Source organism: Propithecus coquereli, unplaced genomic scaffold, assembly GCF_000956105.1.
Source record: "Propithecus coquereli isolate 6110/MARCELLA unplaced genomic scaffold, Pcoq_1.0 Scaffold12, whole genome shotgun sequence".
NCBI lineage: Eukaryota > Metazoa > Chordata > Mammalia > Primates > Indriidae > Propithecus > Propithecus coquereli.
In genome coordinates, this window is record NW_012136080.1 from 14751150 (window position 1) to 14813552 (window position 62403).

Sequence of the window (62403 nt, forward strand, 5' to 3'; positions counted from 1 at the left end):
TGATCTGAAAGAGAAAATCTTAAAGTCATTTAATTATTAATACAATTGAATATGAAATATAGAATCACTGGGTTGGAGCGCAGGGGCTGGAGGTAGAACTGCTGCCAGCGTGGACATCTGCAATTGGACAGCCTGCTAGTTTTCCAGGGCAGTGACAACAGAGAGGACAGCCCATTTCCTAGCTGGTCCTTGCCCTGCCCAGTCAGGTTTGCCCTTGGCCAACACTGGCATCCATTATTCACTGGCGACTGTGGTGGCCGTAATGGACCTCCAGGTGGGGATGAGCTGCAGTACCGATGTGGATTACTAAGAGATCAGTGACTTCTGTATCTGCCAGCCCCAGGAGGATCTGTGGGGCAGGATCCTGTATTGTGGGTGTCACCCAGAGAAGAACATGAGGAGGAATCTTCAGCTTGGTAACAGAACTGGAATTGACAAACGTTCTCAGACCAAAGAAACCCAAACTGCACGTGAAACAGAACAATCAACTCCCGTCACTGGTGTGTGAGAAGACTCCAGAGTTCTCTGCCAATAACTAAGGACTGCTGTCTGAGGTCTAAAGAGAGTTTGCCTGCTTCTAGCCACAGGAAGAAGTTGTTCAAAAGTTACATTAGGCCCCTAAAGAGTAGGGTGCAAGACGTTAGAGAATATATAAATTAGCTAGCCAGTGAGGCTAGAAAACCAAAACTAGAACACAAGATTCCCAGGGCCGGGGTTTCGTCTGTTTTATTCACTGCTATAGTCCAGTTGTAAACAGCGTCTGGCACATAGAAGGCCCTCAATGAATAGTTTTTGAAAGAATGAATGAAATAGCTGAAAACAAAGGTGGAAAATATTGGTGGGGAGAACAAAACACCAGATTGGAAGAGATAGACCTCTTTTCTGGAAAATGAGGAGTCAGTTTTTCAGAGGTCACAGGATAAGGAAAGCTTATTGTGCAAAAACCAAATGAAAACATCAAAACTTTAAGATCATGTTTTCACACTGAAAAAATCTCATTGAATATAGGTGTGTACAGTCAGAATTGGAATTTGTAACAGATATTAAATAATTATCTGCAACAACAGGTATAAAAACCCAATCATAAAACACACAACCTACTCTTTCTAATTAAGAAATTATTTGCAGTTTTCCTTCCTAATAGCATGGCCTAAAAGAGTCTTCTCAACACATTTAAGGCAGTCTAATTATAAATAGATACATGGACTTTTGGAAAGACAAAACAATATTCTCCTAATAAAGCGATTACTTATCCCACAGGTGACAATGTTCAGCTGGGGTCTGCTTCAGCCAGGTGTTCCTGGGAGGTAGAAATGGGAGACAAGTGTGAATGAAATAAGGGGCGGGGCTGGGAGCGTGTGTTAGAGACTCTTCCCAGAGGTGGGGAGAGGCTGTCCACACAGTAGGCTGGATGTTGGTGAATTCAAACAAGAAATCAAGAAGGTTTCACTGCAGTGGTCACTGTGACTTCCTTCTTCTGCTCAGAGTAAGAACTATTCTTACTTTTCCTGAACCATGAGTTAGGCGAGATTTCATTTCACAATTTGACAAGAGTTTATATTTGCTTTTATGGAAAAAACACTTAGACTTCTGGTCTCTACTGACCTTGTTTAAAATTCATTTACCATCTGCAGAGTAACCCGTGAATGATAAATGACCTGGAAGACTATTCAGGGTTATGATTTTTTTTTCTTATATTTTTCCTATTTAGTTGTTCCTCCCCTTCCCCCCATACTTCACCACTTTAAGGAGCAGACGAGTGTTATTTTGATCTATTTTAATAGCCAATTACTGTCAGCCCTCTGTATCCACGGGTTCCACATCCTTGAATTCAACCAACCACAGATGGAAAATATTCAGGAAACAAAACAATAAGAAATAACAACATGAAGATAAAAAATACAAGCAAAAAACCAATACAGTGAAACAACTGTTTACATAGCATTTAAATTGTATTAGGTATAAGTAATCTAGAGTTGATTTAAACTATACTGGAGGATGCAGAGGTTATTTGCAAATAACATGCTATTTCATATAAAGGACTTGAGAATCCTGAGATTCTGGTATCTATGAGTCCTGAACCCAGTCCCCTGAGGCTACTGAAGGGCAACTGTATAAAATATTTTCAATAAAATACATACCTCATATAGACTTCATAAGGAGTGATTTTGAGTTTCTATTATTCCTTTTTTTAAAAATCAAAAGGAAAGAAAGAAAATGGAAACTCAAAGCTAAAGCTACCTCTGCTTGTATGTCTTTGTGCAGAGAGAGGTGCAGAAGGGGTTAATGCAAATGGATAACATTAATTACACAGAGGGTATGTGATTATAAAACTTTTCTTCATACACCTTTGTATCATTTGTTAAACATGAATGACTTTTGTAATTTCATGAATTTAAGTAAATTTTAAAAACAAATGAGAAACAGTATGGTGTTTCCTCAAAAATTAAACATAGAATTACCATATGATCCAGCAATTTCACTTCTGTTGAAAGCAAGAACTCAAACAGAGTACACCAATGATCATAGCACATTATTCCTAAGAGTCCAAATATCAAAACAACACAAATGTCCATCGCTGGATAAATGGATAAACTAAATGTGGTACATACATACAGTGGAATATTAGTCTTTAAAAGGAAAGAAATTCTGGCACATGCTACAGCATGAATGAAGCTTAAAGACATTATGCTAAATGAAATAAGCCAGACACAAAAGGTCAGATATTCCTCCTGGATGAGGTACCTACAGTAGTCAAACTCATAGGGACAGAAAGTAGCATGGTGGTTGCCAGGAGCTGGGGGAGGGAAGGATGAGTAGTTATTGTTTAACAGGTACAGAGTTTCAGTTTGGGATATGGAGAAAGTTCTAGAGACGGATGATGGTGATGGTTGCAGAACAATGTGAATGTTCTTAATGGACTGTACACCTAAAAATGTTAAAAATGGTAAATTTTATGTTATGTATATTTTACCATAATAAAAAAATGAGACACCTTTGGTCTCATTTACTTTTGGTAAATAAAGTACTGGATTTTGGGTGTCAAGAATGACAGGAGTGGAGGCTGGAGCCGAAGAGATGGAGAAGGGGGCAGGGCAGGAGGAGTTCCGAAGGAAGGGCGAGGCAGGATTCCCCAAACTCAGCAGTGCTAGAACCACGCTGTGGGCAGGTGGAAAGCGTGGGTACGTGGAGGGGCATGAGGTCATGGATCCTGTCTGTGGTCTTTGAGGGAGGCCTGGCTGAAGTCTTAACAGGTTTTCCCCTGGCCTGCATCCCGCCCTGCGTTAGAGGAGAAGCAATCAGAGCCTGATTCTCCATGACGGCAGCAACTCCACCTTCACCCAGGACAGTGAACGCCCACCAGGCCTCCTGCTTCACACTTAGGGTGTAGTGGGGTTAAAGACACAGGTGCAGGCTGGATTCGAGGAGGTGATCTCGGGGTGGTAGGCAGGGGCCAGATCCCGCAGGACATTGCAGAGAGACATGCTCACCCTCCTACCCGCATGTCTTCCTGATGCCCACCACCTCTACCACACATCTGCCTCCACCATGTTTTCAGGAGTGTAAAATAATTGACTTCCTAGGTGCAGTCTCTGCACCTGTCCCCACCACCCCCAGGACCCCACACAGTGCTCTAAATGTGTCACATTTCACTGGCTGCTGTATTAGTTCCAGATCCAGCCTGAAAAGATTATAGGCGAACAGCCTAAGAGGCTGTGGCTCCCTCTGTAGCTGTTTCTCTGATAATGTGATTAAGGTCTGTCCTGTTTTTGGCTCAAACACATTCATGTGTGTGTTTCTTCACAAACATTAAGCACATTCTGCATTCCAGACACTCTGGTAGGTGCTAAGCTTGATAATCCAGTAAATTATCAAGACACAGAGAATTGAAAGCCCTTAGCAGAAACCCCTAAGACCTCAGGGATATTCTACTTAAAGCCCTCATTTGACTCAATGGGTTGCTAAAGTCCAGAGTGGGAGTGGGAATTGCCCAAGGTCATATAGCAAATCATTGTTTTTGTGTTTTTTAAAATGAGATGATATATAAATGGGCAAAAAATACAGGAAAAGATGCTCAACATCAGTACTCATCAGAGAAAGGAAAATCAAAACCACAATGAGATATCACCTCACAGATATCTATTAGGAGGGCCACTATCAAAAAATCAGAAAATAACAGGTGTTGGCAAGGATGCAGAGAAATTGGAACCTTTATGCATTGTTGCTGGAAATATAAAATGGTACCGCTGCTGTGGAAAACAGTGTGGCAGGTCTTCAAAATTTAAACAGAATTACCATATACCCAGCAAGTGCACTTCTGAGTATATACTCAAAAGGATTGAAAGCAGGGTCTCAGAGATATTTGTACATCCATGTTCACAACAGCATAATTCACAATAGTTAAAATGTGGAAGCAACCCAAGTGTTCATTGACAAATGAATGGATAAACTAAATGTGGTGTATACATACACTGAAATACTAGCCTTTTTAGGGGAGTTTTGACATATGCTACATCATGGATGAACCTTGAAAACATTATGCTAAGTAAAATAAGCCAGTCACAAAAAAGAAAAACACTGTATTATTCCACTTATATGAGGATCCTAGAGCAGTCGAAATCATAGAGACAGAAAATATTAATAGAATGGTGGTTGCCAGTAGCTGAAGGGAGGGGAATGGGAGTTATTGGTTAATTGGTATGACGTTTCAGTTTTGCAAGATGAGAAGAGCTCTGGAGACGGCGGTGATGGCTGCACAACAATATGAGTGTAATTGAGACCACTGAGTTATCCACTTAAAAATGGTAAATATTGTATGTATTTTACAACAATAAAATTGTTTAAATTATACGGATAATACACAAATACATTCTTGTTGTAAAAAGTCAAACAATATAGATAAAACTAAATTCTTCCTTGAAAACTTCACCATCTGGACATACAACTTTACACATATTGTGTCTTATTCAATCCTCATAATTACCCTATGATTTCCATTTTACAGATAAGGAAATGGAACTGCAGAGAATTAAGGATCTTTCCCAGAGTCCCAGAGTCAGTAAGTGCTTGAGTCTAGATTGAAACCCAGACTCACATGGCTTGAGAGAGAAGCAATAAAAAATTAAAAAAAAAAAAAAAGTAGACTGAAACCCAGGCAAATGAACGACAAAAACTGTGCTCTTATCCAGTGCTCTCCAGCCTCTTCTTACAGGCCTAGCGTGGACCTAGGCACTGAGGCATAAAAATGTATCAGACACAGCCGCTGCCCTCAAAGAATCCCCAGTCTGACAGAGAGGACAGACACATGGAAAATCACTCTAGCTCCATAAGGAAATGCAAAAGTAAAACTAATGACAACTACATAGTAGAAGACATTTATCTTTCTGTTCCAAAGAAGAGATGATTTTACGAGATATTAAGTTTTAAAAAAGATAGAATTGTATGTACACTTTTGCTCTTCTTTTCTATTTAGTTCTCCACTCAAATTTCCAAATCAACCTGGCTAAAACAGCTCTCTGCCCAACGCCAGTCACTCTCTGTCATCCCACTCACTGCCCTATCTTCAGAGCAATTTTCCTTACCTGCGATTTTCTTGTTCTTTATTTAAATGTCGGTTGTCTGTCTTCCCCCATTAGAATGTCAACTATGTGAGAGCAGGGAGCCTGTCTGTTCTGTTCACCCAGAATCTCTTGTGCTTACAACAGGGCCTGGTACTCAGTAGGAGGCTGTATTTGTTTCCAAGGGCAGCTGTAACGAAGTGACACAAACTGGATGGCTTAAAACAACAGGAATTCGTTCTCTCACAGTAGTGGAGGCTAGCAGTCTGACATCAAGGTGCTGGCAAGGCCAAGTTCTCTCTGAAGGCTCTGTGGAATAATCCTTCCTCGCTCCTTCCTAGCATCTGGCGGTTGCCAGCAATCCTCGGCATCCCTTGTAGCTGCATCCCCCCAGTTTCTACTTCTGTCTTCGCGTGGCCTTCTTCCCTTTCTGTGTCTCCTCTGTGTCTCTGTCTCCAAATCGTCTCTTTTCTTATAGGGACACAAGTCATTGGATTTAGGGCCCCTCCTAATCCATTATGATCTCATTTTAACTTGATTACATCTGCAAAGACCGTATTTCCAAATAAGATCATATTCATAGATACCAAGGGTTAGGACTACAACATAGCTTTTTGGGGGACACAATTCAACCCACAACAATGGCCAGTAAATATCTGAGCTACTGTTCTCTGAAAAGATGGTATATAATATGATGGACAACTTGCAAGGGTTCTGGAAGGCTTCATTCTCCCCAGTTTTGCAATAATCGAACAGTGCATAAAATGTCTTTGCTGGCTGTAGTAACTAGACTTTATGAAAAGGATTTGTTCTGTAAAATCTGGATTCATCAAAAGGCCACACTCAAGGATTCAGAAGGATGCAGGTTCCTCACCCCTGAACTAGAGTGTCCCCATTGTTAGGCAGGGACCAAATCTGCAGGTGGCAGATACAGGCCAGGAGGGCAGTTCCTAGGAGCAGAGAAGCTGGGGGAAAGAACTGCAGGAAAACACAGCTAACAACCACAAAGAGCAGGAACTTGAGGTCTTATACATCAATCATCTGGTACCACCCCACGCCTCCCGTAAGCCCTCCCCCAGACCAAGCCAATAAAAGGAACCCACCTGGGTGTCCTCAGTGTCTTTCCTCACTCGTGGAGACTGACTCGTTCCTCTGTGGAACGTACTCTCGGCTTTGTATGGCTTCCTTCTTTTCTGCAATAAAAGCCGTTTGCGTGGAATTGCTTCCTGTCTGCAGTCACTCTGTCACACAGGCATTGCTTGTGAATTTTCCAAGCAAGGAGCCAAAGAACCAGGACAACAGTCCACCAAGAGGCTGGACCTGACATTTGGTGCCAAAACCCAGGAGCCTCTTTCTTTTGAAGGTAAGGTGATGGAGCACGTGTGTTTTCTGGAGGTTGCCTTGTCGCGTCGCTTTGTGTCTCCTTCTTTCCCGAGTCTGGCGAGACGTGGTGAGTAGTGCGAATGTGGTGCAAACCCTGGAGTTCCTGCCTTTTTTTTTTTTTTTTTTTTAATGACACTGGGACTCAGGAAATGGCATTTGGGAAATCCAGTTCTGCTACATGCCCGTCCGGGTCTTATGCGACTCCCCTCACCCTCAGCCAGTGGGTGCCTGCTCTCTGTGGGGAGCGGTTTGTCCTCAGGCTGAGGAAGCGTGCAGCGGTTGAGGGGATACCCTGGCAGGAAAACTTCCGGACTATAGTGAGGCCCCTGTAGTAACATGTGGTCTCCCTCACCCCTATAATCCTATCTTTCTTTTTCTCACTAAAACTCAGTTTTCTAGGACTATATCCCTTGACATCTCATGCCGTTTCAGACTTAGAGAACTGAGGGTAGACCAACCCCTGACATCTGGTCACAGGGGCGGGGTGGGAGGGAGTTTTCACTGGGCCTCCAGAGCCAGGGGAGGGCTCTGACCATGGGGACAGGACATGGTGTCCCCACACTGAAGTACCACCCAGGGGAGGGATGCCTGAATGGGGGGTGGCTGATGTGTCAGGGCCAGGGATGCCTGGTCCAACGGGCCGTCAGAGGTTTTGGGCACGGCCTAACTAAGCAAGCTCTGAGCCAAAACTGCCAGACATGAGGACGTCTGGTCCAATAGGTAATCTACTCTTGGTCTATTCTGTTCTCTTCCATAGGGACAATGGGACAGAAAACCTCAGTCCCCACCAATTCTCCCCTGGGATGTCTGTTAAAAAAACTGGAAGGTCCTTGGACTCAACAGCCTCTGCAAAATGAAGCAAGTGTTTTCCTGCAACACAGCCTGGCCCCTATACCAACTGCTAGGCGGAGAATCCCGGCCTGAGAACAGGAGGCTTAACTGGAATACTATCCCACAATTAGATCTCTTTTGTAGAAGGGAGGGAAAGTGGTTAGACATTCTCTATGTTCAGGCCTTTATATACCTGAGAGATAATCCCCAATATTTGAGTCTTGTGTGGAGAAGTGTCAAATTAGGGGGACAGAAAAAGGTCCAGGCACCTCTTTGGCTCCAGACAAACCTCAAATTTCAGAAAAGAAATCAAGTGAAGATGTGGTCCACCCCCTCCTCTTTACCCCTCTTTTCTGAGTCCAAATCTACCTCCCATGTGTCCTTTACAAGAAGTAGCAGGGCCCACGGGACAGCGGGTGAGGGATCACATTCCATTCTCAATGGGGATCTCAAAATATGTAAGGAGAAATTGGGAAGCTTCTCAGTTGACCCAGGGAGGTTCATAGAAGAATTTGAATGGCCTGATGATTGTTTTTGATTTGACCTGGAAGGATGTGTGGGTCTTGCTCTCACATTGCTGCTCACTAGACGAAAGAAATAGGATTTGGGCAGCCGGTCAGGTTTATGGAGATCAGCTTCATGCACTAAATCAAAATCTTCCACCTGGAAATCAAGCAGTTCTCCAAGGGGACCCAGGGTAGAATTACCAACATGGTCAAAGAGGACCCCACCTCTGCAACCACATGATAATGTGTCTTATAGGAGGCATGAAAGCTATTCAAGTAAAACCAGTCAACTTTTCTAAATTGGCAGAGGTAGTTCAAGGAAGGGAAGAAAGCCCAGCAATATTTAGGGAAAAAAATTTCTAAAGCTGTCAAGAAATATACCAATATGGGCCCTAACTCAGCAGAGGCAATAATAGTCATAAATACTTCATTAACAACTCTTACTCTGATATTCGCAGAAAACTCCAGAAGTTGGCCTTGGAACCCCAAATACAGCCCGGCTGTTGTTGGTGGCCTCCACTGTCTACAATAAATGGGATATAGAGGTAACAAAGTGACTGCTAAAAGGCCAAACTATTGGGGGCAGCTATTGCCACTATGGCTCACCTGGCTACTCCGAGGAACCCAAGAGGTGGTGATAAGTTCTGTTTTCAGTGTGGGAAGTCTGTACACTTTTGAAAGGAGTGCGAGTCAAGCCTGAAGGAGCCTGGAACCATACCGGAAAGGCTGTGGGGCCCAGAAAACTTTGCCCCAGATGTGGACAAAAGAGCTGAGATCTCACTCGAAGAATCCTGGGTAACCTTGGATGTGGCCGGTAAGAAAATCCTTTTTCTGCCATTGTAAAAACCTTTGACGGACTCCTGTCATCCTCCTCCTGTATGGTTGTGGGCACTGATGGATGCCCCACCAGAAGGTATTATAGTCCTGCTTTATTATGTAGCTGGGAAGGAATATTAGTTACTCATCAATTTCTGCTTATCCCTGAAGTACCAATTTCCTTATTAGGAAGAGACTTTTTGGTCAAGTTGGGTCTCCAATTACAATTACAACCCCATACTATTATGTGGATGGGTAACCCTTGACAGGATTTTGGGGGAGAACAGAGGCTACCAACAGGCATAGAATGTAGATCCTAGAGTCTGGGCAAATGGAAAGCCAGGACAATCTATAAGGATTCCACTGGTAAAGGTGATCCTCAAACCAGGAATTCCCTTTCCTCCCAAGGGTCCCTGGAGAGGCGGCGGGGAATTGCCCTGATAATACAACAGTGTTGAAGGCTAGATGTTGGTAGAATGTTCATCCCCTTGCAACGCTCCCATTCTAGAAGTAAAAGACCACATGGCAAATAGAGGCTTGTTCAAGACTAAGAATCATAAATGAGGCCGTGATGCCTTTGTACCTGGAGGTTCCAAATCCATATATGATTATCACTCAAATTCCCCCAGGATCAGCCCATTTTTCTGTCCTAGATCTAAAGGATGCCTTCTCAATTCCTTTACACCCAGATAGTCAATTCCTGAATTCCTGTTTGCTTTTGAACTGGAGGATTCCCGCTACAGGAAGAGCCAGACAGTTAATGTGGACTGTCCTTCCTCAGGGGTTCCAGGATAGCCCCCATTTGTTCAGGGGAGCATTACAGAAATTGCTCACAGAATTAAGACCATCCCCTCCAAATACACTGATACCATATGTCAGTGACATACTCCTTTGTAGCCCGGCTTATGAAGACTCAGTTATACGTACCAGAGCAACCCTAGAGTGCCTGGGGAAGGAAGGCTTTCAGGTTTCTACACAATTGTGTGTACCAGAGGTAACCTACTTGGGATTTGTTATAATCCCAGGGCAACGAAAACTGTTCTCAAGTAGAGTGCAGGTCATTTGCTCCCCAGTAACCCAACTACGAAAAAAATTTAAGAGAATTTCTGGGAATGGCTGGATATTATAGAATTTGGATTCCCCATTTGGAGAAATAGCAAAACCCTTATATGAAGCTGTAAAAGGGGATGAGAGTGAAGTCCTGATGTGGGGGAAAGAACAGGAGAAAGCCTTTCAAGACCTAAAAGAAGCCTTAACCCATGTACTGGCCTTGGGAATACCAAACTTAGACAAACACTTTCTTTTTCTCATCAACATATAATATAAAGTAGCTGTGGGAGTTTTGGTACAAGAGTTTGAAGGAGAATTGAGACTGGTAGGATATTTTTCTAAAAATGTAGACCCCGTAGCCAGAGGCTGGCCCCATTATTTGAGAGTGCTGGTTGCCGTGGCTCTCCTGGTAGAGGAAGCTCAAAAGTTGGTCCTTTCTGGGACTCTCAAGGTTCAGGCACCACACGATCTGGCCCCTCTTTTAACCAAACATGGACGGAGTTGGCTCTCCAATAGCCGGGTGTTACGTTATCAGCTCCTCTTAATTGAACACTCAGACGTTACACTGGAAACTTGTGCAGACTTAAATCCAGCCACACTCATTCTGGCAGAACCAGGAGAACGTGGAACTGTTAATCATAATTGTAAAAAATCAATACTAACAGGATCGGCAGGGAGAACAGATTTAAAGAATAGCCCGTTGTTGGACCCAGAGGACATTTGGTTTAGGGATGGTAGTAGTATGGTGATAGAAGGACATCGGAGAGCTAGGTATGCGGTGGTCTCCCATACTCGGGTTCTCGAGAGTGGTCCCTTACCACCTAGTACCTCAGCTCACAAGGCTGAGCTAATAGCCCTAAGGCTAGCACTGGGACTGGCCAAAGATAAAATAATACAAATATACACTGACATTAAATATGCCTTCATGGGGGGTATAGCTCAGCGGCAGAGCATTTGACCGCAAATATGCCTTCATGATTCTCCATGCACATGGCCAAACTTGGAAGAAGAGGGGCTCCTCTCAGCTAGAAACTCTCTGATCAAACATGGAGAAGAAATTCAGAAACTTTTACGGGCAGTGTATTTACCAACAGAAATGTCAGTCATGCATTGTAGAGGGCACCAAAAAGAAGGGAACAGGGCACAGGGAAACAACAAAGCTGATCAGGAGGCCAAGAGGGTGGCAAGGGAAGAGGAGTTTGTATCTATGGTGTTACCTGCACCCCTAAAAGTACAAAACAGACCAGTCTATTCCAGAGAGGAGGAGGACTGGGCCAAGGGAAGGGGATTCACCTTTACTCCATGGGATGGTGGGAGCGAGAGGGAAAGCCCTTCCTCCCTTCTAATACTTCTCAAAAGGTGGTCTCTAGCTCCACCAAGCCTTCCATGTGGGAGCCAAGTCTTTAAAGATCCTTTTAGGAAAAATGGTGATTATCCAAGGATTAGACAAATTGGTCGAGTAAGTTACTGCTTTGTGCTACCTGTGTATGCAAAATAACCCACCAGGGGGAGCTCACCTGCCTTGGGTGCTAGAGCTGAAACAGCGGCGAGGCGGGTACCCAGAGGAAGACAGGCAACCGGATTTTGACTGTGATGAATCAGTGCAGAGGTTTCAAATATCTTTTGGTATTGGTAGACACCTTCTCAGGATGGTTTGAGGTGTACCCAACCCGTACAGAAAGGGCCGCAGAGGTATGTAAAGTATTGTTGAGAGATCGTATCTCGCTTTGGTCTTCCCTTGAGGCTTCAGGGTGATAGTGCATCTGCATTCACATCCAAAATAACCCAGGGACTGACAACTGCCTTAGGAGTAGATTACCACTTACCTCCTGGCTGCTTCAGGCATCTGGCAAGGTTGAGAGAACCAACCAAACTCTAAAAAGGACTCCCCAGAGGGACGCTGAAACTCAGTCCTTTCGAAATCTTATGTGGCCGACCGTTCCAAGAACAAGTTATCAGGGAATGTGTAGAGGCTAGTTATCTTCTAAAACACATCATAGAAAGTACAACAGGCATTGCTGGACTATGGGCAACAAGTCCTGACTGGTCCCCAGGAAGGGAAAATCACGTCCCCCACACAACCGGGGGACTGGATCCTCCTTAAAGATTGGAAAGAAAGAGACCCTACCCATCAGTCAGGGCCAGGTGGAAGGGCCCGTTTCAGGTCTTGTTGTCTACCCCCACAGGAGGGGAGTAGACGAGCTGGGTGCACACCCATGAGCTGGGTGAGAGCTAAACAGGTGGACGCTCAGAGCCCAGACACCAGCAAGGGATGCTGAAATCACAGATACCTACGAGTGTGAACCAACTGAGGGATTAAAGATTCTCTTCAAAAAGGTAAAATAATTAAACCTCATGGGCTATGCCACCATAGATAGTAAATAATCTCTCCATATATTTCCTGATCTTTCTTATGTTAGCCTTTGCTGGAATCCTCTGCATATTAGATACATTGTTCCACAAAGGAATAATTCTGTGCTTGCCTATTCTCAAGCGCCCAAATTTTCATATTTTCATTATGATTTCATTTTTCTTCCTCTTACTACAACTACTTTTCTTCACTATTACCAAGTATGACCTGGTTGCTAATATTCCTGGGACCTTTAGTGGTTATTGTCCTTCTATTAATATTTGGCTCATGCATTTTCAACCTTCTTGTGTGCCTTCAAGGCTTCAACCGTTCCACGTGAAATGTATGCTAGCTCGGGGATTTCACCCCACATCTGAACAAGATAATACTGCCACCCATGGAGCCACCAGATAAGGGCACAGTAACATCCACCTGTAGCTCTTAAAAGAGGTCATGGAGCCTGAAGAGCTGTTTAGCTCCAAGCAGCTACAGAAGACGGACCTTCAGCCTCAAGCCCCAAAGATTTTCAGGCTCCATTCTCTCACGGGAATGTCAGGCAGGGGCCAAATCTGCAAGTGGCAGATACAGGCCAGGACGGCGGTTCCTAGGGGCAGAGAAGCTGGGGAAGGGACTGCAGAAAAATGCAGCTAACAACCACAAAGAGCAGGAACTTGGAGGATTTGAGGCACACACACCTGTGGAGCTGCGGCTTTGTTATAAGAACACCTGTAAATCATGTATATCAATCGTCTGGTAACATCCACACCTTCAACAAGCCCGCCCCTGGACCAAGCTAATAAAAGGAAACCACCTGGGCGTCCTCGACGTCTTTCTCCACTTGTGGAGACTGACCCGTTCCTCTCTGGGATGTACTCTCGCTTCTATAGCTCCCTTCTTTTATGTAATAAAAGCTGTTTGTGTGGAATTGCTTCCTGTCTGTGGTCACTCTGTCACACAGGCCCTGCTTGTGAATTTTCCAAGCAAGGAGCCAAAGAACCAGGATAACAGTCCACCAAGAGGCTGAGCCTGACAACGCCAAGGGAAATAAAGGCTCCAGTGTTCTAGGTACAGGTTCGACCTCAGGTGGGGTATGAAGTTCTAGATGCCATATTCTCCATGTTCTCATATATTAATTTATGACAGTAATTTAACAGCATTATAAATAAGGATTAGAGACGGTAAAAAAATCAAATCATCCTAATGTACTTCGGAAGAATTAGAGGAGGAACAGCTCAGGTAGAGAGAACAGCAAGTACAAAAGCCTTGAGACAAATGAGCCTGATATGTTCAAAGAACAGAAAAGGCAATGCAGCTGGTGGGCAGCGACGTCTGCAGGATGTCAGTAGGTCTCATGCTGCGCATCTGTCTTTGTGGGTGTCCATCCAGTTCACAAACCAACAACCTTCCTTTCTCTGGTAATGCTCCCCCAACACACTAACCCAGGTGGGGGATGAGGCGTGGACCTGGTGCGTGTGAAGAGGGAAGGGGACGGTAGATACAGGTGGTTCCTCTCTCTAAGGAATTTGGAATTGGAACAGGGGAAGGGTCAAGGCAGTCTCTCCAGGCTGGTGAGACCTGTGCCCTGCAACCCCAGATGCTGGAGGAAGGTGCTGTGCTCTGCACTCAGCCAGAGAGGCATAGGAGGCAGGTCAGCAGGGAGAAACAAGGATGAGGAGCAGAGTTCTGACAGTTAACTTCCGGATCCTCCACCCTGAGAGCTAGCCGCGTTCTGTCTTAAGTTCCAGGAGACTGCCTGTATCCTTATCATACATTCTCATTTCTTTAGCTTCTGCTGACCTGGTTGGAGAAGCGTTTTGAGGAAAGAGTTCTGTGGTCAAATAATTTGGGAAACACTGGGTTTAAACAAAGTTTAATAGCTTTCTATCTGCGGAACTACTCAGCCTTTAACAGGACTGTGTACAGGTGACTCTCCAAAACGAACTCCAGTGAGCAGCATTCCTTATGTTGATTTCTCAGGCCACACTGGGGATGCCAGTGCAACAGGACATTAAGCTTGGGGCATTCAGCCTCTGTTTCGGCTGGGAGCTGAAAATAGAGGAGGGTCCTAACATTCTGATCATCACCAGGAACACACCCATTATTGAAAAAACTCATTGCAGCAGTAATTTTATCCAGGAGAAAGAAGGGAAAGATTGAGAGATACCTGAAGGGACAGAGAAAGAGAAAACAACTGTCTTTTGAGTGCTGTCCATCTGGTCCAGCCTTTCAATAAAACTGTTGAAAGTGTATAGAATCATCCCAGTACACTTGTCAACGCCAAAATCACACCCCAGTAAGTGATGTGAGCCCTGTCATGTGGCCACCTAAAATATATGCCATCCACAAGATGATTTACTACCTGAACTTAGAGATTTGGATCTCCATTTGCTCTGATCATTAAGAAAGGGTTAGATTGAAACCATGGGCTTCACCACTGACTCCCAAGCACCTCAGAGCTGGTTCTTCATTTCTCTTTTCATTCACGGGTCACTTGCCCTTGCTAGGTGCCCCATAAATGAGCAGGACAGACAGGCCCCCAGAAGCTCCTGATCTGATGACTCAGGGAATGAAGATCCAAACTGACACCCCACAGAGAGGGTGGGGAGAGCGAGACAGAGGGTTTTGGGGGGTGCGGAGAGGGTTGGAGGAGGGCCTGAGTTGGGATAGGCTAGGCCAGGCCAGGGGCTAGGTCTAAGCTTTACAGATGCCAGAGGAGGGGGCAGTGCTGCAGGTTCTAGGGGCCAGTTAGAGGGCCCCGATGCAGGGACTGGGGCCTGGGAGGCCCAGCTGAGCTCGTCTGTTGAGGGCCTCGAATGCCCAGCTGAGACTAGATTGCATATTGCAGACTGGATGTAGGAAACAGGTTTTAGGCGACGCTCATCCATGATAAGTCACTTGTACACATGCCTCGGTTAGTCATAAACCGCCTGTGGCAGCACTTGGTCCACCGCCAGTGGCGACCGTGCCATTGCTGCTGACGCCTGCGCGGGGCGCTGGGGTCTGAAGGCGCCTGGCTGGCAGGTTTGTGTTCGGAGCCAGGCGGGAGCCAGGCCCGCGGCATGACTCCGCCCCCTTGCACCTGGGCCCGCCCATGGGGCGGAGACTTCCCGAGCTGCGGGCTCTGCCTCGAGCCGAGCGCCGGGGCCACGCAGAGCGGCTCAGCCTGCCGCGGACGACGCGCTCCTGGACGCCTCGGAGCACCTGAGCTCCGAGCGCTGAGACGGCGCCGGCGAGTCCCAGCAGGGCAGGGGTGGCGCGGCGACCAGTCCTCGAGCTTGGAGGACAGATGTGCTTGGGCGTTAAAGTTCGCGGCCTCGAGCTCGGGTGAAGCTCTTGGGAAAGGCAAGACGGCAGCGGCGCGATGCAAGCGGAGGAGCCCCGCGCCCCTGGTGCCCAGGGAACCCAGCGCGCGCCGGGCCCGGAGCTGCGCCTGTCCAGCCAGCTGCTGCCCGAGCTCTATACCTTCGTGGCGCGCGTGCTGTTCTACCTGGGGCCTGTCTACCTAGCCGGCTACCTGGGGCTCAGCATAACCTGGTTGCTGCTCGGGGCCCTGCTGTGGATGTGGTGGCGCAGGAACCGCCTCGGGAAGCTCGGGCGCCTGGCGGCCGCCTTCGAATTCCTGGACAACGAACGCCAGTTCATCAGCCGCGAGCTGCGGGGCCAGCACCTGCCAGCCTGGGTGAGCCGAGCTCGGCGGGGGTCGGAGGTGGGGCAGACGCCTTTCGAGGTTCAGGAGGAACCTGCAGTCAGCCGGGGATCTGGGGCGCGCAAACCCGAGGGAGGGCGGGAGTTCCGCGACCCGCACACCGGGTTCCCCACCGTGCCCCGCATGCAGGCCCTGGGGTCGGCGGCCGTCCCATTGCTGCCGCGTCCCTCATCCTCACGCCCACCTCCGGTGCGGCTGCGGTGGGAGCGGGGAACCTGGGTTTCAGTTAAGGGCCCAGAGCCGGAGGGAAAAGTCAACGGCGGGCCACACCCAGGAGAAAAACAAGGGCGTGTGGGAATTTGCAAAGTTACTTGTGAGGGAAACAGAAGTCATTTCTTCCACCTGCTTGTTGATTCAAAGAACGAACGCAGGACGCAAAACGTAGATGGACAAATGCAGCACCGGCAGAAACCGCGGACCCTAGTTTCGCTCAGCAGAGGCCCGGCCGGGGGAGGCGAGAGCGGGGCGGGCTCCGCGGGCTGCAGGTGGGAGTGCGGGGTAGGAGGCCGACTGCGCAGGGCCACGGGCTCCCCGCCCTGCCTGCCGGGACGCGCGCACTCTCGCGCGCACGCACAGTAGCACGCGCGCTGCAGCTGCACGCCGGCCTCCTGGTGTGGAATGGCCGGGACTACGGTCTCTCCAACGCTTCTGTCCCGAGAATCGCCTGGCTCACTTAACAAAACAGTTCTGGGCCCCATGGTACAAGTCCCAGGGTAGGGCCAAGGCAGCCCGGGCGATTCTCACTGTTAGGTGAGTTCGGGAAACACTGGCAAGAGGGGTTTTTGGTCCGAGGGTTGGTCTGGACAAACCTGTGCTGTCCCTCTGGAACTGGGGGCTCTGGCTTCTCAGATTTCTTCCAGATAACACTCAGGCCCACGAGAAGTGGGGTGTCCAGAGGCTACCAGAACCCTCGTTTTCTCTAGCCTGTGGCCTGTACTCTTAAATCCAGCTGGGCCACAGGTTCCTGACGATCGTAGTCTTCAAAGTAGGGTGTGAGAAGAAAATATTAGGCCCATTTATTTTAACAAAAATAAAAGGGAAATTAAGCCTTACTGTAAGAGTCTGCTCAGGCTGCCATAACAAAGTACCACAGGCTGGGTGGCTTAAACAACATTTTTTTCCTCTCATTTCTGGGGCCCAGAAGTCGGGGTCTTCTGAGGCCCCTTTCCTTGCTTGCAAATGGCCGTCTTCTTCCTGTCTTCGCATGGTCTTCCTTCTGTGTGTGTGTCTGTGTCCTAATCTCATTATTGGATTGGGGCCCACCCTAATGACCTCATTTTAACTTAATTATCTCTTTAAACACCTTATCCCCAAATACAGTCACATTCTGAGACACTGCAGATTAGCACTTCAGTATGTGAATTGGGAGGAGGCTCACAATTCAGCCCATTAGACTTAATAAAGTAAAGCTTTGTAAATAGGTTTCCATATTAATATATTGGGGATGAGGGGGCCAAAGATTTTTACTGATAAGGGTACACAATGAAAAAGCATATGATCACTTTCCTATGATAGCAGCCATAGGGGTAGCAGATGGGTCCTGACTCCCCCAGACCTTCCCATCCTGGTGGTTCTATGAGGACTTCTGATTCTGAAAGATGTGCACCCAGAGAACATGCCTGACCTGTCCACATCCCTTGCTCACTGTTGAGGGAGCCCAGGCTGCCTGTCAGACCTCTGTTGTGACCCCATGGTGACCTCAGCCCATGAGGGTGAGCCTGTGAGACCTCGCCAAGTAACAGCCCTCCTTTTCTCCCCTTCTTGTATTAGGGAAGCCTCTAGACACTTAGCAGTATGCAAAGGCAGCATTTCTTTGATTGGGCCAAGAATCAGATCCTCTAGGGGCATCGACACCCGCCCCCCTCCCACACCATAGAAACAGTTCTGGCCTCTGATGGGGAAAGGGACCCCAGGAGCAACATGACCTAGCCAACAGGGAGCTCAGCCTGAACACAAGAAGGCACCTCCTGGGTTTTCACAATCTGTACCCCGTGCCTGACTCAGTTTGGCATAGGGACACACAGAGGAAGGTAATGGTGTCTCTCCTACCAAGAGGGCAGTCTTAGGCAGGAGACAGATGCATAACAGGTAATTGCCATAGAGGTCCTGGGGAAGTCGGAGGCAGGAGTCTCAACAGGGCTGAGTCAGGTCGAAGGCCTGGGGTAGAGGACATCCTACCTGGTTTCCATATTGGAGTTCCCAAACCACAGCCTCCTGCCTCCTTGGAAGAGTCTGGCCTCAGCCTGCATTCTTCAGACTCCCCTGGCTGGCTATCTGGCCAGTTTGCAGGGTCAGAGCCTGGATGACCCGTTGGATTGAGGCATTGCTGCTGCAGAGGGATTCCAGGCTGAGGGAGGCTGTGGGCACAGCACGGAGGCATGGCCTGGCCCCTGTATGAGGCCTGGCTTGGCCTGGCTAAAGTGTGTGGTAGGAGCTGATGGACAGGGCCAGGCCGAGACAGGCTTGATGGAGGTTGGCCTCGATTCTGAAGGCTGCAAGGAGCCTGTGCAAGGTTCTGAAAGGCCCTTCAGAAAGCAGCATGGGAGGGACAAGTAAGGCTGTAGGAGAGAGATCAGTTGGGAAAATGATTTGAGCCAAGATGGCAGTAATGGGGTCCATGAAGAGAGGTGAGAGATGTGTGGGAGTGGGACTCTAGGTGCCTGGTGGCCTCTAGAGGGGGAGTGTGGGAGGGACCCAGGGGTCTTCCAGGGAACTTTCTGGCTTGGGGAGCTGGGTGCCCATTACTGTGACTGGGATTCTAGAATGAGAAGCAGGTCTGGGGAGGCTGGTTACCTGTGTGAACACCTGGAAGAGCATATAACTAGATGCAAGTGTGGGCTTTTCGACTCGCCTCATGAAAGTTTCCAAGCCCAGGGATGATGTGGAAAACCTGGAGCCTACTTGGTTGAATACTCTCCTCCATTCCTCTCTGCCCCCCAGGAACATGCTCTTTATGAAGGCAGAGAGAGGCCGGCTCTGGGTGTGGTGGGGGCAGCGCAACCCTTGCCCAGGATTTTGGAGCATGGATGAATGGCTAACTTTATCATTACCTGCTGACCTTTTAGCCTGCCTTCCCTCTTTTGAGAACTGATTTCTTTACAGGGAGGAAGGAATGATGGTTTGTGACCTCCTTGGGTATCAAGAAGTATTATTATAAGTTAACAGATGGCAAATCAATAATGGGGGGGATTGAAGAAAAGTTGTGCATCCGAGGGCCTCTGTGCTGCCACACTCTGGCCTGCCTTGCACAGTTGCGCATGTTGTTCCCTGTTCCCAAGCCCCCAGTGAGTGGGGATGACTGTCCAGCCCACCTGCAGCTTTTTCTAATTTGCACCAAGTCCCCATGAAGGGGTGGAGGCTGAGGCCAGGCAGAGCTGGAATGGAGATGCCATCACTGTCCTCTGCAAGGCCACAGCTGCCATTGTCAGCCCTCAGTCGTGCATATCTTTCTTGCCTGGTCTTAAACTCCTCAACACGTTGCTACAAGCTGCTTCAGGTGATCATAGAAATTGCTTTCCCTTGCCGAACCTCAGTTGTCAACCTGTAAAAGGAGGTTGTGTTGGATGGTCTTTTAAAGCCATCTCAGCCCTGATGTCTGATTTCTAGTCAAACTGCCGACAGTCCTCCCCTATGTTCCCTTTTATGGATGACATAGCTCGAAGGAAGAATTCTTGGGCTTTAAAAGTGGCCATTAGTACAGAAGCAGTGGATCCCCTTGGGGATCTTGGGAATATGGCCCGACCACATGGAGGAGGCAGGTGACCCCTGCTGCTCACCCTTGAGCAGAGCAAACAGAGCAGAGGCTGCAGGACTGCATGAGGACGCTCCTCTGACACAGTGTTTAGATGTATTTTTAGAGGCATTAAGAGCCGCCTCAATCAGCTGCCCTTGTCAGCAGTGGGGACTGTGTTCAGCACAGGGACATGCAGGAAGCCCTCGATATTCCTCATTTAGCTGTAGGCCCTGGTCAGCCACTAAAGCCATCACTAAAACTGGTTGTGATGAGTTGAATGTTTGAGAAGCTGCTTGTACAGAGCCAGACACAAGTATGCGCTTGGTGGGGACTGTCACTTTATGCTCCTCAAATGTCCAAGCCTCCTAACTCTACCTAATATGAAATTAATGACCTGGTGCCCCTGGGGCAACCTCGTCTTTTTGGGCGCTGGATGGCTGTCAAGGAGTGGAGCGAGTGGGAGGGACGTGCAGAGCGCTCAGTGAACCTCCATCCTGGCCCTGGCTCTTCCTGGGGCCTGCTCCCATGGGTTCCCGGAATCCCAGCTGTGCTGCCCCACTGGCGCTTCCCTTCCAACCTTCAGAGCCCATCCTGTGTGCTCTGAGCTCCTCAAGGCCCTTCTTGGGGTAACCTTTGCTGCCGCTGTCCCCTGACCACGTCCCAGGGCGTGGGCCCCTGTTTGAAGCTCTGCAGCCTCATGCCCGGATTTGTGCCCTGGTCAGCCCTTCACTGAGCCGTGCAGTTTCCAGTTATTCACTGCGTTGTTGGTCAGTGTACCAATTGGATGCCTGGTTTGTTTATCATATATTTATTTTGCCCCTGCCATGGCTGGGCTGGTGTGAGGAGGGAAGTTTGGTGAAAGCCGCACCTGGTTCCAGGTCAGGTTGGATGTGTTTGGGGTATGAGAGCGAGTGGTAGGAAAATAGCCCGAGGCAGGGTAGAGAGACAAAGAGCTGTCGGGAAACTTGGCATTTTGTCTGTGGTTTCTAGCTGGGCTTGCTCTCCTATCAGCTGGTAGCAATTAGTTGGCAGCTTTGTTAGGGACACTTAACCCTGTGTATCTGCTGGGGGGTGGTCTGATGTGGGGGGAGGTACGGGCTTAGAGTCTGATGCTCATTCACTGGGGGATCTTGAGAAGATCTCCTCCCCTCTCCCAGCCTCTGATTTCTCTCTGAAAATAGTTTTTGGAGATGCTCTAAAGTCTTTTTAGCTGCAGGAACCTGCCATCATTAACCAGCCCCAAGTCAGCTTTTCTCTGGGGCCACACACCCACAGGACCCATTCCCCAGCCTTTCCTGCCTGCCCTCATCTAACTGGGTGTGCTCTGGGGATGCCAGCGAGGTGAGCACCAGGGAAAGGTGAACCATGCACACATAGTGATGGGCACCCTGAGGCTCATGGCAGCGGCCCTCGGGACTGTCCCCTCCAGACATCCCTGCCAGCCATTCAGGAGACAACCAGGGCTGAGTGCTTTGCTTTCCTGGTGCTGAGATTTGACACTCTTTCTGTGGGTGCAGCAGCAATCATGCTAGGACCCAGGCACTCCGAGGTCTGTCCTGTACGGATACGTCTGTTAATTAGAGGAAGTAAATGCACTGACGCTCTGAGCTAGGCTGGCACTCTTAAATGAGATCACAAGGCTTAATCCTTGGAGCCAATGTCATGGTGCCTAGTTTTAAATGCCAGGACTGGTTGGAATTTGGGGGACTTATTGTCCCTGTGGCCCTGTGAAGTTATTCAGATGGGCTTGGAGTCAGGCCTGTCCTCAGGAAGGAAGAGGCAGACAGGTTTTAGTCATGCCCCTTGGGTTTCTGCCCTATGTCTTAATGATGGTCCATGGACTTATTGTCCCCAGGGGCCAGGTTGAGCAATACTAGTGACAGAGTGTGGGCCTTCTTTCCTCCAAGCCCAACACAGGGATCTCAGGCATCTATGTATTCATTACTGTACTCAGTCAGCAAACATTTATAAAGGGCCTGCAGTGTGTGAGGCACAGTGCTGTAGGCAGGGCCACAGATGTCAGTGACACGTGGCCCTTGCCCATGAGCTAGATGGAGATTCAGACTCACAAAAACAGCCTTTTCTGATACAGTGTGATCAGTCCTGGGAGGTGGCTGGCCAAGGTGCTGAGGAAGCATGGGGGAGGGATCTAACCCAGGCAGGAAGTAGCCCAGGCAGCCTTCTTGGAGGAAGGGGTGCTGTAGTGTTGCTGGCTGTGGTGGGGACTGGGGGACTCTGGGCCCAAGGTTTTCACAGGTTTGGTCAGTTGAGTCCATCATCTCATCTTAGGGTGAGCAGCTCCTGGGACAGCACTTATGATACCTAAGCTCACGTGAGACTACCCATTGCTTCTTTACGAGGGGCTGAATCTTCCTGGGACAGGAGTGTCCAGGGCAGCCTTTTCTGCAAGCCAGGTGTCCGAGTAATTGGGAGGTCACATGGTGGGAGAGGATCAGGGCCAAGAGTGGGGACAGCCCCTGTCCTCCTCAGCTGCAGCCCCCTCTCCAGTGGGAGGAAAGGTGTGGAGAGCTGATCACCGGCTTCCCTCAGCTCCTGGCCCTGAGCCTTGGTAGCAGGCAGAGACGGCACTTCTGTGGGAATGTCCCCAGTGACACTGGGGGGGCCTCTGGGAGGTGTGAGCTGCCCCCGAGGACCCGTGAGGGACACAGCACAGCTACATATGGGAGTGGAGGCCTCAGACTGCCTTCTTCCTCCTCCCTCCCCCTCCCCCTCCATTCAGAGTCCTGCCAGCAGAGTTCCAGGGCTTTCTCAATCTCTGGGAACCCGGAGCTTGTAGCACACAGTGTTCACGTGTGCTTGAGGCAAGTGATTTCCTTCTTCCTCCTCCTCCTCCTCCTCTACTGCAAATACTGAAGAGGGATTTAAGATGTTTTTCTGCCTCCTTGGGAACTATTAAAGGGTCAAAGCAACATTTTTTTCTTACAAGACCCCAGGTGTTTCAAGATCGTAATCACCTCCATTCCTTTGCCTATTTTGTATTTACTTTTTTAACATAACTGGTTATAAACTGGTTAAAAATCTGGTTTTACTGGTTATAAAAGTAAAGGTATTCCCACTGCAGAATATTTGAAAATGGCCTAAATGTTAAAATTTGAATAAGCATTTACAGTCCCTCCACCCAGAGTTGCATTATTGTATTTGGGTGTGCTTCCTTTATGTAGAAGGTACAGGAAAACAATTTCTAAAATAACTAATACTCTTTTTCCCCTTTTTTTCCTTCTTATTTTTCATGTCCTTATCCTTATATTACAAACATTCTCTAAAAACGTCTTTAAGGACTGTGGTACCCTTAATATGAATATACCATAAGTTGCTTAACCATTTCTCTAACATTGATTATTTCGGTTATTTCCAAGTTCTCCTATTTGTGTGCTAGCTGAGGGAGCAGTGTTTCCTATATCTGTCTGGAATTTTCCTTCTGATCCGCCCGTCCAGATCCCATTACTCATCTGTCAAGTCCAAGCTCAGGCACCCCCCACCCCAGGACCCTTCTCCCCGGGCTCTCACAGAGCCCTGAGCCTCCCATACTGGTCTGCACCCACCTATTTTTTTATGGACTCTACTGTGATTTGGAAGCACCTACCTATTTTTATGTCTGATTTTTTTTTTAACAGACAATGTTCTTTTAAGGTAAAGCATGTTGTTTGCACGTCTCTGCACCCTTAGTTCCTAGCTCAGTGCCCAGTGCATAGTAAGCACTCAGTAAAGATCTGTCGAATGAACATTACAGTGAATGTCTGCTGTGCAAACCCAAGTCCACATTTCTCAATTTCCTTAGTATAGATTCCTAGAAGTAAACCAGTATATCAAAGCTTATGAACATTTTAAAGATACTTTCCCCCACTTCACTGTGGCCTTATCAATATTGAACATTATCTTTTTTGGACCTTTACTAGTTTGACAAGCAAGAGAAGTTTTTTTAACCTCGGGCTTCACCAAACCTAACTGGATCATGGAACTGTCTTGCAACTTACCATTATCACTCAGGTCCCCTTTAAAAACCTGCTCTGTGGACAGCTCAGGGCCAGCCCCCTCTGCTCTGAGCCCTCATTCCTTAGCAAAGGGTGCCAGGCTCTGGGGATTAGTGTTCCCACCACTGATGACCGCCTGTGGAGCTTCATCGGCTCGGTTCTGCTGCTGGGTCCGCTGATTAGGCCAGTCCTCCGACAGGGTGTGGTGTCACGGAGCCCGTGGATTAGAGAATGGTGTTCGACAGAATTTCAAGTCGGCCAAGCAATTATTTCACTTAAAGCACTTTTAGCAGGGTAATTTAAAGCAGAAGAGTGGGAAGATTTAAAAGCAGTTTTCATGGTTAAAGGTTTGCTTCCCTTGAAGAGAGAAAAAAAAGGGACACAAGGTTGTGTGCATCAGGAGAAAAGTGAGTAAAGCAGGAACCACTGACTGGGCTCCCACAGAGCAGTGGCCTATCTCAGGAAGACAGGAACCAGCCTGAAGTCCAGTGGCCCCTTCTGTAGGAAAGTGCTATAGGATACCCAGAGTGAGTGGGTCTCCTCTCCTGTCTGAGCATGGGGACATGATGAGGTTCTGGGGTGTGTGTGTGTGTGTGTGTGTGTGTGTAAGGATGCCCTTTGGAGCAGGGAAGAGCCATGAGACTTTTTTAGGAAACAGTGTGTGTATTTGTATGTGTGATTCTGTGGATGTATCTATATAGTTCTGAGTGTGTGTATGTCTGTGTGAGTGTGTATCTGCGTGTTTATCTACATACCTCTGTATCCGCGAGTGTCTCTCTGCATCTCTTGTGCGTGTTAGTGGCTGCTCCCATGGGAGGAACTACTATCCCTATGAGAGGGAGTTGGCAGAATCCACCTCGTGACAGGGAGGCCCTTTAAGTGAAGTCCCCCATTCCGCCTGCCTCCTGAGAGAGGGTCTGGTGGCCAAAAGCTCCTGCCAAGGACTCCTACCCCAACCCCAGACCCATCTCTGTGGGCCCCACCAAGGCCTTGGCCCTGATGGGAGGTAGCCATCACTCTGGCTCTATTTCCTCACTGCTGTGGAATCGTTTTCCTAAAGGGTTTAAGAAATAAAGCACAGGTGTCACCACCTAAAGGTGGAGCATGGATGTGGGCTTCTTTGTGGCCTCTGCTAGCGTGGAATTCTGACTTAGACTTGAGTTTCCTGTGTAGTCTGTATCTCCTCTCTCAGTTCTCATTGCCACCACCCCCTTGACAATGTCTGAAAATGCTGTCATTAAAATATTAGCTCACTGTGCCTGGAAGGCTTTGCCCCGAGTACACTAACAGCATCAGGAAGCGCATTAGCTTAGGGAGGCCTTGGATGCGGGCGGGGGCTGTAAACTATTGAAACTTCTCTGAGAGGTTGTGCAGGGAAAGTAGCAGAGATCTGAGATGCTGGTGACTTGACCATGTGCCTGGGCATTTTTTCAATTTTCCAAGCCTGCTCAGGGAAATGTTCCCACCTGTAATACATCAGTCGGGATAGTGTACATGTTTCTGCGAGGATGAACATTACTAGAGCGCTGAATTTGTGTCCAGCACTAAACCATTTAGAAGGAGATTCATGTCCATTATCCCGCTTGATTGTGAATCTTGGCAGAACAGGAAGTAACAGCCTCACTTATCAATTAGTGAGAAACCTGAGGCTAAAGAAGTTAGGAGCAGAACCCTGCTCCTCTGACCCCCCGGCTGCACTCTCTCCTCCTGCCTGGCTACAGAAAGCAGGTTAGCGGTTGGGGGTGGCTCACCTGTTAGGGGAAGAACAGTTCCCAGAGCCAGGAAAAATCATAATATTGTAATTGCTTTTTGCCTTCTAGCTCTCCCCTCTACTTGTTCTTTGTGGAAGAGTTCTCTTTGTGAAGGAATTCAGGCACATAGGCTGCTGGTGAGAATTTGGTGACAAAGCAGTATTCTCCCAGGAGTGACAGCTGGAGACCCAGGCTGTGACTTTGCAGCCTAGTCAGGAACCCCTGGGGGCAGAGGGGCTACCTTCTTCTAGGGCCTGAGCGGCCCTCCAGCCTGGGGGGCCCTGTCTATTCATTCTTCTGCACCCTCCACCAAGCTCAGAACCATCCAGGAGCTTGGTATACATGCAGGTTTCCAGGCCCCTGCCCCAATCCTCCTGGATCAAAATCTCTGGGCCTTAGGCCGGGCGCGGTGGCTCACACCTGTAATCCTAGCACTCTGGGAGGCCGAGGTGGGCAGATTGTTTGAGCTCAGGAGTTCGAGACCAGCCTGAGCAAGAGCGAGACCCCGTCTCTACTAAAAATAGAAAGAAATTATCTGGACAACTAAAAATATATAGAAAAAATTAGCCGGGCATGGTGGCACGTGCCTGTAGTCCCAGCTACTTACTCGGGAGGCTGAGGCAGGAGGATCGCTTGAGCCCAGGAGTCAGAGGTTGCTATGAGCTAGGCTAACGCCATGGCACTCTAGCCCGGGCAAAAGAGTGAGACTCTGTCTCAAAAAAAAAAAAAATAAAAAATCTCTGGGCTCTGACCAAGAATCTGCTTTTTTTTTTTTTTTTTTTAAACCCCCAGACAGCCTCACTCTGTTGCCCAGGCCAGAGTGCCGTGGCATCATCATAGCTCACTGTAACCTGAAACTCCTGGGCCCAAGCAATCCTCCTGCCCCAACCTCCCCAGTAGCTGGGACTACAGGCATATGCCACCACACTTGGCTAATTTTTTCTATTCTTAGTAGAGACAGGGTCTTGCTCTTGCTCAAGCTGGTCTCTCACTCCTGACCTCAAGTGATCCTCCTGCCTTGGTCTCCCAGAGTGCTAGGATTACAGGCATGAGCCACCAGGCCAGGCCAAGAATCTTCATTTTGCTGAGGTGGTATTTTTGGACACAAAGACTGAGAATCACTGCGGAGTCTATCTCTTTGCCTTGCCAGTTGGTGTGGGGTAGCCCCTCCTAGCTTGTCCCAGAGCCTCCCAGACTCACTGGGAATTGAAACAAAAGTTCAGTGATTTTAGGACTCAGTCTGGTGGTTAGCCACTCATTTTTCAGCCTCTTTTTGTTTGCTTAGTGAGGAAAGACAGAAGACAGTGGCTCTGATTGGGTCCCTTTGCCAGGCTTCACTGTGGAGTGCCCTATTGGACAGAGTTTAACCTGGCGCCTGGCAGGCACTGGGCCCAGCCTATCTGTGGCTGTCTTTGTCTGGGCCACAGATCCCTTGGGCAGTCAGTGGAGGCCAGGGAAACAACAACCGTGTTCCTTCTTGAGCCTCAACCACTTCCGCTGTGTTCTTTCCTTTCCTCATTCTCTCTTCTCCCCTGGTAGTGGTGTCTCTCGAAGTGCTCTCGGAAACTCAGCAGAGAATTTGTTGGGCTTTGGGTCAGGCAGAACTGGACCACACGCCCATGACCTCTTCTTGCAGGTACCTGAGGTCAAAGTAGTCAGGGTCTGTACAATTTCCAGCAGCAGTTATTCTGGAGCACTTATTCTGAGCCAGGAAGGGTACTGAGCACCTGACATGCATTTACTCTTCTCAGGAACTGTGAAGTTGGCAGTACTGTACCCATCTTGTACATGAGAAAACCAAGGCTTAGAGAGATGGGATTTTAAATACACAAGGAATAGGTAAGAAAAACACTAAGAATGGACTTCAAATGCTGACATTTCAGGTGAAGGAAGGGGAGGAGAAATTGATGAGAAAAAGATTTTATGGTTGGGCTCAAATCACATATAGGTGAGATCTGGATTCTGGTCACCTGGGTAATCTTGGCAAGTATTAACTAGTCTCTGAGCCTCTCCTCATTTGTATAATAAGCATAATTACATCTTTGCTGTTCACCTTATAGAGTATTAGGAGTATCAGATGAAAGTGTTTATGGAGTGCCCTTTGTAAGCTGTGAAGCATGGCATGAGGGCAATCTTCTACTGAGCCAGACTTTCTATAAAAGGGGGAAGTAGGGTGCTATGTAAGGTTTTCTTCAGAGAAGTGAGTGGGCAGAGTGGAAAAGCACAGACTTTGCGGTCAGACAGACCTGGGTCTGGGTCTCAGCTCTAGCACTACGAGCTGGCGATTAAGTCATGTGACCTCCCTGAGCCTTGGTTTCCTTATCTGTAAAATGGGGCTCATAAGGGATTAGGTGAATATTAAATGACATGAGGTAACATGGACTCAAAAAGGTTGAAAATAGGATGGAAAAAGATACAACTGGGCAATTTTGAAACAAAAGAAAGCTGAGGTAGAAATTTACATATTAGGCCAAAAACAGAATATAACTCAAATGTATCATAAAGACAGAGAAGGATGTTACGTGCTTGTAAAGGGCAGTAATTAGGCTATAATAACCATGGACATATATGTACTGTGTGATATAAACTTGAAATATAAATCAACAACTGACATGAGGAAGTAGATACACCAACAGTTGGGCTTGGAAATTTTTAATACGTCCCTTTCTGGAAGTGATAAATGAAGCAGACAAGCAAGGATAAAGTACATTAGAAGGACATGATTAATAACTCGATCACCCATGGACTAGTCAAGGAGATTAATCATGTACTAGGCCAAAAAGGAATTATCCATATATTCCGATGAACTGACATCCCGCAAACTGTTCAGACCACAAAGAAATGAAATTATTATTAGAAAACAATAATAAATACATAGCTATCAAAGTCTCATGTCTAGATATTTTAAAACATTACTATTTTAAAAAGTTATTAAATGGAAGTCATGGAATAGAAAAAAACTGAGAGCAGAATAACAGTGAAAACATGTTAAAAACTTGGGGGATGTATAGCTTTGCACTTATCATAAAACAAGAAACGTTGAAAATAAATGATACAACTCTAAGATTCAAGAAATTCAACTCTAAAAACATAAAAGAGCAACTGATTTAAATTAAAGAAATAAGGAAATAATATAAAGATGAAAATGAACAGTATTTTTAAAATAAAAAAGAGGAAAGAGAATGAATGCTTAACACCAACGACAAAAGCTAGTCCTCTGAAAAGGCTAATACAATTGGCAAAACCTTTGGCAGGAGGGATCATTTAAAAATAGAAAAAATGAAAATAAAATACAGAATGGAAAAAAGACTACAGATGTAACAGATTGAAAATAATAAACTATTATAAACAACTATATATCAGTTTGAAACCTTGATGAAGTAGATATATTTCTAGAAAAATATAAATGCCAAAATTGCTGTAATAAGAGATAAGTAGACCTTGAATACACCATTAACCACTAATAGTAATTAGTGATTAAGTGGTAATTGACTAAAGCCTTAGACCTAGATGGTTTTATGGGTAAGCTATACGAAACTTCATGGATCATATAATTCCTACATTTACCACTTGCTTCAGAAAATAGGAGGATAGGGAAAGCTGTCCCATTTGTTTTACAATTTATTGTAAAATCTTTATACTAAAACCAGATATGAATTATACAGATACAAACATTATAGGTATCACTTTGAATCAAGGGCATATAGAACCTAAATGAAATACCAGGCCAACTATATTATAAGGAGAGAGGTTTATCCCAGAAACTAGGGAGAGTCTGTGGCAAGAACCATCACTACTTACGTACCACGTTAATGGACTAAGGGAGAAGGAGAAGCATGATTATTTCAATGCCTATTTATAATGAAAGCTCTTGGAAAATTAGGAATTGAAAGGAACTGCCTCAATGTCCTCAAAAATTGTCCTCAAAAATCTACAGGAAAAACCTGTTTAATGGAAAAACTTTAGGAGGTTCCCTTTAAAATCAGGAACAAGATAGAGATGCTGGCTGCCACCATTGCGGCTTACCATAGTACCAGGGGGCCTGGCCAGTGAAGTAAAATAAGAAAAATAAGGATGGGGAGCCAAAAAGACAAAAATTATTATTTGGAGATTATAGAAGTCTATAAAAAACCTAAGACAGGGATGGGGGACCTGTGCCCCCACCCTTAACCTAGGTGAATCAGTGAAAATTAGAGCTATTAACAAATGTCAGCATAGTTGCCCAGAAAATGGAATATCACAGAGTAATCTAACAAAAAATGTACAGTACTATTATTTTTAAAAGTTTATGATCCTAAACATGAATATAATGTGAATAAATAAATGGGAATATTTTATTCATTGATGCAGAACTTAATATTGTAAAAATGTCAGTTTTTCCACAAATTATAATTCCAAAAATATAACAATCAAAATCCCAGAAGGATTTTTTCTGAAGATTTACAAGCTGATTCTAAAATTCATCTGGCAGAACAAATTCCTACTATTGTCTAAATGAGTTTTAAAAAGAAAAGCAAAACAGGGGAATCACCCTACCCCAGCTCATTTTGCAAAAACGTAGTGAATAAAATAGGTGACACTGGCACAGGAACAGGCAAACAGACCGATGGAGTGGAAGGCCAAGTCTGGAAGCACAACAAAGTGCATACGAGAAGCTGTTTTTTTTTGAGTAAAGTAGCTTCACCAGGTCGGGGGGAAAGCTGGATTTTTTTTTTATTTTAGTGGAAAATTGGGGTGGGAAAAGATTTCTTCCAAAGAAGACCAATTATAATAGAAAAATAGACTGATCTATGTATGTCAAAATGGGAAAGCACTGAGTAGTTGCTCCCTAAGTATCAGTGTCTATGATTCACCCCCTGCTCCAGATTTACTCAGGGGCCGTCAAGAGGAATGAACGTGAAGGCAGGTGGTGGGATTTGGCTGAGGGAGGGCCTTCAGCTTCCTACGCAGAATAGGGACACTCGATGGTCTTTTATTTTCTTGGACTGAATTGCTGCTGTTTTCAGGGAGTTCAGACTCACCTATGGCAGAAGCTCTTAGTGAAGAGCATCGAATACAGGTGTGGGTAGAGAGACCATGGAAACTTCATCAGTGTGGGCTTTGGTCAATCTGTTGCTGCCCCCGCTTTCGGGGTGGGTGTGGGTCACCCTAATGCAAGAGGTGGGCTGGTCATTAATACCAGCCCTGACTAAACTCCAGAATCAGGCCAGGAGCTTATTAAAAATAAGTCGCAGGGCCCCACCCTGATGTATTCTGATTCAGCAGGTGTGAGGCAGCTCAGGAATCTTCGTCTGACCAGCTCCCATGGGCGGCCGGGGTTGGACCTGCCAAGCTGGATCACCTTTCCAGGGTCTGGAGATAGACTCAGCTCCCAAGGATGTAGAACCACGTGGGCTGGGATGTGGAAGGGGTGTGCATATGAGGTGTGCCGGGGCGGGGTGGGAAGCGCAGTGACTGGGCTGGGAGGAGGAGAGTGAGCAGCGCAGCCGGCAAGCTCCCCGCCTTGGTACTGATGATGGACTGGGATGGCCTGTCACCTGCCTGCCTCCTTCACAAGCCTGGGAGCTCCTTGAGGGCAAGAACCTTGCATCCATTCCTACATTCATTCATTCCACAGATACTTATTAAGATGTTCATAGGCTAGGGAGAGGCTCTAACAGGGAACTAGGCCCAGTCAGCCCTGCTAGAGCTTCCAGTGGAGTGGGGAGGCAAGCAGTAAGACCAAGCAGCTCTAATAATGTGTGTCGAATGCTGTGATGGACAGCCAGCAGCCACCTAATGGGGACACCTGTCCCCAACTTGGGAGACCTGGAAAGGCTTTCTGGGAAGTGAAGTCTAAGTTGGTGATGAACTTAGGTGATCAAAGGGGAGTAGGGAGGACTGTTTCCGACATGGGATGGCACGTGCAGGCCCTTGGGAGGAACAGAAAAGAAGGTGATTGCACTGGAAGGTCCTATGGGGAGTGGGGGATGAGGCTGTGATGTGAGCTGGGGCCCCTCTCCAGGCCCATGTGCAGGAGATTTTACTTCAGTGCTGGTTGGTGTAACAGGGAGCAGTGATAGGGTCTCTCCCTCCACATGCTGATTCCCAGCTTGGGACCTGACCCAGGGCAGCTGTGGGGGCTGTGTGGTGACAGGCTGCATCTGCCCAGCTGGACAGGGTGGGCCGCCCCATGCTCCTGCACACTTGCCCTAGGTTCCTTCCCGTTGTTCCCCTCTGTTCCTGTGGGCTGGGCCAGCTCCACCACTGGAAACCAGGCAGTATTCTTCTTTCAGCATTTAGGAATATTAACTTCTCTGAGCTAGTACAGGCCATTGCCCAGAGTTGGGAAAACTGAGGCTGGGAGAATAGCATGATGTCCCAGGGGTGTCAGAAGCATGAGACTCCTCTGGCTTCCCGAGGCTGTTAAAAAACTGTTCTAAGAGAATTAAATTATCCTGTTCCCTCCTTTGGGAATGGCTGTCATGCATTTGATTCTTCAGGGCAACCACAAAGCTAGCTCAGGGCTGGTACTTGGTGGGTGTTATGTGAACCGCACCAGCACATCTACTCAGTCCCTGGGGAGTGAGCCCTTTGAGCCCCCAGATGGGGAGGGCAGGCCCTTTCCCCTACTTGGGTGGTCCCAGGCCAGCCTCATGCTCAGGGGACTTGGGACATAGTGACAGTGGTGGCCGTGGCTGTCATTTTAGTGATCTATATCTTGTGTGCCAGGCACCCTGTACACGTACACACTTACTCCTCTGTCCTTCCCAGAAAACCCTGGGGGAGGGAGGGAGGAAGGAATGAGAAGCTCTGGAGACCAGATGCAAAGACTGAGACTCCTGTGGGGCGGGGAGTTAAGCACTCTCAGACGCAGCCCCCACTGCCCCCCACTGTGGCTCACCAGAGATTCACCCAGCAGGTGGAGTGGCTGGGAGTTGTGACCCATAGTTGGAAGCTGTGTGGCTATAAGACAGGGCCTGAGGGGCCCCCTGCTGGGCAAGGGGGCAGGCTTGGGACCACCTCCTGGGAGCCTAGGTGGGCAGAGGTGGGAAGGGCGCCCCACAGCCCTCCACCCCCAGTTGTCAATGAAAACATCATTCTGTTAGATACTTATCATTGGGTGGTGGTGGCTTTTTCTAATAAAATATTTTTTCTTTTTACTTAGCTGATTTTTGCATTTTCTAACTTTTCTACAGAGGCTGTATTGCTTATGTCATTCAAACGAATAAGGGGGATGGAATTTGTGAGGAGCAAACTCGGGTATTACCCTAGGGGCGTCCAGGATAGGGGGGCCTGTGCTTCTGCAGGGAGGGGGCGGGGCATGGGTGGGGCTTATTTTCATATGCAAACAAGCAGTTTCCAACCCTTCTTTCCTCCTCACCTCCCACCTCCCCTGGCACGTAGGACTGGGGGCGGAGGGGAGGGGTGAAACTACGTGACCGAGATCACAGGCCCAGGGACGCCCAGGAACTGGTATCCACCGCCAATCGATGCCCACTCGCTGGCATGGTCTTTTTATTTGCCGCCTACCCCACCCGACGGTGTGGTCCTCGAGGGCAGGGCTGGCTCTGATGGGGTGCTAAGAGCATGCATGTGATGAACAGGGGGGCTGGGAGCAGGGCTGGAATGGGAGCCTACAAGGCCAGGCTCACTTGCTTGGTTCCCAGGGGCATGTGGATTTGAGTCTAACTTTCCCTTGGGGTTTCTGTTTCCTAGATCCACTTCCCCGACGTGGAGCGGGTCGAGTGGGCCAACAAGGTAAGGCCACCTGTGGGGCTGGACGCACTCTGGGCCTGTCCTCCTGGCGCCTTCAGCCAGTGGGCCCAGGAGCTGTCATGCAGCAGCAGTGCTGATGGTGGCTGCAGGCATGTGGTCAAAGGTCCTGGGTCAGGGAGGAGCAGGGATGGCTCCTCTACCGCTGGGGAGGAAGCTTTCCCTCCTTCTTCATTCACCAGAATGGCTTTCTTCTCTTTAAAAACGTTTTTTTAAATTAATACATCGTAAATTAATACATGGCCACAGCAGAAAAGTGAAAATACAGAGAAGTATAGAGAAAAGTACAATCCTCCACTGACCCACCAGGCCAAGATCTGTACTTTCCTAGGGAGAGGAAGACACTAATTAGACAACAGCTTCTGGGTTCTGCCTGATTCCCAGCCTGGATCTGACACTACTGGCTGTGTGACCTTGGGCAGATTGCCTAATGTGTCTGAGCTGGTTTCCTTATCCGTAAAATGGGAATACTTATGGTTCCTGCCCTGGCTTAGACCCACTGACGTCATTGTCGTGATGGCTGTTAGATCACCAGGGGAACTCCCCGTGGGCTCTGCTGCCGGATGCCTCCCTGTCAAGTCCTCCCCCAGGAATCCCGGCTTTACAGATGAGGAGCCAGAGTCCTGCCCCTACCCGATCTGCCAGACCTTTCCCTAAATGTGAAGGCTCCATTGCAGCCCCCATCTCAACTCTCCCGGCTTGGGACTTTTTAAAATACAAACCTTGCCTCTGTTCTGGGATGAGGCTTAGCCCATAGCAGGAATCACTTAGGTTAGGTATAAGAAAGGACTTCCTGACAGTTACTGATCGAAGGTTGGTTTTTCGCATTACCAGAAATGTCATTGCCAAGTGTCAAGCAGCCCTCAGCGAATGACAAACCAGCGAGACAGGAAGATGGGACCGGCCCCTAGAAAGTAGAGTCTGGGGTCGGAAAGGACCTCTGAGAGAAATGGGAACAGTGAGCCCTGAAATCTCCGTGTTCAGCCTCCTCCCATGGTGGGTTTGCAATGGGTGCATTCCAGATGGAGGAAGCAGGCTCGTCTTAAACTGCGGCCCAAGTCCACAGGAAAGAAGAGGGAGAAGCCTCTGCCCCAAACAGGGCATATGTACCTGCTAGCCGTCCTTACCCGCTCTGATCGCTGCCGTCACGCATCATCCCTGCCACCGTCTGCTCCCCAGGTCCCCAGCCAGCTTCCCAGACCAGCGCAAGGAGTCATTCTGCAGAAGTCAGCCAAAGGCTGCCTTTTCTGATTGCTAGAAAACTAAATCCATAGGAAACAATTAACTTTCTTTTCTGTAATTTTTGTCCTAAACTAGCGTCTGCTACTTTTCATTTAAACTATAACGTAGAATGAGATTATGTTTTAGCTCAGAATCAAAGGGCTTCATAATTTTAAATTTTGTGAATGAGTATTTCATGGTGCTCTTCAAAATGGCACCAAATCTTGGGGTCCTGCTGCCTGCACGAGAGTGGGAGCCACTGCTGTAGTTATCAGGTGTTTGATGGAGAGACAGTCAGACGGGTGGGGGCGGGCAGGCAGGCAGGCAGAGGGGTGCTGCAGCGCAGGGGCCCCACCCCGGGACCAGGCTGCAGAGCACCAGGACCTTGTTCTGCACAGCTGTGGGTCTGCCAGGGGTCACAGACCTGACCACCAAAGGCCTCTTCCTGTCGTCATAGGTCATCTCGCAGATCTGGCCCTACCTAAGCATTATCATGGAAAACAAGTTCCGGGAGAAACTTGAGCCCAAGATCCGGGAGAAGAGCGTCCACCTGAGGACGTTCACCTTCACCAAGCTCTACTTTGGACAGAAGGTGGGTGCTGTCTCAGGGAGGTTGGCCTGGACTCGCTGTGCAGTCTCTGTACCCTCTCCTCCCGCCAACCCCCAACCTTGCAGTCAGTCACCTGACTGCAAAGATGCCACTGGACCCCTCATCCCAGCGCCACCGTCTCTCCAGGTTCCGAGGAAGCCTGGCTCAGAGGGAACAGAAAGGAGAGGTTGGAAATAGTTCCACTTTTCTTAAGCAAAATTTTGGAAATGTGCCATGGTGGTAGCCAAGCAGATACAAAGATGAACAAATCATAGTCGCTAACTTCGGGTATCAGCTGGGCAGACACACCTTCGTGGCTTGAGATAGTCAGTTCCACAAAGCGGTTTGTAATTTTCTGCTAACTGGTTGGTTCTGGCAGTCAGTGTTCCAAGTCCATGCCAGCTCTGTGAAGATCAGTAGGTGTCCCAGGATAAAATGGTCCGTGGACAAAGGAGTTTGTGTTAGCATTCCTACCATCAGGGTCCCTGTTCTAGACTAAGCTTCCTGTTTCACCCTCTGTGCCCCACTCTTCCTGTTCCAACGCGTCCCATTGATGTGAGTCTTAATTTGTTCATCCAAAACGCGTCTCCCAGGCAGAGAGCTGCTGTGACGTCCATCACCCAGTAAATCAGAGGTGTTGGGATCTAGTCTGTTCCGGAAAGAGCAGGTGTCAGAGCGTGGGCTAGCCTGCTCAGAGCTGCCTGCCAGCCCCGCCTGGGTAGCCCCTAATAGGGGGTGTGCTAGGCAAGCCTGAGCCCTGGAGATTCTGGTTTATGCCACGCGGACTCTGCCAGGACAGGCTTGTGCCAGCATGTGCTGGTTCGTGTATTCGCACCTTGTTTCAGCACCTGTGACTTACTGAGCACGTGCTGCGCACTAGGCACCACAGACAGTAGGATGCGGCCGCGCCCCTGCCCGTGGGAGGCGGACACGTACACTGGTGGATGACGACACAGCAGCGTGTGTACGCACGGTGGCAGAGGAGTGCATGAGTTCAAGAGTGGAGGGGTGGAGGGGCCGTGGTAGTTGGGGACAACTTCTAGGAGGAGGTGGCATCTGAGTTGGCCTTTGAAGAGTTTAGCAGGCTAGGAGCCAGGAAGCCTGCAGACTGCTGTGTTTCCAGCAGAGCCTGCTCAGCCAGCTGCTGCTCTGGCCGTGGTGTCTTTGGTGTTTGGGCTGTGGCGCTGCTGGCAAGCGATCCCAAGAAATGATTTTTACCGTGTCAGGAGAACATGGAGGGGGAAGCTGCAGGCTGGCCAGATGTCCCAGCCCTGCAGGAAAAACACCTGACTTCTGATCCTGGCATTCACAGCCCTCCACGTCCTGGCTCCTCTCACCTCCCCTCTGCGCTCCCTTTCCCCACATTTCCCCTCCTCTCCATTCTGGGGCCACAGAGAACTCCTCACGTGACCTCCTGGGCTTGGCCAGGACTCAGTGCACTCTCCATACCTGCTTCCTTCACACCTGTTCCCTCCAGTTCCCGTGTCTGTGCCCAGCTCCACTCGGTGCTGTGGGGACCTTGGGCCAGTGACTTCTTGAGCTCCAGCTTCCTCTTGGGTAAAAGGAAAGGACCACTTCTAAAGGTTGTTGAGAGGCATGAGCAACAGGCCTGGCCTCAGGCCGCCCTGCGCGGCTGTGCGGGTGGTGCCCTGCAGAGGCCGCTGCGCTGACAGGGCCGCGGAGGGCCTGGTGCCCCTTGCCTGACTGTAGCCCTGGGCCAGGGCCACCTGCCTGGCACAGAGCCGGTGCTCGAACGGTGTTACTCTCCTCTCTGTGCTGGCGACCTCTGGGCAGGGGGCCTTCCCCTGGACCTGTCTCTGCACATAGGGGTCTTGGGGCTGGCTGGGCTTTCCTCGGTGCCGGGCCAACCGCCCCCACGCCAGGCACAGGCCCGGGCTGTGGGAGGTTCGTCACGGCGCCCCGTCCTCCAGCCCGGGCTTCCATTGAGGCCAGGGTGGAGCAGGGGCTGTGAGGTCTGAAGCTTCTACAATCCTGGGGACCCTCTTAAAGAAGAAGAATATAAAATTAAAAATGCAAAATTAGGACAAAAAATGAATATTAAGTAAATATGAGAAAGAAAGAAAGAAAATCACAGCAAGCTGTACATTTTAAAAAGCTGACATATCACACATATCACAAACTCTGGAAAAACGACCTGATATTTTTAATTAACAGCTCAACGTGTCCCTACGATACTTTCCCCCTGCACTTTGGGCTCTATCCTCTGTGAAGCTTTTCATGTGACAGTGCATTTGTACTTACTACTTCCTATGGAGCGAATCAGAAGATGATGGAATCTTTCCTCTAATGGGATTATTGAATTTTTCCTCCCACATTTTATTATGAAAAATTCCAAACATAAAAAAGAGTTGAAAGAATTATTCAGTGAACATCACATACCTACCATCTGGGTTGTGCAAGTGTTAATTTTTTGCTACCTTCACTGCACGTCCTTGCATCTACCTCTCTATTCATTTTTTAAAATACATTTCAAATTAAATAGCAGACATCAGTGAACTTCATCCCTAACCACTTCAGCATACATATCATTAACTCGAATTCAAATGAAATTTGTTTTTCCTTGATAATTAATAACCAGACCCCACTCCAATGCCAGATGACAGGAGAGGAGTCTGGGCCGAGGTGGAAGCTGATAACAGAAGAAAAATTACCTGGGGTGGCTCTGGAGTGGGGCGCTTCAATTCCAAGGGTCAGAGCCCTCAGCAGGGACCCCGGCCCCTTCCCTTGCCCTGATTGTGCGACTCCTACTCATCTGCAGATTATTGTAGACGCTTCTTCCTCCCGGAAGCCTCCACTAAGGCCCCCCCACCCCAGGCTGGGCTGGGAGGTGTTCCTGCAGTCCCCAGACCCCCATGTGACAGCACGGGCTGCTCCTCATCGTGGCCCCCCCATTCGCCTCCTGTGCTGGGCTGTGAGCCCACAGGGCAGGCCTGGCCGCCTTGCCCCGGCCTTCTGCCCTGTCCAGTGCCCAGCACAGAGTGGGTGTTCAGCAAACATCTGTGGCAGGATAGAGAAAGAGAGGGGACACATGCCTGGGACGGAAGTCTCAGGGGGTGCGGGGGGCGGATTTCTGTGTTTGTGCCTCATCCTGGGAGTGCGGTGGTCACAAGTGTTGTTGACAAGGCCCAGGGCTAGGAGAGGGGCTGACAGCCATGCCCTGCTGCAAGAACCCTCTGACCTAACCCTCTGGCATCTCTTCCAGTGCCCCAGGGTCAACGGAGTCAAGGCACACACCAACAAGTGCAACCGAAGACAGGTGGTCCTGGACCTGCAGATATGGTGAGCCCTGTTGCCTGAGGGGCCAGGTGTGTGCTGCGGGGGGCTGCAGGGGACACTGTGGGAACAGCCGGTTTGAAGATGGAGGGGCACATACACACTCTGATTTGGGGTGTGAAACCCCTCACTGGACCCTCCCCCTGGGGCTGGGGCACAAGGTCCTTCTCGAGGAGGGAGAGGAGCATCAGGAGGAGGAAATGGAGGGATGACTGGTTCCAGGGGAGCCGCCTCTGACCCGTTGGCCCAGGCCTAGCTCTTCCCATCCCATGGCACAGTCTGGGTACCAAAGCCCAGACAACAGAGCTTTCTGGGAAGCCATGGCTGGGCCATCCGGAGGGTCAGACCAACTGCCTCAGAGAGGAGGTGGCTAGAGGGAGCAGGTGTGACAGGAAGATGTGGGGTCTTGTAGTGAGGCCCGGGGAGCTCCAAGTGCAGGCTGTGAGAGGCCAGCTGGAGAACTGGGCTTCGTGGCTCCTCAGGAAAACTAGAGGATGCAAAGACACATCAGTGACTAATTCGGGATTGGGCAAGGGTATCTCTCTTGAATGAAGTTCATAATGGGCTTGAGTCAGGAAGAAGGGAGAGGAAGTCTTCCTGGAGGTGGCGAGATTTGAATTGTGCTTTAAAAGGCAAAGGATCAACTCCTGAAGTTCCAGAGTGTTGCCATTCCTTTCCAGTGTTTCATATTTCCTGTCCTCAGCCCAGAGGCTGGGACCGAGAGCACATTGGGAAGACAGGAGCCAGTTCCGGAACCACCCATCCCCATTTGGGGGCCAGTCTCAAGTGTGTTGGGGTGGCGATGGGCTGTCCAGCGCTCCTGGCCCCTGGGGCTGTGCCATAAGATCCCTGCATGAATAGCTGGGGCACACTGAGGTCATCTGGCCCACTCAGCACCCAGGCAGCTCCAGGGGTTCCCATCTCCTCCATCCTCTCAAGGGGCATTCAGCATTTCTGTTACTAGTGACACTGGGCTCCTCTGCCCGTGCCCTGCAGATGTTTGACAGCCGCTCTCTCCTGCCCTTAGTCTCCTTCAGTCCATTCACCCTCACGGGGACACACATCCTGGGCTCCCTATGCCTATCACCTGGCAAGAGCCATCAGCTGGACTCAGGCTCCTGTCCTGAGGCCTTGTTGCCTTTGCCCACCTCCACCCCCAGCACAGTGGGACAGTGGCTGGATGTACACAGCAGGGCTGCTTCTCTGTCCTCATGGGAGAGACCTGGGCAGAGACCTGGGCAGAGACGGGGCAGGGGGCAGCAGCGTGGAGAGGTGGGTGATGTATTTACCAAGAGCCCCTCCTTTTCATCTCTGGGGTATTATGGGGCAAGGTGGTGCCCAGATCGAGTGCCCTCATGGTCCGCGGTGGGGATATGCCAGGGATACCTGGGTGCAGGAGTCTGGGGGGCTGCCTCCTGGGGTCTGGGCAAAGCTGAGAAAGGCTGAGGCTATTAGGGAGGCCACGTGCTGAGTGACACAGAGTTCAGGGTTGGCAACTGGCTGCCCAAGCTCAGGCTGTGTGATGCTGGACAAGTTTCTTGACCTCTCTGAGTGGCGGACCTGCCCCTCCTCTCCACCTTTCTTGTCCCTCCCTGTTTCAGCTACATCGGGGACTGTGAGATCAGTGTGGAGCTGCAGAAGGTACAGGCTGGTGTGAATGGGATCCAGGTGGGTGAGGCCTGGCATGGCTGCCTCAGTTCCAGCCCTTGGGTGTGGGGGCCAGGGAAGGGGGAAGCTGGCAGATGCCAGAGCAGGCTGCAGAAGGCAGCGGAGACACCAAACACACAGGCTGGTGACGAGAGAAACTGCTGGCCCAAGGTCACATGGCCGGGAAGTGGCAGCTGGGCTTTACCAACCTGCTGCTCTGCCTCCGGGCCCCACAAGCCCGCCTCTGATCGCAAAGCCCCCCAGAGGCTTTGGCTGCCTGCACAAGCAGAGGTGTGCTCACGGGGCGACGGAGAGCTGAGTTGGGGCTGGAAATCGCTCCTGGGTCCCTGCTGGCTGGGCCGGCCTGAAACTGGGCAAAGGCTGCAGGCCCCTCGGGCTGGCACAGCAGTGGAAGGCAGTGGGGGCCAGCTCGCGGCCCCTGGTGGCCGGCAAAGGGGGGGCAGCTTGTCCAAGCCTCTATACCTGCCTGTGGCAGGTGGTCCTGACATTTGGGGCTGGCATGGACATGAAATGAGGCAGCAAATGGCCTTAGCCAAGCCCAGCAGGTGTGGGAAGACAGGAGGCCTGGACCCCTCATGGGCCCTCTGTGCCCATCCAGTTGCAGGGCACGCTGCGGATCATCCTGGAGCCCCTCCTGGTGGACAAGCCCTTCGTGGGAGCCGTGACTGTGTTCTTCCTTCAGAAGCCGGTGAGTCCCGGGGACTAGAGGCCGGCCTGCTGCTCCCTGGAGTGAGCATTTTCCGCTGGACCCCAGACATTGGGTTCCAGCTCACAAACCCAGCTGTCCAAGCCCACCTAGACCCAGGCCTCACACCTTATCTCATTTAATCCTTAAGGCAGCCTGAGGACTAGACTCTCCCTCCCGAGATGAGGCAGCTAAGCTCAGAGGTCACACAGATGGCCTGAAGTGGAGCTGAGACTCAAACCAGAGCTCTCGAAGTCCGGGCCAGCCTGTGGCCACATGCCTGGCCCACTCCTGGGGTGGTCCTGGCAGGGAAGCAGCAGGCCCGGCGGCTCCTGCCACGTCCTGTGCTAAGGCTTGGGCCCTGGATACCCCTAGAGGCCTGAACAGGGCTGGGAGGTGCCCTCGCCTGCCTGACACCCCTGCAGAAGGCACCTCCCAGCAGGCTGGGTTCTCCATTCCAGCAGGTGTGAGGCACTTCACAGAGGTTTCAGCCCTGGGCCCCCAGCCCTCTCCAGCCTAACAGCCTCCCTCTGCCCCCCGCAGCACCTGCAGATCAACTGGACAGGCCTGACGAACCTGCTGGACGCGCCGGGAATCAAGTAGGTGCCTGGGAGAGCCGCCAGGGAAATCCTAAGCGTGGGGGTCCTCGGGCTCTGCGTAGCACTTGCGTGGCCTGGGCACTGTTCTCAGGACTGCACGGTGGCCGTGCCCTCCCTCTGGGCATTCTCTGCGGGGGGAAGAGCGTTCATGTGTCTGCAGTGGGGGCGGGAGGTTAATGGCGTGTGCAGCCTCTGGACAGGCACTGTGCCCAGAGCGCACACGCTGAGTGCGAAGTGCTTTGTTGAATGTCCGGCTGAGGGACGTTCAGGTCTCTGTCGCGGTACAGGAGAGAGTGGCTCTGATCCGATGAGACGTGGTCCCAGAGGAGGCCACGTGGGCTAGCAAGAGGCGAGCACAGGCCCTGGAACCAGACCCAGCCAGCTCCTGGCTCTGTCACTTAGCAACGAGTGACGTGGATGAGTTACTTCACTTCTCCAGGCTCTTCCTCAGTGAAAGGGGAGGCTGGTTCCTGTCTTGGGGTCCCTGGGAGAACACTCAGGTGTGTGTGGTGGCAGCACAGTGGGTGTGGACGCACGAGTGTCCCCCTTTATTCCTCATTCCAGCCCTGCCCTATGTGTGTGGTGAGAAGCCCGTGTTACCTCCCCCGACCACCGGCACAAACACAGGGGTGGGAGGGCAGCCGGCACGGCAGAGGCCAGCGAGGAGGAGCTGGTCCTGGAGACCCCACCTTCCTGGGGCCAGGTGAAGGCTGCTTGCAGAGCCCCAGACCCTTTGAGAGGAGCAGAAGAGGGTGCCAACCCCGCTGGACAGGTCTCCCCTCACCAGGCTCAGGGGAGGGCCACTCAGCTCACTTACTGGGGACATCACCCTGAGCTCCGCTGCTCTGGACAAAGAGAATCAGGCATGCATTCTTTCATTCAGAACATATTTATTAAGCACTTACACTTCGTGCCTGTCTCCCTGTACCGGGAGGTAGAGTCAGGCAGTGCACAGAGAACGTGAGCGACGTCAGGGAGTGGAAGGGCTGTGTCACAGCACCTGCTGTGGACTAGGCGCTGTTCTCAGCACCTCACACTGCCTGCTCAGCCCCACAGCCACCCTAGGAGTAGACATTATTAGCCCCATGTCAGAGATGAGGACGCCTAGGTCCAGAGAGGTTAGCAACTTGCCAAGGTCACACAGCTAGCGGGTGGTGGAGCTGAGATTCTAACACAGGCGTACAAGTCCTTGCTCTTAGCCACCATGCTGTGCTGCCTCGGGAACAAAGCAGGATGGGGCGTGGGGGTGGGGGACGAGTAGCGGGAGGGCCGATATTGCCATAGAATGTCAGGGGCTGTCACGATGCATACACACCCCCCACCTGCATCCAGGCAAGATGGGGTCAGGGCCGTTCTCTAGGTGGGGCCCACTCTGCCAAGCTGGACCCCTGGTACCAGCTCTGGGATGGATGGAGGGACAGATGGCATGGGGAGGAAATGCCCCCGTCCACAGCTGGTCTTGCCTGCTATTCCAGTGAGGTGTCAGACAGCCTGCTGGAGGACCTCATTGCCGCCCACCTGGTGCTGCCCAACCGCGTGACTGTGCCTGTGAAGAAGGGGCTGGATGTGACCAACCTGCGCTTCCCTCTGCCCTGCGTGAGTACCCAGTACCAGCCACAGAGCCCGGGGCCCAGTGCTGAGGGACAGATGGGCTGGTCGGGGAGGTGTCCTGTCACCTTGAATGCGTTCCCAGACGGTAATCCTTATTTATGCCCTGTAAGGACATTCCCCTTTTATAGGGAGGGGACTGAGGCTTGGGGAAGTTGAATGACTTGCCCAAAGTCGCCCATCTGGGGAGGAGCAGAGCTTTATCACTAAATATGTCACGCTAGTAGAGATTGAGACCTTCCTCATTCATTTATTTTTTGGAGACAGAATCTTGCTCTGTTGCCCCGGCCAGAGAGCAGCGGTGTCGTCGTAGCTCACTGCAACTTCAAACTCCTGGGCTCAAGCGATCCTCCTGCTTCAGCCTCCCTAGTAGCTGGGACTACATGCGTGCACCGCTACGCCCAGCTGTTTTTCTATTTTTAGTAGAGACAGGGTCTCGCTTTTGTTCAGGCTGGTCTCGAACTCCTGAACTCAAACGATCCTCCCGCCTCGGCCTCCCAGAGTGCTAGGATTACAGACGTGAGCCACCGTGCCTGGCGAGACCTTCCTCGTTCTTTTTAACAGCTGCAAAGTACTCCACTGTGTGAATGTACTGAAGTTTATTCAACCACGTCTCCCTGGTGGACAGTTATGTTGGGTCTTTTGCTATTACAAATAATAGTGTAATGAATAGCCTTGTGCACATGTCTTTTTATATTTTTGCTAGTACGCCCTGGGGATAGATTGCTAGAAGTTGGATTTCAGGGTCAAAGGGCAAATACATGTATATTTACTGATACTTAAAAAAAATAATAATTCTAGGAAGGAGGTATACTTTAATCCCCGTGAACTATGTATGCTTTTCCTAATTTCTGTGCTCTGTTCTTTATAAAAAGAGTTATTTTTTTTTTCATTTCTTTTTTAACAACGATCCATGTGAGTGTGGGGAAGGGGTCTGCCCTACAGCATAGCCCAGGGTGCGGTGGGGTGAGACTGGGACCTAGGCCAGCAGCAGGCAGTGCCCATGAGCCGTGTACCCCTGGGTATCTGGAAGAAGTGACACCAGGACTCAGTCTACATGCAGGTTACACAGAGGGGGCTGGAGTGAAGGTGGAAGCCTCAGGTGGCGTGGTTGTTGGCACAGGAGGGGCAAATAGCTGCAGTTGAATAAGCCACTCATGTAGCAGTTTGGAGGCAGGGAGTATGAAGGCCAGCGATGTGGGCAGACTTCCTGATGCAGCGGAGAGAGCCCTGGGCCCTGCCATCACTTGCTGTGTGGTCTTGGACAGGTCACTGCTACCTCTGGCTTCTCACTCCCTGTCTAGACCATGGAGGGGCAAATGGGGGTGGCGGTGATTTCTGATGGCTTTTTCTCTGATATTATGGGTGTTGGGCATGGGCATAGCCCAGGAAGCAGCTGTGAGTCCTGGGCTTGGGCATTTTCCAGGGAGTGATCAGAGTCCACTTGCTGGAGGCAGAGGGGCTGGCCCAGAAGGACCACTTCCTGGGCCTCCGAGGCAAGTCAGACCCCTATGCCAAGGTGAGCATCGGCCTGCAGCATTTCCGGAGCAGGACCATCTACAGGAACCTGAATCCCACCTGGAACGAGGTGTTTGAGGTGAGGGTCTCTTGGCTGCTCTTGGCAGCCCTCAATGCCCTCCAGGCTCCACTCTGGGTCATGCTGGGCACAGACAAGGGAGGGCCTTTCCCTCACATACTCGTGGGGCAACACTAGGCCAGGGGAGTGGGCCTTGGAGACGGGCAGGCAGGTCTGTGTAATTCTGCTTCCCATACGTACCAGGCTTCCAGAGGTGGAGGGGCAGCCCGTAGGCAAATTCCTACCTCCTTTCCCCACCAGGGTTGGCTTTGTTGGAAGTTTTCAGATCAAACTAAAAGAACCTCAGAGGAAGTTCTGCCCCACTCCTCTCAGGCTTCCCTGCCAGGAGCAAGCCCCAGGAGCCTCAAGTTGTTCCTTTAAGTTCAACCACAATCCCTACTGCTTGAAGGGTGGGACCACAGCCTGTTTAGGCCTTGAAGGCCCCTCAGATTACACCTCCAAGGTGACCCCTCCCAACACATCATGTGGATGCTCTGTAACGTTTGGGGGAGGCAGTGGGAGCAGGGGTGATAAAAGGCAGCTTAGCTTCCTGGTGTTCCAGACCCATGGGGCCAAGGGAGTGTGACAGGCAAGTGCTCTGGAAGCTGCAAGCCCTGTGCAGAATGAACAGCAGCTGCTGTCCTCTGAGAACCACTCTGCCACAGGCTTGCACGTGTTGTCTCTGATAGTCCCTTCCACACTGCAGGGGAGGGACATCTCTCCCTTCTCATGGCTGGGGTTCTCAAAGTACTGAGAAGGCCAGAAACCTGCCCTGGCTCTGAGCTGGGAACTGGCTCCCCTTGGGTCCTACGTAAGGTCAGTTCATCAGTTGTGGTGGCCGACAGGTCAAGACACCTATCTTTCCTTCTAGTTCATGGTGTATGAGGTCCCTGGGCAGGACCTGGAGGTGGACCTGTATGACGAGGATCCCGACAGGGATGACTTCCTGGGCAGGTGAGGAGAGTGGAGCTGGGCCTGGGGGAAGCCTTCCCTTCCTGGAGGCTCTGGGCCGGGCCTTAGGGCACGGGCACCCTGCTTCTATCATTTAGTGACCTGCAACCCTCTCTGGCCACTCTGACATGGGGACTGTGCCAGGCCACCTGCCCCACTTTTCCACATTCCTGCCACAAACCTTTCTAGATGTCTTCTGAGTGCCCAGCCCTGACTGAGGCCCTGGTGGGGTACAGAGAGGGCCTCAGGATTTGTACACCTTTGGCTTTGCTTTCTGCCCTCCTGATAATGTACCCAGGGGTCCCCGTCTGGAGTAGTGGGCAAGGCTGGCATGGGCTAGGTGCCAGTCCCAAGGAACCCTGGCTGCTCTCTCAGGGGTGGAACCCTCAGGGCTATGGGAGGACTGAAATGGCCAGGGTGGGCTGGCTAGCAAAACCTCAAATTTCTGTCTTTTGGTCCAGCAGTCCTACCCCCAGGAATCGCCTATAAAATAAACACTAGAACCTGAAATGTTCATTGCAGAAGTTATCTGTAGTAGCAAGACAACCCCCTGGAAACAACCCCCTGGAATGTCCAGCCTCAGAGGATAGTGGCTGAGTGTTTGAATAAGTTTGCCATTGCTAAACTGCAGAATAGTCTGCAGCTTTGAAAAACAAGTAGAATTCATGCTGTATTAGTAAGTGGGGGAGAACAGCTGGGAGTAACCTGTCATTTGTTTGATCTTTCCAGGAGAGGCCCCTCGAGTATGTATTTTTGCCTGTGTGTGTGTGAGCAGAGAAAGGCCTGGAAGCTACACAGCAGCCTTTTAACATTGCTTATCTCAGATTAGGAGGCAGAGAAGGGAGTTTTACCTAAATCTTCAGGTGGCTCCTGTATTATTTAGCTTGTTTCCATGACCATATAATTTTAAAAAGTAGAAATAAAACAAAATGGGTGGGGCACAATGTGATAGCCTAAGAAACAGCTCACCAGCAGATGTTGCTTATCATTTTTTGGTTTTCATCTTTAATGAAAACAGTTGCAGTTTTTGTAATGTTGCAGATTAGAAGTGTGGCTTTATGTAACTGAGTTCTGGTGTGTGTTGTGCTCAGCTGTGCTAACAGTTACCCAGATTTACATTTTCCCTCTGGCTATCAGGCTGGCCCTTCTGGTTTGGCTTGGTTCTAGGCAGGTTAGGGGAAGGCTGTGATGTGGGTGTTACCTCCTCTCTCTCTCTCTCACACACACACACACACACACACACACACACACACATATGCCAACTATACTTATCCTTTGCCAGGGCACTTGGGGCAGTTTTGGAAACCAAGGAGCATTTTGGGTTGTTAAAATGACTGTGAGAGGTGATGGCTCTGGCATTTAGAGGACACAGGACTGGGAGGCTAAATTCCTGCAATGCATGGACAGTTTTGTACAATGAAGATTCATCCCACTCACTATACCAGTAGCACTGACATTGAGAAATCCAGAGGATGTGTCTAGCAGCCTCTGCTCCCCAGGCAGCACATCCGCTGGGAGCAGCCCTGATGGTTAGCAGCCAGTCCTTCCTTCACTTGAGCCAAAACTGGTCTCCCATTGGTTCCATGGGATGAATAAGATCCTCTGTCTTCATGGTCCCACTGATACTGCAACATAGATTCCAGGGTGTGCCTCCACACCCTCTGCTGCCTGCCTCCTCTGAGCTGAGCTGACCCCTCTCCCTGTGTGTTGCAGCCTGCAGATCTGCCTCGGGGATGTCATGACGAACAGAGTGGTGGATGAGGTAGAGTTGGTACCTGCAACCCCGGGGGAGTTTCAGTGTAGCCCCCCTTCCCATGGACAGCAGGTTGCTTCAGCCCAGCTAGTCCAATGAAATGGGCCCCTCTGTGCTGGGCTGCACACATGCCCATCCTCAGGGCCAAGAGCTGGTGAGGCACAGATGGCTCTGGGGAACTCCCCGGGCCTGGGTTGGAAGACGCTCCCCTGAGAAATGCCTATAGCCTAAGGACCCCCAGCAAGGGACAGTCACATCATGGGGGAGGGCAGGCTAGACCTGGGTTTTTCCATCCTAAATGGTAGCACTTCTGCCTTCCTATAACCACATCTCCCAGTCCCTCTGAGCCCAGAGTGTACCCTGTCTGGGCTGGTCCACCTTTTCCCTGGAGCCCCTACTAGGGCCCTACCAGGTCCCAGGACTGGGCTACCCAAAGAGGGTCAGTAGCATCTCCCTGGGCCTTACCTTGAGCTTTCTACCCCTGCTCTTGCCCCACAGTGGTTTGTCCTGAATGACACAACCAGTGGGCGGCTGCACCTGCGGCTGGAGTGGCTTTCACTGCTCACTGACCAGGAAGCTCTGACCGAGGTGAGTGCAGGGTGTCAAGGACTCCCTAGCAGGAAGGTGGAGGGTCCCATGTGACACAGGCGGTGTGCAGGTAGACGCTGGGAGGGAGATGGAGCCCCTGTCCTTGCTCACCTCCTGGAGAGTATGTCACTCAGCCCGTCTCCAGAGGGGAGCTCCTAATCGCTCAGCAAACAGCTCTGAGCACCTCAGTCAACTTCAGGAATGATGGGGTCCTTAGAGCTCTGTGTCAGTGCCCGTCATCTGAATTCATAGGGAAATCCACCCTTGTGTCTAACTTGAATCTGTCATGCTGCAGGAGTATTCTTAGCCTCAACAAAAAGCTAAGTTGTGAGAGATCTTACTGCTAGTCTGGAGAGTAAGGGCTGGCTGGCTTCCTTCTGCCATGAGTAGGTGTCTCCAAAACCAGTCTGTATCTCCTGCTGCTGCAGGCACCCAGTGAGGGTCTGTGTCTGTTTGCAGGACCATGGTGGCCTTTCCACTGCCATCCTCGTGGTCTTCTTGGAGAGTGCCTGCAACCTGCCGGTGAGTGGTGACATGTCCTGAGTTTCATACTCGCCCAGCCTTGTGCCCATCACTTTCAAATGTCCATGTGTTCCTTCAACCCTATTATTCTTGTGCTGCAGAGAAACCCTTTTGACTACCTGAATGGCGAATATCGAGCCAAAAAACTCTCCAGGTTTGCCAGGGTAAGTGAGTATGTGACTGAAAACTCTGGTGAGGGCAAATCATGGCTCCTCTTCCCTGGAGTAACTGCAACTATGCACACACAGCCTGGGGATAACAAGAGGTGTTGATTGTTGAGTCTGTTGTGCCAGGCACTGGGCTTGGCAACTCATCTCCCACATTTGTTATCCTTGAGTCCCATGTTGACTGTGTGTCATTAATTTTTATTGCCATTTTACAAACAGGACCCAGAAGTTAAATGCCTGCCTGGGTGACACAGCTAAAAAGAGGAGCAAGAACTTGGCTCTACCCTGTCTGTTTCCATAGCCCCAGGGAACAAGAGCCTGTGCCCAGCCAGGCCTAGCTCTGGCCTCTGGTCTTTAACTTAGAACCCTTCCTGGGGTCAGTCCTGTCCTGGTGCTTGCACAGTGATGACAGCCCGCGGTGCCTGGGAGCACCAGAGCAGCTTCTCTCAAAGGGAAGCCATTGGCTGGCCCCAGGTCCTGCTGATACTCCTGGGAGGTTGGGGTGTGGCTGTCTCAAGCTGAAACTCATGTGCCACTTTGACTGTTGTGGATTTGCTCCCTCACAGAATAAGGTTAGCAGAGACCCTTCTTCCTATGTCAAGCTATCCGTAGGCAAGAAGACACACACGAGTAAGGTAAAATAGCTTGGGTATGTAGTCCTGGGGTAAGGAAATGGGCCCCAACCCTTTTCAGGGAGAGAGGCAAAAGGGAAGGTAATTAATTCACACCAAATGCCTAGTAGGCTCTTATTTTATTTAGTCCTTACAGTAACCTCACAAAATACGTTTATAGTTCAAGAATCTGAAGATCAGAAATAAATGACTTACCCAAGGGCACATGCTACAAAGCAGCAGAAGTAGGGTTCAAGCTAGGCCGTACTTCCAAAGCCGGTGTCCTTTCCACCACACCATGAAGCTTCTCCATCCAGCAGCAGAAATCCTGTTGGCCCCTCCTCCCCTGAAGTGTGCTCTAAGGCTAGTATAATTTTCAGCCCCATAAAACTTCCTGGCAAAGCACTCCTTGCTTTTGAATCTGGCTGTCCGGCCCTAGTGCCTCCCACTGGCTGCAGTATGTGATGGTCTGATCCTGGGGCAGACACAGGGCGGGTTCCCAATGGTACCTCATGGCCAGAGTGAGAGCAGAAGGTGCTGGTATCTGGCTCTGCCCAATCTCACCCTTCAATGATCTCTCCCTCTTCTGTTTCCAGACTTGTCCCCATAGCAAGGACCCTGTGTGGAGCCAGGTGTTCTCCTTCTTTGTACAGAATGTGGCAGCTGAGCAGCTCCATCTGAAGGTTTGCTTGAAATTGGGCTCTTTAAACAGTTAAGAGGTTTCTAAGCCAGGTGGGGTAGGGAGCTTTAAGTGTGTCCTAGGGCACGGGTTCTCCTGGCAATATTTAAAGTCAGCCCGCTGTGGGTGGGAGAGGACACTGAGGCTCCACAAGGCCTATCTCCTTGAGGCTAGGTCATTGTATAGGAGGCTGTGGGAGGACAAACCCTCAAGTCCCTTCGCTTTCCCTACAAAAGGTCTTTACAGTTGCTACATAGCACCCAGAGTGATCTGTGTTGGAATCTACCCGGGACATTAATAATGGTGTACTTCTTTAAAAATATATTTCATTTAATCTTCACAAAAGATCTACAGAAGAGAGTTATCATCTTTTATATTTTACACATGAGTGAAGAGAGGCTAAAACAATGACTTATCCAAGGTCTCATGACTAACAAGTGCTGAAGCTGAGATCTTTTGGGTCCTGAGCCCTGCCTGGATGTCCCATCATGAAGGCACACAGCTCATCAGTCCCTAAAGCCTCCATGGGCCCTGTGCATTTGACAGACTGGCCTCCTACCGATCATAATTGCCTCTACCCTGAGTCACACCTTCCTCTGACTGAAGGCAATTTCCAGAATAGGACCAGATGCTAATGGAAGCACAGTATAATACTTACTGAAGTGAACCCAGACTCGGCTGGGGCCCAGACAGTACTGGTAGTGCAGTGGGGCTTGGTTGTCCTCTTGTTTTATGACTGCTCCACTACCTAGGTGCTTGATGATGACCAAGAGTGCGCTCTAGGAGTGCTGGAGTTCCCCCTGTGCCAGATCCTCCCCTACGCTGACCTCACTCTTGAGCAGCGCTTTCAGCTGGACCACTCAGGCCTGGACAGCCTCATCTCCATGAGGCTGGTGCTTCGGGTAAATCTCTCCTGTTCTTTGCGGGAGGGGGAGTGGAGCTCTGGCTATGGAGCAGGGTGAACTGCCCTAGCGCTAAGCACCTGCTCGGTGTCTGGAAGATGCCAGGAAATGGGTTCATGTTTTTCATCAATTTTGAAATACTGTCAGCCATTATCTCTTCAAATATTGCCTCTTCCATCCTTTTTAAATTCCTGTTTCTAGAATTTCTATACTGAACCTTCTCATCTATTCTCCATGCCTCTTGACATCACCTTCATATTTCCCATCTCTTTATCTCATGGTGCTACATTCTAATTTCCTCAGAGCTATCTTCCAGACCACTAATTCTTTGTTTGGCTATTCCTAGTATGGTGTTTAACCTGTTCATGGTTTTTAATAATGGTGATTTTTCATTTCTAATTTTATCTTTTCCAAATCCATGTGGTCTTTTTTGATAGTATTTTATTATCTCATGTTTACATTCTATCTTTAGTCATTTGAAAATAATTATGTATGTTAATTCTATTAATCTGAAGATCTTGGGAGTTAAATTTTGATTTTAGTTTTGTCAGTTGATGCTTTTTTATGGTGACTCATTTCTGTGTTTGTAACTTGGGTTGCAAACATATGTTCAGTGTTCCTTTTTGATCTGGATTGAGGTGATTCTCTTCCAAAGAGGTCTGCTTTGGCTGCAGCCAAGCACCTCGGGCATTATCAGTCCATTCTTATGTTAATTTCTTAACTTTGTGTTTCGAGACCCCACAGACCCTGTACAAAAATGAACTCAAAATTCATATTTGAGGACAGTCCTATAAGGTGCCATATTCTTAGGGAAGACTTTGTTCCCCCAGCCAGAGTACAGGCTAAGACAAACACACCTCATCAATCTTTGCTGGTGGGTCTCTCAGTCTCACATTGACCCCAAAGCCTCTTTTCCCAACTCCTTGAATTCCAAAGTTGGTAAATGACCCTAGGAAAGCTTAACTTTTATTATTTTTCAGTTTTCTCTTTTTAAAAAGAATTATCCTTACTTTCTTGTGAATTTGGCTACATATTTAAAAGGATGTTTGTTTCACTTTATTTAGCATTTCTAACAAGGTTTTTCAGAATATTCAGACTACCATATTTATTGCTGGAAATGGAAGTCCCTAGGAAAGGTCTTGATAATTGACAACTGAGAGGGAAGGAGAAACACAATGGCTGAGGTTGTATAAGTGGTGGGCCCAGCCCATAAACCACCTTGTCATCTGCTTGCAGTTCCTGCGTGTGGAGGAACGAGAGCTGGGGAGCCCATACACAGGACCTGAAGCCCAAAAGAAAGGCCCTCTGTTCATCAAGAAGGTGGCCACCAACCAGGGTCCCAAAGCCCCACCCCAGGGAGAAGGCTCTGCAGATTTGCCATGTCCCTCAGAACCTGCTTTTTACACCAAGGAAGCATCCAAGAGTATCACAACCACCACCGGTGCTACCACTGCTGCCACTGAGCCCACACCCCAAGAGATAGGCCCAGAGCCCAAAGGCAAGGACAATGCCAAAGGGCTCTGTGAGCCCATGGGGGAGAAGAAGAGTTCAGCCACCATCTTCCTGACTGTCCCAGGCCCCCACTCTCCAGGGCCCATCAAGTCACCCAGACCCATGAAATGCCCTGCCTCCCCATTCGTATGGCCGCCCAAGAGGCTGGCTCCCAGCATGTCCTCGCTCAACTCCCTGGCCTCTTCCTGCTTTGACCTGACAGATATCAGCCTCAACATTGAGTATGCACTTCTCTGCTTAATCTTTTCTAAAATCACCTGCATGAAAAATACTTCCCTGGATGGAAAAGTAGATAGGAACTTACATTTCTGTGCAAGTTCTGGTTTTTCACAAAATTATCTTCATGAGAGGCAGCATGGTATGATAGAACAAAGGACAAGGGGGATACAGCCAAACAGTCTGGTTATGGCTTTAGTTATGTACTGACTGTAAAACAGATGCTGGGCTTTGGGTAAGGTCCCTTCCAGCAGAAACATTTCCTAAATTGTAAAGAGTTATAATGGGATGAGATAGAAACCTTAAAATATGGAATTATGTAATAAGTGGCTGTCATTTATGAGGGGTTTACTATGGGTTTAGCATGTTATCTAATTTAATTCAATCTTCACAATAACCGTACAAGTTAGAACAAATTCACCCAAGGTCCCAAAAGGAATCATGATATAAAGGCAGATCCCACTTCAGGGTTCACGCTCATCTTACTGTGAAGTAGGATCATTATATGTGAATGCTGGATGGACCTGACTTCCAACTGAAAGGAACCTTACTGAGAATTATTTTATTTACCCACATGGCTCTATGTTCAAGTAGGACATGCTTCTCTGTCTTGGGGGTCGGGGGGGGGAGGGCCAACACTTGTAATGACGAGAGGTGACAAACTCTCTCTTTACAGAGGTGGGGATCTCAGGCAGCAACGGCTGGGCGAGATTCAGCTCACAGTGCGCTACGTATGTCTGCGGCGCTGCCTCAGTGTGCTAATCAACGGCTGCAGGTAAAGGGATTCTAGGGCCAGGAAGGTCCTTTGGGAACACCAGGTGACCTTAAATCAGAGTACGGGCACTTGGAGCAATGACCAGGGCATGTAGCCCTACGGTAAATAAGTAGCATGTTGGAAAGAAATGAGATTTGAAGCTTGTACTCTGTGAGTGACAAAGCCTTCAAAGGAATACTTTGGTGGTCATTCTTCAGTGGTGCTGATGGGCTCAAGAGCCTTGCTCAGGCACCACCACCGCAAAAACCATCTGGCAGGCTGGTAGCCAGGACATTTTCTCAAGAGGAAATCTCCAATTTGCCTTAGATTGAAAGTACTTGGCTCTACCCCAAACTTTATAAAAATGCATGTTTCAAAACCATGCATCTGATATTTTGTCCTCTAAATTCTGCAAACTTTCACTTTTTGGTCATCTAGATCGAGTACAGAGCATTTTTATCCTCAAGCCCATCTAAAGCTGAATGGCTAGTATAGCTTTCTCCCAATGAGTATTTTCAATGTTTGAAAACCAGGGGCTTTTCTCTCAATATCTCTGAAACCAAATCAGAAACCTGATACCATGTACCAGCAGTGGAGCTGATCCCTATGTCCGCATCTACTTGTTGCCAGAAAGGAGGTGGGCATGTCGTAAAAAGACTTCAGTGAAGCGGAAGACCCTGGAACCCCTGTTTGATGAGACGTAAGTGGACCACTGGCCTGCCCAGAGTGCCTCATTCATTCGCATATTTGGCAAGCACCTGCCAGTATCTCTGACGTTGAAGCTTCTATACTTTAGTGGGAGAAAAGGAGTGCCAGGGAAGTTTATCAAAATGTCTACCCACATTTACTGCCTGTAGAAGCTGGCTAAAGTGTTCCCCTACTCTTTAAGTGAAGTCTCTTTGGCAGGAAAAGGATTTGAATCTGTCTAGTCAAATATGTTTCTTTTTTGACCTGTTTTAATTCCAGCAGTTAAAAATAAACATTCCTTGAACCTAAGGACCTAAAATTTCCTCTAAAGCTCCAGACATTTTAGCCTGTCTTCCCTCCTGCGACAAAACATAGGTGGCAGGTGAAACAGATAGCCTTCTTCTCCATGTGGCTTGTCTACCCATTTCCTTGAGGACAAGGCTGGTAGACAGACTCTAATCACATTAATTACTTTTGATGGATCCAGGGTGGCAAGTCTTAACCCAAATATTTTTATTCTTGATAATCCTCAAGGTACAGAAGTCTGAATATCATCGTTTCCTTCTGCTTCAGGGGGTCCTGAGACATTTCTAGCAGCATAGAGATTATTATACCTCATAATTTTGGTTCCCTCTTATCCTAGTCAATAACTGCTCATTTTGGACCCTAATAGCTAGTGTTCCTTCAAGAACTACACTTCGAGTTCAACAATATCAAGAAAGGGTGTAGGGAAGAGAGACTTTATTCATTCTACAATTGCTGAATACTTCATGTTAGGCACCATCCCATATTCTAGAACCACCCAAGTAAGAGATTTTGCCCTCAAAGAGAGCTCTGACACAATTATAAAAGGATGTCAAAACTGCCTATGTGGGAACACAGGAGGGAAAGGTTTAACATTTGACTTTTGTGACAAACCTAATCTGTTAGTAATTCTCAGAATTATAACAGCAAGATAAGCCTGGATTATCTGGAAGGCAGACTTGGGAACCTCCACCCTAAAAATAAAACTAGAAGTAAGGAGTCCAGGGGCCTCTTGTGAGTATATTACAAAGCTTGTACACAAAGATTTCTCTGCCTTACTCCATAGGAGGTGGCCACTATTTTGCATGCAACTCCAGCAAACCTAACTGTTAAGTGTTCTAGCCCTTAGGTGGTCAGAAAAAACAACTGAGAAAGGGGTTGAGGTCATCTTCTGAGCAGGTACTGTTCAGGGTAGGGAAGGGCAGCTAAAAGAGTGGTAGCCAGGGTAGAATCAAGAAAGTAAGATGCAAACTCCAAGCCACAGTAGTCTGAGGCACTTGGAGAGGCAGACAGCCTCCTGACACTTCCAGGGTTTGTGAACAATACAGGACAGTAATTATCTGTAAAAACGATGTGTTGAGTGCTTATGAGCCAGTCCTGTTCTAGATACTCTTAATAGTGTGTATCTTCCACTGTAGTAGGGAAATGAATGAAACACTTTAGATTTTGAGTAAAAATGATAAAAATATATAAATCTCATTTCCTGACTTTTTATTTCTTAAAGATTTGAATTTTTTGTTCCTATGGAAGAAGTAAAGAAGAGGTCACTAGATGTTGCAGTGAAAAATAGTAGACCACTTGGCTCACACAGAAGAAAGGAGTTAGGAAAAGTAAGTACAAGAGGGTCTCTGGGTATGTCCTTCCTGGTATTTTGACTGGAGTTTACTGTAGAACATGTCCTTACAGAAATTCTGATGGAATCATTCTAGAACTGCCTTCAAGGAGAATTCAGCTTCATTGGGAGTTTTTTTGTTTTCTTTTGTTTTTCATATTCTTGAAATGGAAGAATATAGAAGTATAAATTAATATGGATGAACCCTATTTTAACAAACCCAAGAACCTATCCAAATCCATCATTCCACAAGTATCTGAACATCCACTATGGTATTAAGTATTGTTTTGATAAATACAGCATTGTGTGAAGCTTCGATCTCATTAGGTCAAGATTTTTGTAGTGATGGGATTTTACCTAAAGTAGAAGTGGAGGAAATATAATCCCTAGGAAGATGCCACGGAGAGCCCAAAAATATGGTGTTTGTACAATGCTTTGTAGCTATAATTTAATAAGCACCTTATATGCATATTTTTAAAGCCCACTTCTATGAAGTAGGTGGTATTATCCCCAATTTTACAGATGAGGCAAATTCTCTTTCTACAACATTCTTAAATAAATTACCTGAAATTCCTAAAGTAAAACTCCAAACAGCAAATCATGTTTTCCTAGGACACTGAGGTCAGGGTTTGCACTGTTCCTTTGGAGAGGCTCCATGGTGAAAGCCAAAGGAAAAAGATCCCTGGACCCAGGCATGGTGGCATGCCTGTAGTCCCAGCTACTTGAGAAGCTGAAAGAAGAGGATCGCTTGAGGCTATAGTGTACCATGATCAGTGCCTGTGAACAGCCACTGCACCCTACCTTGGGCAACATAGTGAGACCCCATCTCTAAAAATAAATAAAAAAATTAATAAAAGGAGCCGCTGCTCAAAGCTCTCTGAAACCTAAGGAGATGCCTATGATCAATTTAGTTTATCCCAATATGTTTCCTTAATGCAGTGTTTTGGAGGGGAACTAATTATTTGTGATTGTTTAGGTACTGATTGACTTATCAAAAGAAGATCTGATTAAGGGCTTTTCACAATGGTAAGCATGCCCTTTCATTTTATCACTGTTAAGCTGCTATTATCTCAGACAGCTGCCCATATTCGCTCTCCAAAGTTTTCCTTTTTCAGCACTATTTCAGCTCCTTTGGTTATCAAGAAGGGAAACAGATTAACAGCTTTATGTAAGGCTTTACTGCCTACGGATCTCACCTAAAAGACCTCTCTGTAAACTCTGTATCCTTAACCCTCCCTGGCCAACTTCAAGATGGCTTTTGCTGGTCCCACAGAGGCCCAGACAGGCAGGACTAGGCAGCTTGTCCTCTTAGGTTAGTAATGAGAGTGTGTTATGGTGGTTAAGTCCAAACTCAACTGTCTTACAGGTATGAGCTGACTCCAGATGGACAGCCCAGAAGCTGATGATGCGTAGTACCATTATCACCTTTATGTTAAAATGTGTATATATTTGTCATTTAAATCAGAACAGTCATTGGATGAAAATATATACATACATTCTTGTGTGGAATTTAATTGCATGGCTGAATAGTATAAGGAAGAGGTAGAGTTATTTAAAAGAAAGAACTACTTTTTCTTGATTGGATCTTATTGTTCAAATCCGGAAAGAAATGTTGTATTCGTGCCTTTAGTAAGTTATCAAAACCTCAGTGGTGATTTTTTCACTTTTGGTAAGTAATTATATACCATCTGATTTAAGACTTGCTGCAAGTGTCCTGTCCCTGACAAAGGGGGTAGGAGAGGTCTGTTTCTGGAACAGCTATCAGTAGCCCTGGGCGGTGACAGTAAGGGAAGTCGCTTCTTTTAGGGAAATAAAAAGTGACTCAACCCAAAACTGCCAAGAGCTAACACTGCCAAAGCCCTTCTGGCTGCCACCTGTGGTACTTGCATGCCTGGAGATTGTTCCTGTATTTGACTTGGAGCTATTAATAAAAGGTATTTTCCTAATGGCAACAATGTCACAAAGATACACTTAAATACTTTGAGTTAAATACTCTGGTGTGACCTAAGTAGGGCCAAACTCAGGCATGTGGCATTACTTCCATAAGAAAATGCAAGCCAGGTTTATGTCTGAACTTTCATAGCAGAGCACTGGAGACTGCTGAAGAATATCACTGCCACAGAGGAAAGGGAACTTTCTGTATCAGATATGTAAACTGTATATTTAAAAAAGTGCCTCTTTTGCATTTCAAACTTTATAGGACCAAATATACTACTTGTGCCCTGCGATGTTCCTAGAACTATTGTCAAGGTCATATCATTCTCTCTCTTACCTGTTCGAGCAACACTCCTTACCATCAGTTTCCTATCCCCACCACTGCCTTCACTGCTGCTTTTCTGAAGGATGGCAACATCCTAAAACAAAGTCTTAATCATGTTACTCTTACTTACAAATTATCCGATTTCCTATAAGATCAAAGCCCACTCCTTAATTTGCCTTTTAGACCTGACATAATCTGGTTTCCATTTTTCTGCTACTTTATTCATGTGCAGAATAGTCCAAATACTATGCCGTGCCTACTCACCTCTTAAAGGCCAATTTCAAACCCATCTGCTCCATTAAGCCAATCCATAGTGAAATGGCCTTTCCCCACCACCTATAGCATTTACTGTCAACACTGTGCATTTTCCATTTTAATAGTTCCCAGCCATATAACACTAAATTTTAAAAAACATTTATTAGTTTTCTACTGAGGTCAAATACTAAACAACTACTTATATTGTGTTTGGTATTTAATGTTTCTGTTTACTTTACAATTGAACGATAAGCTACTTGAAATGTTTTTTACCCTCACCATCCAAGACTGTGCTAAGTACATGGAAGATAGATACATAATAAAATTTGTTTTTGTTTCTGCTGAGGTTTCTATTTTGAATGACAAATTCTCAAAATAAGGCAATTAATCCCTATCCTGTCTCCCTCACAATGACATTGTAATTACTTCCTAAATAGACAAGTGACTTGAAAATGGTAAAACACCAGAGAAGTATAAGGGAATATATCATATACTACATCCTCACAAGATGGCAGACAAGTTGAAAACCTACCCTTCCCCTTCCAAACACACAGTGAACAATATTTTTTTTAAACCTGGCCAATTAAAAATAACACAGGTCAAGTTTTCCTGGTGATGGTCCAAAGAGGAAAACCAACACAGTGTATAGGAGTTGAAGGTGAGTTAAAATGTTGAAGGAAAATGAGAATTTTAGCATACACTAAACAGGAGGCAAGGCACCTAAAAAGTTTTGTCTTACCAGAAAACGGGCCAGGTGTGGTGGCTCACACTTGTAATCCCAGCACTTTGGGAAGATCACTTGAGGCCAGAAGTTTGAGACTAGCCTGGGCAACAGGGTGAGACTTCTAGGAGACCCAAAAATCCCTCACTGTCTACCTAACAACACCTTTCAATTAAGTCAGTTGCAGAGAAATAAAAGAACAAAGCCTACAAGAAATGTGTTTATTTGAAGAGGACTAACATGAGAATTATAGGCATCCCTGAGGGTGAAGAAGAAAATACAAAAAGGTTGGATAAACTATTTGAGACTGGCCAAAATAAACATGAAGGAGGCCCTCCTATGAGCTATAAGGTGAAGAAGCAGGTAACCTACAAAGGAAAACCCATCAGACTAACTGCAGACTTCTCTACTGAGACCTTACAAGCCAGAAGAGACTGGGGCCCCATTCTCACTCTTCTCAAACAGAATAATGCCCAGCCTAGATTCTTGTACCCTGCAAAACTAAATCTGACAACTGTGTGTCGTGGTATCTTCCTATTTGCAGTGCAGGAGGTCCTTTAAGCTTCTTGTACCTAGATATCTAGATTTTTAGCAAGGTCATCTAATCTTTGACAAAGCAGACAAACATGCACTGGGGAAAAGAATCCTTATTCAATAAATGGTGCTGGGAAATTTGGATAGCCACATGTAGAAGACTGAAACAGGATCCGCACCTTTCACCTCTCATAAAAATCAACTCACGGTGGATAACAGACTTAAAACTAAGGCATGAAACTATAATAATTCTAGAAGAAAATGTTGGAAAAACTCTTACAGACATTGGTCTAGGCAAAGAATTTATGAAGAAGACCCCAAAGACAATCACAGCAACAAAAATAAGTAAATGGGACCTGATCAAATTAAAAAGCTTCTGTACAGCCAAGGAAACTATCATGAGAGCAAACAGACAACCTACAGAATGGGAGAAAATATTCACATGCTACACATCTGATAAAGGGCTGATAACTAGAATCTATTTAGAACTCAGGAAAATCAGCAAGAAACAATCAACTCCATCAAAAAGTGGGCAAAGGACATGAATAAAAACTTTTCAAAAGAAGATGATAGACTAATGGCCAACAATCACATGAAAAAATGTTCAACATCTCTAATCATCAGGGAAATGCAAATCAAAACCACAACAAAATATCACTTAACTCCAGTGAGAATGGCCTTTATCAAAAAGTCCCAAAACAATAAATGTTGGCGTGGATGCGGAGAGATAGGAACACTCATACACTGCTGGTGGGACTGCAAACTAGTACAACCTCTGTGGAAAGTAATATGGAGACACCTCAAAGAGATACGAGAAGAACTACCATTTGATCCAGCAATCCCATTCATTACTGGGCATCTACCCAAAAGAACAAAAGACATTCTATAAAAAAGACATCTGCACTAGAATGTTTATAGCAGCACAATTCACAACTGGAAAGATGTGGAAATAACTGAAGTGCTCATCAGTACATGAGTGGATTAAAAAGTGGTATATGTATACCATGGGTTCCACTCAGCCACAAAAAACAATGGTGATCTAGCACCTCTTGTATTACCCTGGATGGAGCTAGAGTCCATTCTACTAAGTATCACAAGAATGGAAAAACAAGCACCACATGTACTCACCATCAAATTGGTATTAACTGATCAACATTTATGTGCACATATAGTAGTAACGTTCATCAGGTGTTGGGCGGGAGGAGGAGGGGATGGGTATAGTCACACCTAATGGGTGTGGTGCACACTGGGGAATGGACATGCTTGAAGCTCTGACTTGGGTGGAGCAAAGGCAATATATGTAACTTAAACATTTGTACCCCGTAATATGCTGAAATGAAAAATCAACGCAATAAATAGAAAATACAAAAGAGGATGGTTAAAAGACCTCTAAATATATTTGTAATCACAATAAACACTACTAAAATCTAGAATTTCCAGTCACAAAAGTAAAAATCACAGCTACATGTGTTTACACGAGGGTTCACTTCACATAGAAATACTGAAAATAGAAAGATGAAAAAGTACATCCAAGAATACTTTAGGTTTGTGTTTGTATTAATGATAGCAGACATATTAAGAGAAGGCTGCTTCCTATCACCATTTCTACTCAACATTGTATTGTGGCCTAGGTAGTAAAGCAAAAAACAGGTATATATAACCAAAACCACTGTTATGTGCAAATGATATGATCATAAGCACAAAATCCAAAATAATCTAAAGACAAATTGCTAGAATTAACCAGAAAGTTTTTAGCTGGATAAAAAATAAATGTAAAAGAAAATTCAATTGTAGTTCTGTTCCTTCAACAGTTAGAAAATGACATTTGAAAAAGATGTTATAAATGCATGAAACATCAAATACTATCAACTCATTCAACAACCCCTATATGAAAATTATAAAACTTTAAAAGTAAATGTTAAAGTAAATCTAAAACAAATGGAAAGCTATGCTATGTTCAAGGCTGGAAGACCCAACAGATGCCAGTTCTCCCCAAATTAATCGATATGTTTAATGAAAGCCAACAAAAATCTTCACAGGTTATGTGAATAGCCTGATAAGCAGATTCAATGTACATGGAAATACAAAGAGTGAGGAAGCCTTCAACTGGATACCAAGGTTTACTTTAAAGCTATAACAACTAAGGCAGGGTGTTACTAGTGCAGAGAGACACAACTCGACCAAAAGAACAGAAAAGAGCCTATTGACAGACCCATTCCCATATATTAAATAGAATATTAAATTGATTTATAGCACTATGAATGAAGGGAAGGGACAGATTTTCAATAAATGGTGCTGGGACAATTGGATATCCATGTGGGAAACTATGAAATGGTCCTTTACTCATACCACATTCAAAAATAATCCACTCCAGGTGTATTAGACTAAACGTGAAAGACAAAACTATACACAGCTTTAAGATAATATAGAGAATAACTTTACAACTTGTAACTAAGGCAAGATTTCACAAAGAACACTACCTATAAAGGAAAAGACCATACATCTCTACATGAAAATTAGGTTCTTCTGTTCAAAAAAAAAAACTCTAGCCAGATGCAGTAATGTGTACTTGCAGTCCCAGCTACTTGAGAGGCTAAGGTGGGAGGATCAGTTGAACCTAGGAGTTTGAGGCTAACCTGGGCAATATAGTGAGACCTCATCTCAGCAAAACAAAACAAAACACCACAAACTATAGGAAAATGCAAAGATAGGCCACAGAAAGGAAGAAGACATGGGAGACACATATAACTGTCAAATGATTCATGTCTACAATATATGAGTAACTTTTACAAATCACTAAGAAAAAGACAATTCAATAGAAAAATGGACAAAAGGGCCAGGCGCGGTAGCTCACGTGTGTAATCCTAGCACTCTAGGAGGCTGAGGCGGTTGGGTCGTTTGAGCTCAGGAGTTCGAGACCAGCCTGAGCAAGAGCGAGACCCTGTCTCTACTAAAAAGAAAAGAAATTAGCTGGATAACTAAAA

The 62403-nt window shown here is 48.1% G+C and overlaps 1 protein-coding gene across 1 annotated transcript; it reads left to right on the plus strand.

The window, feature by feature from the left end:
• The first annotated feature begins 15855 nt into the window (after positions 1–15855).
• Positions 15856–57052, plus strand: ESYT3 (extended synaptotagmin-like protein 3). The gene is made up of 23 exons (XM_012663854.1): positions 15856–16173; positions 33375–33416; positions 35110–35244; positions 38465–38541; positions 40137–40203; positions 40802–40891; positions 41432–41487; positions 42963–43083; positions 44522–44692; positions 45543–45625; positions 47336–47384; positions 47874–47963; positions 48423–48485; positions 48587–48649; positions 49219–49287; positions 49860–49946; positions 50695–50844; positions 52081–52577; positions 53249–53347; positions 53895–54026; positions 55542–55647; positions 56626–56675; positions 57016–57052. Exons 1-23 carry the CDS (start codon positions 15856–15858, stop codon positions 57050–57052), a joined length of 2652 nt encoding a protein of 883 aa, XP_012519308.1.
• Positions 57053–62403: the final 5351 nt, after the last annotated feature.

Coding starts and splice junctions, on each gene's coding strand:
- ESYT3 (XM_012663854.1), top strand. CDS start 15,856: ATGCAAGCGGAGGAGCCCCGCGCCCCTGGTGCCCAGGGAACCCAGCGC. Junction 35,245..38,464: donor AGCTCTACTTTGGACAGAAG/GTGGGTGCTGTC, acceptor CATCTCTTCCAG/TGCCCCAGGGTCAACGGAGT. Junction 47,385..47,873: donor CGAACAGAGTGGTGGATGAG/GTAGAGTTGGTA, acceptor CTTGCCCCACAG/TGGTTTGTCCTGAATGACAC.